At 40.8% G+C, this 58010-nt stretch overlaps 2 protein-coding genes across 2 annotated transcripts; both read left to right on the top strand.

The window, feature by feature from the left end:
- Positions 1-28758: 28758 nt before the first annotated feature.
- LOC137256192 (kielin/chordin-like protein) lies at positions 28759-45393 on the top strand. The gene is made up of 4 exons (XM_067793909.1): positions 28759-28878; positions 32090-32239; positions 39703-39858; positions 45037-45393. Exons 1-4 carry the CDS (start codon positions 28833-28835, stop codon positions 45210-45212), a joined length of 528 nt encoding a protein of 175 aa, XP_067650010.1. The 5' UTR covers positions 28759-28832; the 3' UTR covers positions 45213-45393.
- Positions 45394-50933: 5540 nt separating this feature from the next.
- LOC137255871 (ras-related protein M-Ras-like) lies at positions 50934-57120 on the top strand. Its single transcript, XM_067793450.1, has 5 exons — positions 50934-51722; positions 53362-53515; positions 54545-54644; positions 56239-56318; positions 56953-57120. Exons 1-5 carry the CDS (start codon positions 51536-51538, stop codon positions 57023-57025), a joined length of 594 nt encoding a protein of 197 aa, XP_067649551.1. The 5' UTR covers positions 50934-51535; the 3' UTR covers positions 57026-57120.
- The last annotated feature ends 890 nt before the right edge of the window (positions 57121-58010 follow it).

Raw genomic sequence — 58010 nt, 5'->3', positions numbered from 1 at the left:
GGCTGGGATTTTGAAATTGTCATGGCGGTTTCTGACAATGTATCTTTTCACTCAAACTCAACGAATATTGGCTCAGCTTATCGCTGCAGCAACGTGATGACATTGCATATATAACATTAATATACTGTATTTATATAACGCAATTACTGTGTCTATATATTTTTAAAACAATCGAAATAAATTTGTATCTTCCAGCGGCAGCTGCTCTTTAACGTGATAAACTATGTGCATATAACGTGAATAAACTGTATATATAACGTAGCTGAACTGCATGCATAATGCCATTTCATTGTATGTGTAACGATATATATATATATAGCTTAAATACATTGTCAGTTTTGAAACTCACACTAAAAATTAGTTCAGTATACTGTGCATCTAACTTTATGTTGCATATAACGTGGTCCTGTTGTATATTTAACTTGATTAAAATTTATAAATAATATGATAACATTTTGCACGATCATGGCTAAATAGTACAATGAATGTGAATATATTGTACAAAATGAATGTCATTATATTGTACACTGAATGTGATGATATTGTATTTTTAACATTAGCATTGAAAACAAAGTTGAATATTAACTTACATACATTACACATTGTATATATAACGTAATTGAACCGTATATATAGCGTAATTGAACCGTATATATAGCGTAATTGAACCGTATATATAGCGTAATTGAACCGTATATATAACGTAATTGAACCGTATATATAGCGTGATTGAACCATATATATAGCGTGATTGAACCGCATATATAACGTAATTGAACCGTATATATAGCGTGATTGAACCGTATATATAACGTAATTGAACCGTATATATAACGTAATTGAACCGTATGTATAACGTAATTGAACCGTATATATAACGTAATTGAACCGTATATATAACGTAATTGAACCGTATATATAACGTAATTGAACCGTATGTATAACGTAATTGAACCGTATATATAACGTAATTGAACCGTATATATAACGTAATTGAACCGTATATATAGCGTGATTGAACCATATATATAGCGTGATTGAACCGCATATATAACGTAATTGAACCGTATATATAGCGTGATTGAACCGTATATATAACGTAATTGAACCGTATATATAACGTAATTGAACCGTATGTATAACGTAATTGAACCGTATATATAACGTAATTGAACCGTATATATAACGTAATTGAACCGTATATATAGCGTGATTGAACCATATATATAGCGTGATTGAACCGCATATATAACGTAATTGAACCGTATATATAGCGTGATTGAACCGTATATATAACGTAATTGAACCGTATATATAACGTAATTGAACCGTATATATAACGTGATTGAATTGTATATATAGCGTGATTGAACCGTATATATAACGTAATTGAACCGTATATATAGCGTGATTGAATTGTATGTATCACGTGATTAGATTGTATGTGTAATGTAATTATGTTGTATGTGTAAAGTGATGTGTAAAGTTATATATATGTTGTATGTGTTAAGTGATGTTGTATGTGTGAAGTGATGTTGTATGTGTTAAGTGATGTTGTATGTGTGAAGTGATGTTGTATGTGTAAAGTGATGTTGTATGTGTGAAGTGATGTTGTATGTGTGAAGTGATGTTGTATGTGTTAAGTGATGTTGCATGTGTTAAGTGATGTTGTATGTGTGAAGTGATTCTGGAGTGTGCTCATACAGTGTATGATAAAATGTAACGGTAGAATATCCTGTAAACGACTTGAATATATTGTGACTTTCAAAGCCGATTGTAATAACGTTCAACGTTATGTTGCATACATAACTTGATAATGGCATATATTTAATTCGATTAAATTGTGTGTTTTACCTGAAGTATATTTTGTGTATGATGTGATGTGTATACGCATAGAGTATATTGGGCTTAAACCTTGAGTACATTAACTAGAGTATTTTGTATGTGACTAGAGTAGTTTGTATATCACTAGAATATTTTGTATGTGACTAGGGGATTTTGTATGTAGTATTTTGCATGTTAATAGAGTATTTTGTATATAACTAGAGTATTTTGTATATCACTAGAGTATTTTGTATATAACTAGAGTATTTTGTTTATAACTAGAGTATTTTGTATATAACTAGAGTAATTTGAATATAACTAGAGTATTTTGTATATAACTAGAGTATTTTGTATGTGACTAGAGTAGTTTGTATATCACTAGAATATTTTGTATGTGACTAGGGGATTTTGTATGTAGTATTTTGCATGTTAATAGAGTATTTTGTATATAACTAGAGTATTTTGTATATCACTAGAGTATTTTGTATATAACTAGAGTATTTTGTTTATAACTAGAATATTTTGTATATAACTAGAGTAATTTGAATATAACTAGAGTATTTTGTATATAACTAGAGTATTTTGTATATAACTAGAGTATTTTGTATATAACTAGAGTATTTTTATATAACTAGAGTATTTTTCATATAACTAGAGTATTTTGTGTGTATATCAATAAACTATACTGTGTACATACGGCTACAATATTTATTGTTCTAAAATGGGAAAAGTTTGGCGATGGTTCTTAATTTACAAATATATCACTATCATATTGCTGTTTCATGAAAGTATAAAGCCAAAATAAGCTTGTCCTTGTAATCTTGAGATCGTATGAACCATAACAAGTGGACATGGGTTAGGGAACAGGACGCGGGACACAGGCACCTGAAGCAGGTTTTAGAATGATCATACATTACACACAAAAAGTATGGGAGCACTTTCAAATTTAATAGTCATAAATAAACTTAAAAGTGGTCAGGTCATTTAAGCGTAAAGGTGAATGAAACTTGTTGCGTGCTTAATGGGTACGTTAAACGACATGTGGCGATTCGTTGAGTTTGAGAGAAACGAAACATTGTTGAAAACAGCAAAACAAGAAGGGTGCTGAAACACCATGTTTGATTCAAACACCCAAAGACAACAGCACGTGGAAGACAGACGTCCCAACAGCTTGTGGTAACGTTTCCTTTAAGAGAAGCTACTGACAATAGTGAAGCCTCACAACCTCTTCATCATGCCACAGTGCAAACGATAAACGCCCACGACAGAAGGAGGGTCATGGCATGGTTATAGGGTGGTGAATCCATAAGACATGTTGCTTGTCGTCTTCGGGTGTCTTCCTCTGTCACTTACAGACTGAATGACAGGTTCCAGGCCACTGGTAGTGTACAGGACAGACCTCGACCAGGAAGACCCAGAAAAACACCAGGGGCAGATGACCGATATGTTGTGCTCCCAACGCTTATGAACCGATTCACAGCAGCCAGTGCCCATTTGCCATAAGCTGTGTGAGGAGTCTTCCACTTGCACTAGACTGTTGTATCTGGGCATTTGAATCAAACATGACGCTGGTGTGTTTCAGCACCCTTGTTTTTTGCTGTTTTTGACAATGTTTCATTTCACTCATACGCAACGAATATCGACTCAGATTCTTCACAAGTTCCAATGTCGTTTAAAGTACTCATTAAGGACATACAAAGTGCCATTTACCTTAGCGCATAAAGGACTTCGCTGCCTGTACGCTTATACATGACTATCCACTAATAGGATGTTCCCATATATTTTGTTTGTAGTGTATTACTATAATTTCATTTCAGCGCTGACAGTTAATCGATGCCTGAGAACAAGCATTCCAGGTGCACCAAGCAGGTGTTCAGTTGGTATGTGTCGAACATTTACTAATCAAGTGTCGCTATTCAGGACAGGTGTCACACATGCAGGACCTAGGTGTACAGCTGAGAAATGTCAGATATTGGCGAATCCGTGAAGGTTCGGGTTAGAATATTGGCTTTCAGTATCCCATGCTTGTCGTAGAGCCCACTAATCGGGTGATCAGGCTCGCTGACTTGGTTGACACATGTCGTCGGTTATCACTTGCACATTGCACAGATCGATGCTCATACTGTTTAGCACTGGATTGTCTGGTCCAGGCTCGAATATTTACAGACCGCCGCCATATAGCTGGAACATTCCTGAGTGCGGCGTAAAATTAAACTCGCTCACTCACTCAGTTATCGGCAAATCAGATGTGTCTGAAAAGATATGCCACAAACGTCCCAGTCAGATGTTCCAGATGATATTAAATGCCACATCTACCAAACAGTGGTTTCAGCTGTCACATATCCACGCAACTAGCACATGTTCAAAGCACCGGTATATTTCCCTATAGCACTGGACGTCAAGCTCAGTGGCACATCGCATTAACAATCTCAACTCCCTGGGGTGTGTGAAACTCTTGCAGCGACCGGCTGCAGGCGCAAAGAGTTACTGCGGCCTTCCCATCCTTACAAATGCAAACGGTGGCGTATTTGCTGAGGCATGGTGTTTTACCAAATACGATGTTCCACGGGAGATGCCACACAGACACCTAATCAGGTGTTCAAGCTGATATGTGTTGTCACAAATGCATCTACTCCGGTATGCCACCCGAGTTATACCACGTATATATAGAGGAATATGGGTAAACGTGCGCGCGTGCGTGTGCGTGTGTGCGTGTGCGTGTGTGCGAGCATGTGTAACACGTTCCGTGATATTACAGACATCCCATTGCACTTTGTTCTGTTTCCGTCAGGTGTTGTCATGCATATTAATGGTCCGCTGAGACAGCAGTCGTAACAACATCAATGACATCCAAAATCCATTGCCTTCGATGTGTGTTGTTTAGAACAGAAAACATGGATGACAAGCAGGAAATATTAGTGGTTGTATTGTATGCAGTTTACCTGTGAGTGAGTTTAGTTTTACGCCGCACTCAGCAATATTCCAGCTATATGGCGGCGGTCTGTAAATAATCGAGACTGGACCAGACAATCCAGTGATCAACAACATGAGCATCGATCTGCACAATTGGGAACCTATGGCAGGTGTCAACCAAGTCAGCGAGTCTGACCCCCCGATCCTGTTAGTCGCCTCTTACGACAAGCACAGTCGCATTTTATGGCAAGCAAGTTTAGATAAGAAATAATGGAGGTTGCTGTTCTGAGTAAATTGGACTTCAGTTTTGCCAAGGAGGACCCCATCAATCGAAATACCCACATGCATTTGCTCTATAGATAACTATATTGCACACAGACAAACATTGTTAACAAACGGAAACGACTTCGCAACGTAAGACCTTTTCATAAGTATGGTTCTGAGTGAGCTTAACTTTTACAAACTATATCAATGCCTCAAGGTATCTGCTGCACACATACCTACATAAAGTGTAAATAAAAAACATTGTACTGCTTTGGTAAGGTGGGGAATCGGCTCTCGTTGTCCGTTGTCTGACTGGTCGGGAGCCCAGTTAGTTGGGACCCTGATGCAATTGGTCTGATTGACAGCCGGCGATTACGCGGGATAATTAAACAGCACCGGCATACTGATCGAGACTTGGAGTGATATTTCCCTTTAAACTGAGCCCAAAACAGCGCGACGCATGGTGCAGGAATTGTTTTGCTGATTTGTCGTTTTCAATTTCCCCTTGCATAACAACACTGTCACTTCGTTCGGGACACAGAGTATCGAGGAATGGACCGTATAACGAGGGTCTAAATGACCAAAAAGGAAGCGTAAATGTTCGTTGGTGACTGTATCTAACGTATGTAGACGGTATCCGCGTTATAACGGGTATCTGGCGGGTGACGGTGATATTACGTAACAGCCCGCCCACGTGAATCTCGTCGCGGTGAGGTTCAGAGTGCTCCGCGTATGATAGTGTTCTCGGTTCACAATTTCTACGAAAGATGGTCGATTATCACTTACCTTGGTGTTCCGCAAGTCCTTATTCCAGGTAATAGTATGTCCCGGCTCAACAGCGTCTCGGAATCGGTGCAAACAACAATCCCTCACCTCTATTTCAGATCAATTTACGATAGCCAATCAGATAGCAGGTAAGTTGTGTTTTCCCATGAAAACTCCCGCTGATTGGTCGCTTCCGAAGTCACTGTTTCATTAATGGCTCGTGGAATCGATCAATGAACAAGAAGATTTAGACAGATGATTTAGCAAAGTCTTGGACAAGGTGTGTGGTGCATTAGATGTGACATGGCGTTATAAGGATCGCGGCAGCCTTGACGTCATAGACTTAAGCGCGTGAATGAAGGGGGTGGGGGGGAGTTTGGAGTTGGCAAGGGTAGTGGTTCACTGGTCAAGACGACATCGCGTCGTAGCTCCAGATTCCATATTTTTATAATCATTGTTGGGGATGCTTAGCGATTGGTACTTCGATTAACAAGAGGTCAAGTTACGTGGGAGGGCCCACACGGTAGTGTGTTTATTCATCCTGTGGTTAATTTAATCTCGTAACAACAATATTTGTAAGTTTCAATTGTCGAACAAACATGATCTGAATAACAAATGTCAAAATACCTGGCACACGTGAACATGTTTATGTTCTAGTGTCTGACTGGTGTGAAAGTGATGCAATATTTACACAATACTCACTTCTCATATTGATTGATCTGAGTGAGTGAGTTTTACGCCGCACTCAGTAAAGTTCCAGCTATATGGCGCCGGTCTGTAAATAATCGAGTCTGAACCAGACAATCCAGTGATCAACAGCATGAGCATCGATCTGCGCAACTAGGAACCGATGACCATCAACCAAGTCAGCGAGCCTGACCACCCGATCTCGTTAGTCTCCTCTTACGACAAGCATGGGTTACTCGAAGATCTAATCTATGCAGGATCTTCCATGGGTGAGAACAATTTATACCACGTAGCATGAGTTAATATCGCTTGGTAATATGCCACAGGATGAACAAGAAGACTTAATTTGCCATTATGCCATTAACACTTAATATCCCTTAACATGATGAAATACACATGTGCCATGGATTGAGCAATAACACGTTATTTGCCCAAGCTAATAAATAGCACATGATATCACTCATCGTGAGTAAGCATCGCTTAATTATATGGCACAGGATGAACAATAACTCTTCATGTCATATTTTCATATACGTGACCGTGACTTTGTGAGGACTGAAAAAAATAAATGTGAGTGAGTTGAGTTTTACGCCGCACTCAGGAATGTTCCAAATGTATGGCGGCGGTCTGTAAATAATCGAGTCTGGACCAGACAATCCAGTGACTAACAACATGAGCATCGATCTGCGCAACTAGGAACCGATGACATGTATCAACCAAGTCAGCGAGTCTGACCACCCGATCCTTGTTAGTCGTCTCTTACGACAAGCACAGTCTCCTTTTTGATGGTAAGCATGGGTTGCTGAAGGCTTATTCTACTCCGGGACCTTCACGGGTTAGTGACATGGTGAAGCCAGTTCATTTGTTCATTAAGATGCTCATATCCATAAGTTCGAAGCAAAAAACAAAAACATGAGTATTTCATTATTTCGCCTTCAAACAACATCAGAATGTTCCTCAGAAAATCTTCACTCCAGTCCTAAAAATGGATGTTCTCAATAGTGTGACCAAGGCATGCAGTATATAGAGATGTGGTGGACGTGTCGTTTTGTGACATGGTACACGTGACCCGTAGACAGAGATGTCCAAATGTGACATCCGACATATAACCCGAAGGCAAGTGTCGTAATGTGACATGGTACACGTGACTCGTTGACACAGATGTCCACATGTGACATCCTACGCATGACCCGAAATCACTTGCTGTAATGTCACATGTTACACATCACCCATTGACACATGTACACCTGTGACATCCTACACATGTCCCGAAGTCACTTGCTGTAAAGTCACATGTTACACATCACCCATTGACACATGTACACCTGTGACATCCTACACATGTCCCGAAGTCACTTGCTGTAAAGTGACATATTACACGTCACCAGTAGACACATGTCCAAATGTGACATCCTACATGCGACCCGAAGACATGTGTCATAATGTGACACAGTATGTGTGACCCAATGTAATGTTTTCTGCAAAAAGAGAACTCGAAAATATAATGTCTGATTCGCAGTGCATCTGCCCACCGACATTGCAGTGCACCTCATCTCTCACCTTCAATACACTCGTTAGATGACATTTACGTTGCTGTTTTACATGAAAGACTTGGATCCACCTGCTCGAATAATGCTGAAATGGTGCCATCCATATCACCAACAAGACCAGGATAATTTCTGTGTGACCTTGTCCTTCAAAGGTTAAAGGTGAAATCAATACAACAAAATATAAGACAATTCCAGTTATTAAAAGTTAACTTTTTTTCATTACGGCGTAAATGAAATGAACATTGTGATTCAGGAGACTTTGTTCAAGAGATGACAACGACGATGACGACTTTGATGATGATGCTGGTAATGGTGACGATAATGATGATGGTGACATCATCTCGACATGAACGGCGGGGTCACCTTGTACATAAATTCCTCCATACACAAAAATCATTTACCTACACTCATTAATTATGAACGGTCCCTAAAGTAAATTGACACATGTATTTACCTTTTATTAAAAAAGTCTGAACGCCCACGTTATGTTGAATATTGAATATTTTCCATATCAGCTAGATTGTTCTTATTGCTAAAAGCAATGTCTTCCTTCTTTGAATGTAGGATAATTTGGGGGTGGCGGTGTAGACTGCCAAGGACAACTTTGGTATCAAAACTTGTAGACTTGTTTTTCGATGGATTACGTAAAGGAGCCAACTGTTGACGTGTTTCGGTGTTGTTTGTAAATGTTATATGTTTGGAGAGGTTATTGGGAGCCGAAATAAAACAGATTTTATGATGACCTTCGAGCACAGTGTTTACGACATTGTTACTCGTAGGAGGATGTGTGGATTTCTTTACCCGTTTGGACATTGGTGAAAAGTATCTTTAACCTAATTTAAGGGGACTGAAATTGACACTGGTGATTTTGTCAACAAGAGGACGCAGATTGTTTTATATAGGTCGATATCTGCGTCAACCTAGACGACACGCACGTCTTCACTTCCCTGAATTTGTCGATCGTTCTCAAAGAGCCCGGTGCCGAGACAGCGATTGTACACAGACTCCCAAAAAGATATCAAGAGCATGACGTCACAGCACAACGACGTCGCGAACGGTGTGACGCTCCTGTGACGACTGACGTCTCCGCGTACCGGCCTCACAGACGGCTCATACAGCCGAGAGAAGATTATGTGGAGAAATGCCAACTAGGCGCTTCGATGAACTGGCTTCAGTTCACAACGATATCAGTGGAAATCCGCTGAGCACGAAAAATCAATTCTTGAACAAGTTCTCGTCACTAGGCGTGCAACTAGTGCGTCATTCGTTTCCATGGTGACATGCGCACCTTCGTCGCTCCGTGACGTCATACAAAACCAAGGCAACTCTAATCTATCGCTGAGGTGAAATATGTCATCCACCCACAACAGCGTACTGTTTTGTGCTCGACAGTAGCAGGGAACTCAACTGCGATTTCCCACTGAGCAAGCAAAAATTGTGTTGCTACGCGACATGACGTCACACAGACATGCTGCCGGTGCTACGTGGAGCTCTCGATCGATGATAGCTGTTGGTCACGTGATACCAGGCTCATTCGGTCAATGCCCTGAGTGTGAATAAAGCAGGAGGACCCGTGTTCAACACGCTTAATACGCGTCGACTCACACTGTATGAGGGAACTACTTTTAGTTTTGGATATTCAAATCAAACCGATTACATTTCGAGATGGCATGATTTGCAATCACGCATGCGTTAATCGGTTCCATGTGACTACCATCTGTGGTGTTACCTGTTGTCTTTGAACGCAGGACGGCCGCGTATTCTAGTCATTTTTGGTGTCACCCGCCATGATATTACTGGAATATTGCTAAAAGCGGCACAAAGCCAGCTTTACTGTTTGAACACCTTTTATTTATTTTTTACTTATTTATTTTATAGTAAACGGGTCACAAGTTTGGCGTAATTTATATTTTATGTTTTTCTTGCCGATATAGTTGTTAACTAATATCAATTACTATTTGCATTTTCTTCCTATTCACATGTGTTTATGATTTTAGCAATGCCACAGCAGATCAAACAACAGACTTCGGCGGGCGACCCGTGAAGAATAGTGTTATAACTGGTCATTAGTAAGCCATACCTGTCGTAAGATGCGATTAACGGGGTCGGGTGGTTAGGCTCTCCGTCTTAGTTGACACGTCAGGCGCTGCTTACGTAAAAGCGTGCTTGGTGTTAAATCTTTTACGACCAGTGAGGTTGTGGCAAACATCCCATATACATGTATATCTATGCGTACAAACACTGTGTCAAATATTGATGTATGTTGTTGAAAATGTCGGCGCCGCGTTTTCCAAAAGAGTATTATAATTTAATGTTGCTAAATGCTTCCCACGGTAAAATTAATTGGACTTCAAAACTGAGGTTTTTATTAAACAGCATGGGATTTGGTTATGTATGGGAGAACCAGTGTATTATCAATTTAGACCCTTTTCTTTTTTATTCAAAATACACAACCGTATAGCTGGAACATTACTGAGTGCGGCGTAAAACTAAACTCACTCAGATCAATCAATATAAGAAGTGAGTATTGTGTAAATATTGCTTCTCGTTCACACCAGTCAGACACTATAACATAAACATGTTCACGTGTGCCAGGTATTTTGACATTTGTTATTCAGATCATGTTTGTTCGACAATTGAAACTTACAAATATTGTTGTTACAAGATTAAATTAAACACAGGATGAATAAACACTCCATCGTGTGGGCCCTCTCACGTAAATTGACCTTTTGTTAATCGAAGTACCAATCGCTAAGCATCCCCAACAATGATTATAAAAATATGGAATCTGGAGCTACGACGCGATGTCGTCTTGACCAGTCAACCACTACCCTTGCCAACTCCCCCAACCCCACTTTCATTCAAGTCTGTTAAGTGCATGACGTCAAGGCTGCCGCTGTCTTTATAAGGCCATGTCACATCTAATGCACCACACACCTTGTCCAGTCATCTGTCTATATCTTCTTGTTCATTCCCGGGCTAGAATAGGCCTTCAGCAACTCATGCTTGCCATAAATGGTGACTATGCTTGTCGTAACGGGATCGGCGACTAACGGGATCGGGTGGTCAGACTAGCTGACTTGGTTGACATATGTCATCGGTTCCCAATTGCGCAGACAGATGCTAATGTTGTATATCACTGGATTGTCTGACCGCCGCCATATAGGTGGAATATTGCTAAGTGCGACGTAAAACTAAACTCACTCACTCACTCTTCTTGTTCATTGCTGAGTGCAGCGTAAACTAAACTCTCTTTCTCACTTAGGCGATTGTACCTTGCATATACAGTGAAAACTGTCTAAACCGGCACTCATTGGGACTGAAGAAATAATCCGGTTTAGACACACTCTAGATTCTCGAGTGACGGTAAATGTACTAGTCATGGATGAGGCTTAGATTTTATGCCGGTGATGACAACTTGCTGGATTGGACAAATGTTGGTTTTGACAGCTTCCGCTGTAACATGCATCCCGACAGTGACTAACTGGTGTCTCAAATTAACAAATATCTCATGGAGCTGTTGGGTAGCCTAGTGGTTAAAGGGTACGCTCGTCACACCGAGGACCCGGGTTCGATTTTCCACATGGGTACAATGTGTGAAGCTCATATCTGGTGTCTCCCGTCGTGGTATTGCTGGAATGTTGCTAAATGAAGCGCAAAACTATACTCACTCACTCATGGAGTATAGTTCACATGCAAATTTTCGAGGGAGTGACATATCTGTTTACAAAAGATGACACAGTTTGGCGTCAATCTTCTCAACGAATATCTTCATTATGACATGCATCTTGCAAGTCGTTTGCAGTGAATATGGCATCGCATTTACATAGATTGATGTTCATGATATCAATCGCTGGATTGTCAGGTTCCGACTCGATTATTTACATACACACATAGTGCATTGCTGAGAGCAGCACTGAGCAATATAAAACCCCAACAAATTAACATATAAGTATAAGTAATACTACATACAAATGACTTAATAATTCAAGTGGACGATTTCCCAGGATGTTGAGGTGCAACGCAACCCATAAAAGTTTAATTTCCTGGGGAGTTGGGTAGCCGAGTGGTACAAGCGTTTGATCCTAACACCAAAAACCCGTGTTCTATTCCCCACATGAGTACACTGTGTGGTGCCTATTTCTGGTGTCCCCAGTCGGGATATTGCTGCAATATCGGTAAAAGCGTATAATACTGTATTTAGCTATTCAATACAACATCGCTTCCAAGATCTGAGGGCGGTGGGGTAGCCTAGTGGTTAAAGCATTCGCTCATCACGCCGAAGATTAGGGTTCGATTCCCCACATGATTTCATTGTGTGCTGACCATTTCTGGGTCCCCCGCCGTGATATTGCTGGAATATTGCTAAAAGCGCGTAAAATCCTACTCACTCAGTCATTTAGACATCGAACCGTTTTAGCATCGATTCGACAGACGTTTTGTCTATTTTCAAAATCACATTGGCAATTCGCCGTGTCACAATGGTCCTTTGTGACGTCATCTCGTTCCCTATTAACTACTGACACGCAAGCGGTTTCATGCTCGTGAATGTTCGATCAGAACGCATTCAGCAGGTAAATACAACTGTTAAACCAAGAGTTGATCTAACACACAAATCACTCAGCGTATCTGCCCATTAAAATTCCAGAACCCCCTATTGCCCTTCTCATGCAAGTTATTGCACGAAAGGTCAGCATCAGTTAGACAATGTACGATGGCGGTATCTCAGGTCACATGAGCGAGTACGTAATGGCTGTCGGACACGTCACGTCAGATTGCCTGAAATGCGAATGTATGTCGTAAATCACAATTTTCCTTCTGTGGAGCTGGGCCATTATGCGCTGAACACAGCCACTCATTTGTTGTACGTAACAATAGCCGTGAAATGTTTTGTAAGCTGCCTTCTATCCTGACACGAAGACAGCCTGACAAAAACCAGAGCTACGTGTATGACGTCACAGATCATCAGACTCGTACATGTCGTTTTGGAGGAAAATCGTTTTACATCCTGAAAAAATGTCACTACCGTTTAATGTAACAATTTAGACTCTTAGACTTTTTTGCAAAACTGACAAGGAAGGGGTTAAGAATTATAATTCTATATTTTATATTTCTCCTGAAGGTTATGCTGTTTATCTGTTAATTAAGATTATTGATAAGTAACGGGAAGGTTTTTCTCAAAATAATTGGTCCTTAGATACAAATCACTGTACCTTTGGTGGTGCTTGTAAGGTGCGTTACCAGCATCAAAACATGGCGGCAGGTAGATCGTTTGGCAAGTACTTCCCTTGAATTAGCAGTCTTCCACGTGTGTACAATAAAAAATATTTAACACACTGATGCACCTTGATGGTGCAAATACATTCAATGTACTGTAGTTGTTTATGAATGTGTATGCGTTGCAGAATAAGCGTTTTCGAAAATCGCGCGAGGATGTCCGTAACTTAACTTCAAGGGAAGTAATTGCCAAACGATCTACCTACCACCAAGATGAGATGCTGCATCACTCTAAAGTGACAAGTGACATTTAGCGCGCTGTTTGTTCAAATCAGTATTTTATATTGTTACACATTCATGTCTACGTAATGAAATTGAGCCTGTGAAGACTGTAAGAAGAATACATGTTGGTCTCTAGGAACCCTTGCTTGTAGCTAGAGGCGTCTGATGGGATTTTAAAAAAGTGTAAACGTTTCTAAAACGAAATTGGTGACAAATAAAAGAAGTTGTAGGATGGGTTATGTATTGATACATCGCGTTATCCGAGGTATTTGACTGACCGCTAGATCTCTGGGTGGGAGAGCGGATTAGGACACGTGAGAAAGTGTGTCAGAGAGTACAGCATTATTCAGAAAGTGTTTTTTCGATTTCAGTTTTTCATCATTTTCTACACAGCGAAACTAACAACCTCTGATTTAGAACAAAGGTTAGTACAGTTTATTTTACATTTATACGATTTATTTCAAGATCTTTAATTGGAAATGATAACAGTGGTTTATGCACGCTATATCGAATGTATTATTTTTTTTTTTTTTTTTTTTTGCGTGTTTGTTCTTTTCCCTCAGAAATATTCCAGCTTTATGGCGGCGGTCAGAAGATAATCAAGTCTGGAACAGATAATCTAGTGATCAACTGCATGAACATCGATCGCGATACGACTACATGCGTCTACCAAGTGAGCGAGCCTGACTACCCGATCGCCCCATCTGGCAAGCATTGTTTGATGAAGGCCAATGGTTGTGTCAGATGTGTCCCGATTGTCAGATGTATCCCGATTGTCAGATGTATCCCGATTGCCTCTCACCGAAATCGTTCATCCCTAAGCCACTAAATGCTCTTTCTAACTGAGTCTAACAAATACATCCTGGTGGAGAGGCAACAGCAACGGACTGGCTGAAATATTAGAGCCCTGTATGAAATTAACACCATGGCAATACTCCCGAGTCCGTTGAATTCCTAAAACATAATCAGATGAGGTTAAATTCAAAAAGCGCACATTCGTTCAAGATACTTTTTGGACATCTGTCATAGTTTGGTTCAGCTGGGGCGGCGGTGGGGTAGCCTAGTGGTTAAAGCGTTAGCTCGTCACGCCGAAGACCCGGGTTCCATTCCCCCACATGGGTACAATGTGTGAAACCCATTTTCTGGTGTCCCCCGCCGTGATATTGCTGGAATATTGCTAAAAGCGACGTAAAATAAATTCACTCACTCACTAAAATTGGTTCAGATGGTTCCCAAAACTGCCTGGGCATTTGATATTACTACAAGAGAGCGAGTCTATGTTCTGATGTAGTAACGTGACTTTATAACCATTTTGTTCACTTTATATTTATGTTTTAAGGACTTTGAAATATTTATATTATGCTAGTCAAGAACCAACTATTAAGTCTTTGAACCATACAATTCACCAACCAACCGACTGGCGCACCGAGCGACCAACATACAGACTAAGCAACCATGTACCCAACCAAATGAACCAACCAGTCATCAAACCAACCAATCTAACAAAGAAACAGCCAACCAACCAGCCAGCTGCTCAGCTTTCCAACCAATCAACCAACGACCGATTCAGCTGAAAAAATCGCTTTATGTTGGCCTAATGGGGTACTTACGATTGGGCAGATAAGTTGGTTACTTACTCTATGCTGAACCAATTTAGTACTTGTGCTATGGTAGCCCACTGGGTACTTGCTTTATGGTGACTCAGTGGGGTACTTACTATTGGGTAGATAGCTGGATTACTTCCTCAGTGGCGGACATATGGGTACTTGGTATGTGATGGAGTAATGGGTAACCTTATCTATGAGGATGGGTAGAATAAAAGCAGAATTAACTCCTTGGTGGGCCTAGGGAGTACCTAGGATCAAACGGGTACTTGAGCCATGGTAGACATGTACTCTAAAGATCTACTAAGGAGGTCTTTGCGTTTTGGTAAATCAACAGTGTACTTACACAATGGTGGACCAAAAAGAGTACGTGCTGGACATTGGTCAAAAGGTGATACTTCATATTAAACCAAAACGTTCATGCACCCGGAACTGATACGGCATTTAACCGAACTTTCGCCCAACAAAGCAATGCTAAGTCTGTAAATCTTTGCTCTGTTGCAGAGTTCAGATAGTGATATAACAACACGACTACTGATCCGATGTTTTTAAAGATCAATACAATATTCTAAATTTCCTGAATGAACACACATTCGCCATTGAAGGAACCATTTCGCTGTAATTCCTGGCGTTTTTAGATGTTGTTTCAAATCATTGATACAATAATTCATTGTTATGTCATGTTACGTGAAAATATTTCAAAAAGTATAAAAGGACACGTATCAATGTTAGGCTTAAAACGAAAAGTATTCCCAGACATGTCAGTTTTCTTACTGTCAATACATTAAGTACCTTTCTAAAATGAAGCGCACTCTGTTATCCATACATATTATCTGACATTGTACTCAAGAACCAAGGTCAATAAATTTGTGTTTACACTTAGAGCGAAATATATACATACCATTTCATCAGTTTTGTATTCAATAAACAGAACGTAGAAAGGACTTCCCTCATCCTCACATCGGGGATTCATTTAGGTTAGTATTTCTTTAAAATTGAGTATTTTCCTTTAATATACCTTCTTCTCGTTCGTTCCAGTCACTAACCTGTTATTAGAAGACAATCCTAATTACTGGACAATTCCTAAGTTGTGGATTTAAGTTCAGTTTAGCTAATCTTCTGACATCAAAACATATTGTTGTTTCATTGTGTTTACATTAGTCTTTTTACAGACTCTTTGCGCACTTCGAGCAATGTCACGTCATTCTGACTAATACCTTTAGTCAAGTTGCAAACAAGACGTCAAAACAAGCTCAGGTGCGTGGACGCAAACACTCCAATATAAAATGCCACAGAAAGACTAATAATTTGTTGGCTTGTACACACCCACACGTGAGTGTTCGCGCCGCTAGGTGGCGGAATCACGTATTTAGTGACTGGGCTTACAACAACGATCAGCTGTGTCAAGTGACGCCATCCCCCGCAGAATCTGACAGTCTCACTGCTGATTGGTTAGAGGAGGACACAAGCATCTCGGCCATATTATAGCGAGTTCGCCGAGGAACATTTGCTGTGATGTCATTCATGCGATGAACACGCAAGTTTGGGTCTATACACACAGTTTATTACATACTATTTAAGGCCCAATGAATTTTAGATGATATAATCGAGATGGGTAATTTAAATTAGTTAAAAAGTCCTTTCAAGCACTTGTTCGCTTTGTAACTGTTATTGTGACGTCATTCCGTGTTTGTAGTACTTATTAATGATGACAGTCAAAGCCATGGTACGAGTGAAATTCTACCTAGTTCTTTTCAGTGTAACAGAAAACGCCCTCCTGGTTGGTGGTGATATCTTTTTCTGATAGATATTCACCCTTGAAGATCCGAGTTAGAATTCTTCTCCAGTAACCCATGCTTGTCGTAAGAGGCCGATAACAGGATCGGTTGGTCAGGCTCGCTGACCTGGTTGACTCATGTCATCTGTTTCCAATTGCGCAGATCGATGTTTATACTGTTGATCAGTGGACTGTTTGGTCCAGATTGGATTATTTACAAACCGACGCCGTGCACCTGGAATATTGCTGAGTGCGGCGTAATGCTAAACTCGCTCTCTTACTGACAGATATTCAGGGGTCGATTTAGGAATTTTTATGTCTCGTTTCTCCGAAGTTTTCAGTAAAGTAATAAAAACGTTTCTGAACTGAATTGTATGCTGTGCACAATATGTAAACAACAATTGCATATTCACAAAAGAATATGTAGGGCAGTTTTATCTTTCTTATTCTGCATTTATTCAAAAATATACCATCCAAAAATGAAACAAAAAAACAAACAGAAAAGAAACGCATAGATGAGGAATGTTGTATTTAAAAACATGTATTACTCGCCCACAAATAGACTTTAGTGCATGAAATTTTACACCACTTTAGAAGAAGGTAACGTCTTTACAACCACATGGATACTTTTAGATAACGGAGACGTTGAGCGCTATGGTGACGACGTAGCACGACCCCGACCTCGGGTCTCCTGTCTCTCAAACCAATCTGTTTAAGCCTGTTCCATACAGTTTGACCGGATATCCCCCTAAGTCCAAGTATCTTGGCTGCTGTGCTTTCACCTGTGGCACTACGATCACGCAAATTTAGTACACGGATGTACCGATCTTGGGCTGCAGTGGTCAGCCTGTACGGGGACGGTCATTTGTTATACCCGTTTGGTTGCAACAAGCTGCAGGCCATGATATCTTGCTAAGACTAACATTCAGACGCCCGGCAACAGAAGATTGGTAATCTCCAGCATGCATTCTTTCATTGGCGACGTTCCGTGTCTTTGCTGCACAATTTCACTGCACTGGAAGGCGATTTCTGTTGCGTTGTGGCGATGCCTTTCTAATCTTTGTAAGAAATCTCATCAAAATCAACATTTTCATGTCAAATCGATTATTACTTTGCAATTGTGTAAAATCATGTTATCAACACTTTTATTACATATTTTGACGATTGTTTGAAGACAACAGGTAATTCACAGATTTTTAAAAATTCAAATCACCTATGCGTTTCTTTTTGTGGACAGTATATTTAAAAACAGAGTGACTAGATTTAATTAAAAGTGAAAACATCAAAATCTCTTAAGATACAAGCTATTGCCCCGTCACTGTGGGTTCGAATGAAAGTATTTATAACTGTTTCTCGGCACATCAGCAAGGTTTCAATATACTAGTAAACGTCTCAGATCTACATTCTTCCCATAGTCCCCACTCATTCTGACCTCGGTCCGTGAAGATCCGGGTTAAAATTAGGGTCCAGGTCTTCAGCAACCCGTGAGAGGAGATCGGGAGGTCAGACTTCCTGACGTGATTGGCACATGTATCACAACTAGTGAACGAGTGGTTGATAGCAAGATGGTTTGTCCGGTTTGTTGGTTGTTTAATGCCACACTGCTGTGCAGCGGCGGTCTGTAAACAATCGAAGTTGTTGTTTAAGGCCGATGACAATGCTGATGCCGTTGCTGATGCAGTTAGTCTCTTGCGACAAACTATGGTTACTGAAGATCAATTCTGAACAGTTCCGAACACGATTACCTACATCTGAACCTGAAGATCACACATTGTTACCACGTGATCCACAGATGGCCGCATCCGTGACAAGGTTAGGGTCCTGTAAACTTTCGTTCCGAGATGTTCTCGCGTCCCAGGTACAATTATGATATAACAGAAGACGACATATTTGACACATCGTCACTCCTTTCTTCCTTTCATTGTCACGACCCTCCGATACTGAACAGCTAAAGAAACGCCAATTCAGAAAAAATATAACTCTCATAAAATAAGCGTTCATGTTTACGGAACATTCATGATAAAGTGACAAAAAAAAGCAGACTTGCGTTTGTTTTACTGTTCAGTATACAATCACCCGTCAATACATACGGTGTATTCTCTTTATGATTGCACTTTAATTAGCTATAAGCGGATTAGGATTGATAGTCCAGTGCCATATTATCAAATAACATATTTGCGGGCGCAATAAATATAATGTGATAAACTTAACTCTTTACCAGCAAGTGCTAGCATGCTTGCATTTCTACTACAAACTGTAGCCTTAATCCCCACAGTGGTAGGGATTAGTGCGGTCCAATGATTTTTAACCCCCAAACAATCAGAGGACACCCCATACATACGCCGTACATACGTTCACCGATAATGCCATAAAAGGCGAGTCAGCTTGTCGTAAGAGGCGACTAACGGGATGGGGTGGTCAGGCTCGCTGACTTGGTTGACATATGTCATCGGTTCCAATTGCGCAGATCGATGCACATTCTGTTGATCACTGGATTGCCTGGTCCAGTCTAGATTATTTACAGACCGCCGCCACATGGACGGAATATGGTTGAATGCAGTGCAGTGCTGGAATATTGCTGAGTGCGACGTAAAAATAAACTCACTCACTCACTCACTCACTCACTCTCCGATAAATATGCTAGCCACGGACGGGACTGTGATTGTATGTCGGTGTTGACATTTTGCGGACTGGACAGCTGTCGGTTTTGACAGTTTCCATGATTTATGTTTTGTTTGCTTGTTGTTTAAGCAATATTTCAGCTATACATGACGGCGATGAGTAAATGATCGACTTTGTGTCATGATGATTGCCATCAACATATCAGCGATCTGAGATACGACGAGGGATGCAAAAGAGCCTGATCACCGAATCCCCCCAGTCGCCTCTCACAAGCATGGTTAGCTGGCAGTTGTTTGATACTAAGTATTAGTGTGCGAAATAGTTTCTAGATTTTGCTAGACAGTCGGGCAAGCTAGGCCTGAAAGTTTCTAGCCCACAAGATAATTAACTCGAAATTCATTAACCCGAGGTAGAAACTACGCAAATAGGAAAAATACCATCCAAAACAAATGACATTTCAGTACCCAGTCGGGCCAGAGTGACTATAGAGATTTACTTGCACGACTGGTTCGCCACGGGGTAGCGGGCCAGTAGCTATTTTAAACGCTGGTGAACGACTCGGATATTCACGGGGACCACCTGTTTCGACGTATAGTCACACGTGTTATTTCAAGTCAAATACAGAAATATAGCCGTGTAAAACTGACGGTCATCCAACAAGCCATTGACCGTTCTTACGTGTTATCACGAGTTTATCTAGCGCTATCCCAGCAACATCACAACGGAGGACACCAGAAATGAGCTTCACATATTGTATCCATGTGGGGAATCGAACCGGGTCTTCGGCGTGAGGAAGTGAACGCTTAACCACTAGGCTACCCCTATCGCCCGGCAGCAGCAAAAAAGTGGATTTGTAGAAACCATATTCACGCTCACAAACTCACTCAGGCTCGCGTTCACGCACGTACACATTGTTACAAATGTCCTGTATCTCGTTTATACCTTTATCAAAAACGTTCAGCACAATTTCTCGACATATATTTTTTGCGTTCAAAAATACTTCCTGGAAACAGTTGTATCTTTAATAAGAACGATTCCTACAGATTTTATCATCTTCATGATCTATATTGGTAATAGCAATAATAAAAAGTTGCGGTTCTTGCTGTTATGGAGCATTATTGTATACTTTATTGTCAAATGAGAGTGTCTATTGCTTATATAACAGCCCTTGTGTAGCAAAAGAGTTCGCTTGTTACGCTACAAATCTGATCCCGATTATTAAACGTGTTTTGTCACTATTTACACACACATAAATGTTTTAATTTACAAGGTGTCGAACTTTTCACATGCAAGCACGGTTTAAAACTGAGATACCAATTTATACTTTATGGAACGTCTGAATGCCTTATTGAGCACTATGGGCGCTGTGGTAGCCCAGTGGTTAAAGCATTCGCTCATCACACTGAAGGCTCGTGTTCGATTCTCCACATATGTACAATGTATAAAGCCCCTTTCTGATGTGTCCCGTCGTTATATTGCAGGAACGTTGGTACAGTCGGTAAAGCAGCAGCAAAAAAGTGGATTTGTAGAAACCATATTCACGCTCACAAACTCACTCAGGCTCGCGTTCACGCACGTACACATTGTTACAAATGTCCTGTATCTCGTTTATACCTTTATCAAAAACGTTCAGCACAATTTCTCGACATATATTTTTTGCGTTCAAAAATACTTCCTGGAAACAGTTGTATCTTTAATAAGAACGATTCCTACAGATTTTATCATCTTCATGATCTATATTGGTAATAGCAATAATAAAAAGTTGCGGTTCTTGCTGTTATGGAGCATTATTGTATACTTTATTGTCAAATGAGAGTGTCTATTGCTTATATAACAGCCCTTGTGTAGCAAAAGAGTTCGCTTGTTACGCTACAAATCTGATCCCGATTATTAAACGTGTTTTGTCACTATTTACACACACATAAATGTTTTAATTTACAAGGTGTCGAACTTTTCACATGCAAGCACGGTTTAAAACTGAGATACCAATTTATACTTTATGGAACGTCTGAATGCCTTATTGAGCACTATGGGCGCTGTGGTAGCCCAGTGGTTAAAGCATTCGCTCATCACACTGAAGGCTCGTGTTCGATTCTCCACATATGTACAATGTATAAAGCCCCTTTCTGATGTGTCCCGTCGTTATATTGCAGGAACGTTGGTACAGTCGGTAAAAGCGGCGCAAAACAAGCCTCACTCACTCGCTCACTGTTTAGCATCATTCTAAACGAGGAAAATTCTGTTTCTTCACGAACGGCGTGGTAGCCTAGTGGTTAAGGCGTTCGCTCGTCATGCCAAAGACTCGCGTTCCGTTCCCCCCATGAGCACAATATGTGAAAACTATTTCTGGTGTCCCCCACCCGCCTTGATATTACTGAAATATTGTTAAAAGCAGCGTAAAACGTGACTCACTCACTTAATTTTTACATGCTATTAAAACATTTCTGTTCTTCTAACATATTCATGGATTCTAAAAAACCAGCGCATCCCTCCGGACAAGGGACATAATTCTCATGACACTGCCCACCTGCAAAACATGCTGTGTGGTGTCATATGTTCGTAGACCCTATGAATGGAGCGTTTCACGTTCATTCACGACGAAAGATCGATACTCGCTGCAACCAGCACGGCAGCGGCGGTGGTGGAGGCGGCGAACGCGGATGAAGGCAGGGGTTGCTATATTTAGACTCTGCGGTGAGAATAGAAATGTCATTGCACTCTCTGCATGATCGGATTGATCGCTCTTCGGTTAGGGTCAGAAAACAGCAACAGATAAACGACAGTCAGGTCCATGTTGATGAGCCATGGAGCCCCAACTCGGTATATCAGTTGGTTGCTTTGGCATGTAAAGCCAGTGTGTTGAGTATGGTCTAGAATAGCCGTATACTTAACTAGCTGACCGGGCTGAGAACGCAAAGAGTCAATGAGTTTACCCAATAACGATCTTCACTTTTCATCTAGTCCGCAATGTAGTGTAGTGGGTGAAGCGTCCTACCGGCGAACAGAAGGTTTGTCATCATCCTGCTTTGCATTAACGGGATACACCTTGACGTTACTTAAGCTATGAAACTGTTTCGTGTATGGAGTAAAAAAGAATTTCATCTCTTACACTCAATTGAGTCTTCCTGCAAGCTTCTTGAACCTCTTTCTTTCGGCACAATTCTAGCAGCATGTCTGGATGAGCATGATCCTATTTCAGGCTTCTTGTCTTCAAGCGCCTTTTTGATGAACCAAATGTATTACAGAATTATCTTTGCCCATGTCACGAACCTAATCTTACTGCAGGCTTCTTGTAGTTCTTCCTCTGAACTACGTCTTTTTGTTATGTAGCTCTCTTCAGCTGAACGACACCATACTGTGAGCTTTTTGTAACCCTTTCTGGATGAACCCAGTTTTACTCCAGGATTCGCGTAGCCCTTCTTCCTGAACCCGATCGTACTGCAGGATTTCTGTAGCTCCTAAATGGTCAACCAAACTTTTATTTCAGGATTCGTATAACCCTTCTTCCTGTGTCCGACCTTATAGCAGGATTCTTGTAGCCCCTCACTCAGTGAACCCAATTTTATTCCAGGATTAGCATAGTCCTTCTTCCTGTATCCCATCTTACTGATTCTTGTGCCCCTTTCTTGTTGAGTCCAGATTTACTTCAGGATTTTTCTAGCCCCTTCATGACGAATCCAGTCTTCCTGCATTAATCTTGCAGTCCGCCATGACCGCAATCTCACTGCAGAATTCATGTAGACCATTCTTACTGAGACAAATCTCTTATTTCAGGATTCTTGTAGCGTCTTGTTGAGGAACCAAAAAATTATTGTAGAATTCGCCTTGCCCTCCTTGCTGAACGCAATCGCATTACAGGGTTCGTGTAGTCCTGTTTTCTGACCGACATCGTCTTGCAAAATTTGCTGGGGTTACTGGTCAGGACTGTCCAGTAAGACGTCATCATGATCAAATACACCCACCTAAGGTCTCGTGGGACGGTGGGGGTAGCATAGTGGTTCAAACGTTCACTTGTCACGCCGAAGACCTGGGTTCGATTCCCCGCATGGGTACAATGCGCGAATGCCATTTCTGAGGTCCCCCGCCGTCATATTGCTGAAATACTGTTAAAAGCGACGTAAAACTAAACTTACTCACTCTTGGGATGCTCCCTCGTCCGACTTTTCATCAACCGGGTCAGTGAGTAGGTTTAGTTTTACGCCGTACTCAGCAATATTCCAGCTATATGGCGGCGGTATGTGAATAATCAAGTCAGGACAAGACAATCCATCGAGCAACAGAATGAGCAACGATCTACGCAAGTTTGTTACAACGACATGTGTCAACCAAATCAGCGAGCCTGACCACCGGATCCCGTTAGTCGCCTCTTACGAGTAACTAAATATCAATTCTAACCCGGATCTTCACGGGTTACTGGATTAGTTGATCGCGCTTTAAGAATTGTATTTAAGAACGCGTGCACTAAAACCACAGAAGATACTTTAATGATGTAAATCACATTTCTATTGTGTTTTACATTGATGACTTTATATAGTATGTCAGGAGATGTACAGCGATGATTCATCTCCACAAATCGATCAAACCTGGAAGAAACAAATATAGACACTCATGTTCCTAAGGAACATGCGCAAATTTGTGTTGGTGTGACGTGCCATCCAAGATGCCTTGCACACAGCTGAATCAACATAAAATTGCTCTTCGTGTCAATTTAACGTAAAGAGATAGCTCACTAGCTTCAAGCTGGAAACTTTTGACATTTTAATCATTTTGCATAAAATATTTGGACTACCTTACCATTCTCACTCTGTTCCACTTGTTATCATTCAAAGTATTTTTAAAGTACTGTGCGATTCAGCCTCGTTTTAATATGAAACGCGAGACACGCTGGCGTCAGACGAGGACAGGAATAGGTGGGATTTACGTCAATTTCTAAATTTGTATTAATTTCCAGTTTCATGAAATAATATTCCTCAGCTGTCTTGCTGGAGGAGCGATGGACTTTAACATCTGCTACTCCTTTACAAAGTCATGGGACGCTACACTGGGGTGTTGGGTACAAACATTAACGGTTGTCAACAACTGCCCTGGTCAGATACGTAGGCAGAACAGCCACTCCCTGATTGTTGCAGGGTGTGGAATAGCCTAGTGGTGAAAGGTTCACTCGTCACGCAGAAGATCCGGGTTCGATTCTCACAATATGTGAAGCCCATTTCTGGTGCCCCCCGCCGTGACATTGCTGGAATATTGCTAAAAGCAGTGTAAAACCATACTCGCTTACTCATTTGATTGTAGCATGCATATTATGTATTGCAAGGCAACTCCTTTGGACGAAAATAACAGACCAGAAAAAGCTGTTCCGCATGGAGACTAGGGACATTTGAAAGTGATTTTTCTTTCAACACAAGTGGGTTTTATATATAGTCACTAAATGTGAATAACATGGATTGAATTTGTCATGTGTGGACCCGTGAAGGTACCGGGGTAGAATAGGCCTTCGGCAACCCATACTTGCCATAAAAGGCGACTATGCTTGTCGTAAGAGGCGACTAACGGGATCGGGTGGTCAGGCTCGCTGACTTGGATGACACATGTCATTGGTTCCCATTCGCGCAGATCGATGGTCATGTTGTTGATCACGGGATTGTCAGGTCCAGACTCGATTATTTACAGACCGCCGCCATATAGCTGGAATATTGCTGAGAGTGGCGTAAAACTCAACTCACTCACTCACTGTCACTGTCTCAAACGGTGACTTCAAGTCCATCTAGAATACTCAGTGAATTTCTTTTAATTTCTCAATATAAGAGTTATTCATGACAGTTCAGACGTGGTGTACAATTTTGTTTGCACCCATGAACACCCAATAAGTGCAAACACCTAGTTGCGGGTACAGTAAACTTGAACAAATACTGTGGCTATGTGTTCCAGTCCACCCCGCTGTGAATGGGTACCACGTAAGGATGGGAATGCTACAACAACTTGGTGCGCCTAGTGGCTGCTAGAGATGTATAATCTCCAGGGAGTTGAGACTGATAATATGATGTGCCATTGAGACTGACATCCAGAGATCGAATGCCCGCGACTCGAGAATGTACTATGTATATGTATACATATCCTATAATTATAAAAACAATTGTAATGGAAATATGTACATATATTTCACTTTGCGCGCGCGCGCACACACACACACACACACAGAGAGTGGGAGAGAGAGATAGAGATAGAGAGAGTGCATTAGGCCACGTGACAAAAATAGAACACGTCTAATATATCCACAGTGTGCCATTTATACCATTGTGGTGTTCCAATAAAACAAGATATTATTGTTTACTGGTGCTGGTTTCTTTTTATATCTTCGAAATCCAATGCTCCTTGTACAAATGTGATCCTAGTTTAGTCTCTGAGGTGAGCAACCCTTTTAACCGGCGTGATTTTTGCTTAGTGCGAGAATTGTTTGTCCTTGATGTGACTTTGGGTGATATTTCATTTAAAATGAGTGAATTTGGGTACATGTGGTGTTATGTAAAACATAGCACTTTTACATGTTTCCACAATATCCGTATGCCAAAGGGTGTGCGTTTCTATTTCAAAACTCGAGTAGAAGAAAGATCAACCAGTGGTTAATAACATGAGCATCGAGGTGCGTCATGCGCGTCTGTCGTCACAGAGATCAATTAGGTACAAACTATTTTGAATGGACATTCCCAGTCCAAATCACATGTGTCTGTAACATGTATTGAATTACGTAGTCCTACATTGACTGCCACTATGTAATAAAGTGGTCTTTTCCCGTTGTGTCGAACCCCTGGTGACTCGAATAATTACCATGGCCTCTTTACGTTCGGCACATCAGAGTTCGACATTTGAACATGAAAGAACATAGAATATGCAAACACAAGGCTAGCCGGCCAGTGAGACAATATGTACATAGGATGTGTAAAACATAGGAATGAAACAAAAAAAGAAGTATCATAAAAATGAAAGACGCAGAGAGAAAGTAAAATGGTTATAATGTTATTGGGTGGTACTTAACACCTGTACGTACAACAAAAGCGAACACTGGATTCAGAATATTTTGTGTGTGTAAGAGGAATGCAGCTTATTCAGTGTTCGATAACGGAGGAATGTTCCGGTGTAAAATGTTAACCTTTTTAAACAAATCTTGCCTAGGACTTCGATAGCCTGACCACTAACTACAGTGACGACAGAACCTGTCTGCCAGTGGCGTCTTAGGACGAGAAAATCTACCACGTTCTATTTGTAATGAAAGGGTACCACTGAGTAGTTCACCCACAGGTTGTTCGGAATGACCTGAGCAACTGAATACTAATCCATTGCGTGAGCGTGCCACAACTGGTAGGGTCTATTATTGTGAAGGGGTGCGCCTTTGTCGGGTGATTGTTTCCGAGCAGCCGAGACAAGGTCGCCGTTTGACATCTCAGTTTCGAGAAATCGTCAGCAATGTCGTAACTTTCTTTAAACAAGAGGATGCAGATGGTTTAATGTTTCTTTAATTCGGGATGTTCCGGAATAAGTTCTGTAACGAATCCATGTTTGCATGTTTCGCACGAACGCAACAACAACATTCTCTGCTCCCTTATTTAATGAAGTAAACTCGACCAACCCGCTTGTGCCCTTTGACCTCCCAGGTCATGCATATGTAGAGTAGCTCAGGTCAAGCTGAACAACATATTGGCAGTATAATAGTTATGCATACTGTTAAGTTCGTCAGTAATTTCACGTTCCATAGACACGAATAAACTACACAACAAGTCTACTGGGTGACGACTGCAACAAGACTGTTGCCCGCATACTGCACGTGGACCATACGATCATGTTTTTGAGACGACTAATTACATAACGTCAGGCAGCGGTAGTCTAATGACATACAATTATTAACTCAAAATCATTAACAGTTATAACACATGGTTACAGAAATAACGTAAATTTGTTACAATAAACGAAGCCACAAATCGCCATAAATTTGTCTAATGCTAACGTTTTGTATTAAACGAACTGCAGTTATGAACTCTATCGCAGGTGTTATGAACGGAGGTATAAACTCGCTAAGTTTAACGCCACTCTCCATAATTTTCTATAGGGTAGCGCTCTGTAAATAATTGAGTCTGGACCAGACAATCCATTGATCAAAAGCATAAGCATCGATCTGCGCAATCGGGAAACCGATGACATGTGTCAACCAAGTCAGTGAGCCTGACCAGCCTATCCTGTAAGTCGCCATATTCGACAAGTGTGTGGTGATGAAGATCATTTCTAACCCGGATCTTCACGGATATTGTGCGAAGCAAGACATACAACTCGAAACAACAAAGTGAGGGACAGTTACTCGCAGTTGCATTCGCTCAAAACGGGTTCACTGAAAGACTCGGCCATCAGGTGCTCAGACATCCTGACCAAATGCATTTACTGAAATCTATATATTTACATTGTCATTCATTGTGTGCCGCACCAAGAAACGGAACAGAATATATTTTTCAGTCACGAATCTGTTCTGGCAATAGGGTATTTTAAATGCAGGTAGATATGAAATTTCTGTCTCTGAAGTAAAGATATATCACTTTACTCAAACTCACTTCATAATGCAATGACGTCATTCAAGTACTTATATTACAACGTAATGATGTAATATGCCGTCATTAAGCGCCCCACCCTGTAATTCCTCTGACAATAACGTTTTCCTGTCAGATCTGTTGGAGGCACAAATGCCATTATCTTGTAATAACATGTCTGTTTAACAAAATAAATCTAGTCTCGTTAGACCAATATAGAATGTATGGTTACATTGTCTGAGAATTATGTTACCTGTCCACGTGAATTGTCGGTCTAATATTAGTTGTCTGACCGACATCGTCGCCTTGGTTGCCAATGATAAGTCAATGCAGAAACTCTGCCGCGTATCAACATAAGGGAGGTAACTCCAACAGCTCAACTCTTGCCAGATCCCATGTGAAAAAAAAAAAGTTAAGCGAATGTGTTTAAGAGACAATTTCGTGTTAAGGAGAACTGAGTGTTTGTGTCACTCTGAAATTTTTTTCTTCATATGAACTGTTTTATTCAATGCCTCTTCAGCGTGAGTTGTAAAACTGTCAGATCCTTGCCACTGAATTTCAACATTATACTCCTTCACGTCAAGTTAAATTTAAACCAATTCCCATATATTATCAATAAAAAATAAGCGTGCCATATGGTATGGCTTGGAATTTACAACATATCACGTGGTAAGTTTCTCACGGTTGTGTCTTTAAACAGATAAGGATCTCATACTGAATTGTTTTCAGTAATCTCTCATCGGGAAATCACTCCACAATGGCCGATTTAGCGATCTCGACTCTGGCTCTGTGTTGTTGTATCGGTATGTATACAAACATTATAAGTTGTTCAGTGGTCGCGAGGGGGACATGGATCCTTCGTCTCAGAGAACATAAACAAACATCGAAGGAACACCAGAAACCCATGTTCCCCGAGGGACCAGTGAAAAACGTATTTATCTTACTGAACGCCTCAATAATACTTTTGAAAATTTTTTAAGCATAGTACAAAAAGATTTTGCAGACGACGAGAAAAACGTCGTAATTCCCGTACATCATACGTGATGCAGCGTTATTCGAGATACAGAATTACTACCAAGAAGTACGACATGAGTTCGGCATTCCCAGCGGGGTACATAGAAACGTTACTCATTTGTAAGCGTAGAGAACAGAAAATAACAGAAGAACGCTCAGTTAATCAGAAAACGACATTTATGTGTGAGATAAGATAGCGTGCAAAATCAGTGCCTATGGTAAATCGTCTGCCGAGCCTGTAATGGAAATCTCTGGCGATTCCTAGCATGCCCCTAGAACTCCCGGGCAGTGTGCCAAATAGTTTCCCAATTTTGCCCGCTGGTCATATAAACTATGCCTGAAAGTTACAAAATAATACAAATGTAGACACGGGTTCCATCATTTACCAGCTCATACAATGGACATTTTTTATCAGACCATAATCTTGCATGATTAAAAAGAGTATTATATCTTAGCAAGTTGGAGAGATTGATACGTTTCCAAAATGACCACATGGAATTTCCCTAGCCAGTGGGGGCCAGTGACTGTGGAGATTTAATGTCCGAACTGGATTTTTACTAGCCAAGAGCTGGCAAGCCTTTGGCTATTTCGCACACTACTCCCTGGGAAATGTATGCCTTGCAACTGACTTGCAATAAACTACTTACAGCTGCACGATAATCACGTGCAGGTGTATATAACATGGCATGTCTCAAAAGTCGTTTTGTAAAACTGTCATCAAACTAGCAGTACTTGTGAATGTCCCAAAGCTTGGCATTGGATGTTGTTCTTGTAGTAGTCTAGTCGTATTTTGTTTGTTAAAATATGTCACGTACACTTGTTAAAAAAATAATAATATATGCATATGATGTACAGTGCATACAGACATTAAACTGCTTACAGAGTGAAGGCTCAGATGTAACAGCGTAGATATGACATATGTTCTGACATTGTTTGTCGTGTTATAGGCACCGTACTGGTTTTTAAAATATATTATGAAATTGTATTCATAAAACATATAGACGCAATTTCATAATCAAAATCATCAAATTAACTAAGTGGGATTAACGTATATTATTAGGAAAACATATACTCAGTTGAATCGTAATATGAGTGAGTGAATATTGTTTTACGCTGATGCTTGCAAAATTGCAGCAATATTCCGTCGGGGACACCGAAAATGGACTTCACACATTGTACCCATGTGTTCGTGGGGAATCGAACTCGGGTCTTCTGCTTGCTTTAGTTACTAGACTACCCACCGCCCTTTTCCCTGACTTTTTGACAGGGCAAGCGTTTACATATTTATCGATTCTAGTAAAAGTAGGGTTGAAGCTGATGATTCAAACAACAGAGTTCTCTTATGGCACGTGTTTGTTCAACACAGTATCGCAGGCAATACAAGAATACCGTGAATACATTTAGTCTCGATGATTAACAAATTGCCGCTGAAAAGGTGAAATGTAGATGGGTGTGGATTTAAACAACAAACAGACAAACAAACATGGTGCCTAAACTCGTGATATTAGCATAGAGGCATAGCTGTATCTTGTAGTCTTGTATGAAAGGTCCCGTGACTGAGCTGATTTATTATGCATTGTTATACCACGCAAACGTCCTCTGTGGTCACAAGGGTTATAACTCATACCACCTGTTGGTCATATCTGATCATATGCTGGACAAAACAAGTTAGGGATATTGGTGTTTTTGTGACTGATATTTTATTAGTGTGTCAATGGATATCTACATCATTAATCATAATATCAAAATTTACAAATATCTCTAACCTTTTGTTCCAGCATAATTCAAACTGTCAGTAACACCTGTATTTTTGTTCTTAGAAGAATAGAAATGCTGTGACATATTGTCAGATGGGATACGGATTCGTAACATAGAATCTCAGTTATTATGTCTGACCCAGCACACACAGGTCCTTGCCAGGGTTACGAGTATTAACGTTGTTTTTTTTTAAAAAAAAATGAGATGGCCCTCGACTCGAAATGTTTCACAGTTCAATAAATCATGACACTTTTCATGATGTGTGGTACTGTGAAGCATTTCGACTCTGGGATCATCTGAAAAATAATATAATCTTTAATCCTCGCACAGACACAAGGGCTTGTGCCAATACATACCCCAAGGATGTTGGGCGTTGCTCTTTATATCAACCAACGGTTGCATCACATATGCCTTTTCCTGTGTATAGCCATGAAAAATGAAACAGATGACGATGGCGGAAAATAATATTCACTCGCGATCTTCAAATATTTCATTTAGCAGTCAGTGTTCCATCTGTCACGATGGCCTTGAAATGAACTGCCAGCAGGACGATCTGATAAAAAACATCTAACTGAATTTGGCAAGCAAAAAAAACCCTGCCAGGTTCAACCTATACCGGACAAAAATAGTTACTAGGGATAAGTGTAACTTTTGAAATTATGAATAATGATCTATTTATTAATTGGCAATCTGATGAAATATCAATCATAAAAATACCAATATCATTAAATTATTTTGTTCAGCATACAATACATACATGTACATAAACGATCGAAAAACTGTCTCGAGTCATGCATAACCACCATTTCTGTATGGTCCGGACAGCTAGTGCAGGTGAGTTTAGTTTTACGCCACTTTTGGCAAGATCATGGCGGGGGACATCAGAAATGAGCTTCGCACGTTGTATCCATGTAGGGAATGGAACCCGAGTTTTCGGCGTGGCAAGCGAACGCTTTAACCACTAGGTTCTCCCCACCGATCCTTTGTAGCTGCAACCCTAAACAGGGCTATTACACAATAATACCCCGAGCTTTTGATAAAGGAAATACGGTTATAACACATATACTGGCATAAATATGGGGTCAGTTCGAAATTATGATGTGGTTAAAAATCATGATCCGTTTTCTTTTCCTATGTGTCAAAATAGATATTTCCTATCGCCCAGCATGGTAAAATATGGACATTTTAACTTTTGAACTTACCGGATCATTGTAATGATCAATATTTCTGCTCTTACCGTAGTGTTGACACACGCTGCAGTAAAGACGTGCTCACACAACGGCGTGACGTACGAGTACGGTGACTCCTGGGTGGCCGACGACAGCTGCAACGGATGCGACTGCACCGACTTCGGCACGGAATGTAGATCTCATCTGAACTGCAACAACAACAGTAAGGGCCAATCAGTCAGTGAACTTCGCCATGTTTTGGAGTCGGATGTTTTAAATAATCTTTAAATCGCAAGTCTATTTTCACACAATATACCTAGTGTTTTTAGATGTAATTTCTTGCTTTTTGTCTAGTTTTTTTCGTTAATAGAATGCCATAATATGCCAGTGTCTAAAGTTGAAAAGTACATTTGCGGATTCTGTGGTTATTAGTTTTTTCAGTTTGGGTGTTATTTTAAGAAAGCGGTACAAAGCATTCTCTTTCCTTTTCGTTTATAGAATCCATACATTACAGCGTTGTTGGCAACATCTATTTTCTTCTTGGGATCTACACCCGTGATGATCTGGTTTAGAATATTAACCTTCAGTAACCAATGTTTGTTGAAAGAGGCGGCTAACGGGATCGGGTGGTCAGATTTGCTGACTTAGTTGACATCGGTTCCCAATTGAGCAGATCGATGTTCATGCTGTTGATCCCTGGATTGTCTGGTCCTGACTCGATTATTTACAGACCGCCGCCATATAGCTGGTGCGGCGTAAAACTAAACTCACCCGACAGAACGCAAGATCGAGTGACCTTGTCAATGTCATTCACCCTAAAATATAAACCTTGAGATTAGCTAAAATAGTATGATATTTATCTACATATATTGTTAAAAACAAATCACTGGTTTCAAAATCATCGACGTGATGGTTGCTTAGATGAATCGTATCATATTAAGAGTGTCCCTTCTGAGTGACCTTGAACTTGAAAAGAAATTTAGAGCGGCAAGTGCATGCTGAACATAGCACATGACCTGCGTACTGGAAGAATGGCGTTTCAAATGTTCTGACGTTGAGTATTAAACTTTGAAGACTGGAAACTGATATTTTGTTTGAAACTGATCTGCAATCAGAAAAATGAACGAAGTGTGTAAGATGATTATAGCTTTGAAAACACACGAGATGTATTTTTGGACAAAGGTCGGTTACAGTGTCCCAATTACCCAGAATCAGTGTAGATTATCGATGTTCTTCTTCCGACGCTGGCGTATAGATACACAGGAGCATTAATTAAGCACCACCAAAAATAACTGTCGATTGTAACAAAAAGGGATCAAAACAGAAAAGTCAACCAGTTATAACTAAATACACATGCAGTTAGCATGAAATTGACGTGCTGACTCAAATACATGCTTTTCATGCTAAAGTTCTGTTATGGTCCAAGCGACTGAGGGGTATAAAAGGTGAAATGAAGTATTCTCATTGCTTTCTTCTCGACGCATCAATACGTGAACAGTGCTGAAAGTGAACTTTTTGAACATGCTGAGTTGTAGGCTTTCTGAACATACCAGATGGCAGATTATTGGTATGCATGAAGCTGGTTTGTCCTGTCGCAGCACTGGTTCCAGATTGAATATCAATCACACTGTCATTAGTCGCCTTATTAGGAAACATGCGACTACTGGTTACGTCGAGGATCGTCCACGATCAGGAAGGCCGAGAAAGACCAATCCCCGTGATGACCGTGCCTTAGTTCGCCTAGTGAGACGCATGCCCATGACCAATGCCGAAGATCTCAGAGAACAATGGAGAGTGGGTGTTCGTCTCTCAACCAGCACCATCCAGAGGAGGCTCAGGTCACGTCGTCCAATCAGACGTCCCTTACTCACTGATAGACACAAGGCTCACGTTTGGTGTGGTGTAATCAACGGCAAAACCACAGTCTGAGGGCATGGCTCAGGATCCACTGGTCCGATGAAAGTCGTTTTCTTCTTCGTGTTACTGATGGCCGTTTGCGAGTTTGGAGAAGGAGTAATGAGGCTTATCAACAGCGGATGATCCATGCAGTTGAACCCTTTGGCGGTGACTCTGTAATGGTATTGGGGTGTATTTCCTATGACTGTAAGCTGAATCTTATCGCCATTCTCAATGGTGACGGGAAGTACTGGAGGCTGCTGTTGTCTCGCATTTTGATAACCATCCCCTCGCCTGTCGGCCAGTATTTATGGACGATAATGCTAGGCCCCATAGCTGTCATCGCATACTTGCAGAACAACGCAGTTGACAGATTACCTTGGCCTTCGAGAAGCCCTGAGCTCAACCCATTTGAGCATTTATGGGACCATCCGGGGCGTCAAGTTCAAGTAAGGGACCCACCTGTTCAAAATCTACAGGAATTAGCCCAGGCTCTTCATGAGGAATGGCAGAGGATTCCAATGATGCGCATTCGGCGCTTTATTTCCAGCATGAGGAGGAGGGTGTCAGCAGTTATCCGTGTGAGGGGAGGATACACCAAATACGAATGTCACCATTACTGTTCGCTTAAGATTGAACAGTGAACGTTTTTTGAGAACTTTGTGTACGTTGGACCACAGACATGTCTGTGTGACCGTAGTTTTGGACAAGATTATTGATAACGTCTTAATGCCCCCATTTGACCTTCAATAACTTACAGCCGAAAGTAGCAGCAGTGTTAGAAGTAGATGGTTCAGTTAACGAAATTATAACCATGTGTTTGGTTTCCATATCATGAGTGACCAGTGTGTTGTGTTAAACACAATCTTATAGCATGAAAATGAGTGGGGCTTAATTAATGCTCATGTGTATATTACGGTGCGTGAGGGAGTGGTCTGATGCCGCTTTAAGCACTGTACCACACGACATCACGGCCCCCACATGGTTATGTTTCATTTAGGTTGCGACGTGGTTGTCTCATGTTACAGAAGACTGTGAATCTTGCGACGTATTTGTTACAGAAGGTTGTTAGGTGTTTGTGTGACGTTACAGTAGGCTTTGACGTGTTTTTGTGACGTTACACAAGGTTGTGACGTGTGTATTACAGTCGATTGTGAGGTGGTTGTCTCACGTTGCAGTATGGATTGGTACGCGTGTTTCTCGTTACAGTAGGTTCTGACGCGTGTGTGTGCGTGACGTTACAGAGGATTGTGGCGTGTTTGTTACAGTAGGTTGTGGCATGTTTGTTTAAGTAGATTGTTGCGTGTGTCTTACAGTAGGTTGCGACGTGTTTGTGTGACGTTACCAAAAGTTGTGACATGTTTGTCTCATGTTACAGAAAGTTGTGACGTGTTTGTTACCATAGGTTTGGACGTGTTTACCTTACGTTACAGTAGGTTGTGACGTTTTGGTGTGATGTCACAGTAGGTTGTGACGTATTTGTGAGACGATAAAGTAGGCTGTGACGTTTTTGTCTCTGGTCACAGAGGGTTGTGACGTATTTGTTACAGTTGGTTATAACGTGTTTGTCTCGAGTTACAGTAGGTTACGACGTGTTTGTGTCACGTCACAGTAGGTTGTGACCGTGTTTGTGTCACGTCACAGTAGGTTGTGACCGTGTTTTTGTGACGATAGAGAAGATTGTGACCTGTCTGTGTCACGTTACAGAAGATTGTGATGTGCTCTTCTTTGAGTCACATTACAGAAGGTTGAGGTGTCTCAACCGTGTACCACTGCAACGTTGTGACGTGCATGTCTGTTACAGCTTGTGACCAACTGAATTGTTGCCCTCACGGTGGTGTAGATTTGCTGCTATATAATAACTACTAACGACATAACACAACATAACCTCATTATCCCATGGAAATATTCTGGAGTAGGTCAAAACGGTGACCTACTATTCTTTTCTTGTCGTGCTTTCAAGGAATCACCGTTAACAGCAATGCGACTTTTGATGGGAACACTTACTGCGTAGTCACGTGTCAGTCTTGATCGATTACTGACTTATAGCCCGAAATGTCAGGCCTCTTCTCGTATTGGTTATGTCATGTGCAACGTGACTCTTCATCACGTGTATGTCTCTTTCGTACATCACCCTGACACTCTGTCGTGTATCGAGTATACATCACTGTGTTTCTCACTCGTATAACGTGTATATCGCCCTGATACTCACTCATGTACCTTGGTGTAACATGTATATCACCCTAATGTGCTGTAGTTTAACATGTATATCACCCTGATCATGATGTGCTGTGGTGTAACATGCATATCACCCATGTATACCATTATCACCCTGACACGGTGTGGATTACCATGTACATCACCCTATTATGCAGTGGTGTAACATGTATATCACCATGTTATGCTGTGGTGTATCATGTACACCACCCTGTTATGCTGTGGTATAACATGTATTTCACCAAGTTATGCTGTGGTGTAACATGTATATCATCCTCTTATGCTGTGGTGTAACATGTATATCATCCTGTATGCAGCGCCGTAACATGTATATCACCCTCATGCGCCTTGGTGTAGCATATATACAATTCTCATATTCGGCGATATATGTTGTATATCACTTAGAAAGTGTTGGATGTAAAGTGTACATCACCCCGCTCCAGCCCATATATACCTACCCATGCACGCACCCGACAACCCGATTCCAGACTCACTGAACTTCACTGGGTCAACACCTCCACCCGTTTACTGTGTACTGTATAGAGTGAGGCCTGATTTAATGGTCTATAGTTACTGCATACTAGCTGGGGCGGTTAAGAGTGCCTTAAGTACTGGGACTTGCGTGTGGAATTTCAAGTATGTTGAACTGTATTATCTACAACCATGAGTCACACAGTCCTGAGCTATTTGTAAAAGCGTAACGAACCGCTGACTGTTGAGTGAACCTTGACGAGACTGTAGACTCTATGCAGTCTGTTACCATATAATTCATGTTTAAAATCGGCAATAAAATGCAGGAAATTACTCATTTACTCGCCATATGAATTCAACGCAGCTGAACGCCTCGTGTTTTTCCCTCGCAATTGAATAAATGATTGATTAATTATCAGTTTGTGAGTCGTCGAGGTGGGTCTAAACAGCCTGATGATTGATATTCCAGCCACAATCCACCCTTGAGTGCTAAATAGCCACTTGCCCGCGAGCCCGTGGCAAGTAAAAATCGAGTCCGACCAGAAAATCTCCACAATCACTGGCCCGACTGGCTAGGGTCGATACTACCCCTTATGTCTATGTCGGATTCCCATGGGAAGAGCGAGGCTCGTGTGGAGCAAAACAACGGCTTTGTTGGGCGACATATTGTCTAGGCTGGACGACGACGACTCCCCTCTCGAAGAACAACGATGTACACCCTTTGTTTGCATGCACTTTGTATCCGGAACCAGAAATGATGTACACTCTTTGTTTGCATGCACTTTGTATCCGGAACCAAAAATGATGTACACTCTTTGTTTGCATGCACTTTGTATCCGGAACCAGAAATGATGTACACTCTTTGTTTGCATGCACTTTGTATCCGGGGCCATAAACGATGTACACTCTTTGTTTGCATGCACTTTGTATCCGGGGCCACAAACGATGTACACTCTTTGTTTGCATGCACTTTGTATCCGGGGCCACAAACGATGTACACTCTTTGTTTGCATGCACTTTGTATCCGGAACCAGAAATGATATACACTCTTTGTTTGCATGCACTTTGTATCCGGAACCAAAAATGATGTACACTCTTTGTTTGCATGCACTTTGTATCCGGAACCAGAAATGATGTACACTCTTTGTTTGCATGCACTTTGTATCCGGGACCACAAACGATGTACACTCTTTGTTTGCATGCACTTTGTATCCGGGACCACAAACGATGTCCACTCTTTGTTTGCTTAATCTGGGTAAAGCTTTTGCTGGGCCTGTCACAACTTCCCCATTGTTTACTACACTTTTAAATTATGCAAGATATTGTTCATCATATTGACAGCTTAATGATGAAACCCGTGTCTACATTCAGATGTCGGACAGCTGTGAGCAGCTGGTGACTTTCAGGCATAGTCAGCTTGACTGACTGGCAAAATTTGGAAACGATTTCGCACACAAACAGCATTCCAACAATTCGGGTTAATTCTCGTAACATTGCCATATGTTTTGAAATTGTTCAGAACTTTTGTGGCACTTCAAATCCTGTCAGGAAGCGGCTCGAATGAGTTGGAATGTTGCTCGAAAAATGCTGGAATTCAGGTGGTATAGTTTTTAAATGTATCGAAATATTTCGAGTGCCGTTGCAAAATAGCTTGAATGTGCCTTGAATACACCTCGAATACAGCCAGTACGTACCGAATGTTCTTCAAATAAGTCCTTACCTCATTAGAAAACTGCCGAATTGCGAACAAACAAACAAACACATAGCATGTCACGGAAACGTCAGATTGCATTTGGGAGTCGCCTGTAACGGCATTCTTACAAAGCTTGAAAAATAGACTATTTTGACATTCTCTCCTGAATGCGGTTCGAATTTTGGAAATATTATTTTTCTTCCTGATTCTCCTATCAACTTTAATTAGGTGCAAAGGACTCTTTAACACTGATAACTTTACAGATTCAGTACAGTTCAGCTTGTAAAAAGGCGTTTGTGGAATCTCAGTGTTAAGATAGTCTTAAGTTAGTGTCAGTGTATGGCACATACGACTATCCTAGCGCTTAGATAACTTCGAAAATCTGGGCCATGTTGTTCGCGACTGACGCTGGGTATAATGAATCAGTTGACTGTCTTATACAAATGTACACGTGGTTGCGGTTGTCATTTCATAACATTGGATTAGTGATAAAACGGCTAATCGGATAAAAGAATTAATGCCAAAATTTGTTTATATAACTGACTAGCATATCGAAAGACTCTGGAGTATATACGAATGGTCCTTTACTACAATGGGGTAACGATAGGGGAATGAATTTGTAATAATTTCTTTTGATTTAGAGTTTAAAATAAACCCCACTTTCAACAAATCTTATTCACAGTACTATTTATTATTTGTCTGTATTGAAAGTGACAACGAATTTGTTTTACATTTGATATATTTCTGTTCGACAGAAAAAAAAAAACACTGATTAATTTTTTTTTACTGCTTCTAGTTTTTTTATATTGTTTTGGTTCCTTTTTAAATCTGGTCTTAGCATGTTCCGGGTATTGGAACGTATTCGTTTTGCCCGTAACATTCCTTTACTTCACAACATACATAATTTATTAGTATGTCGGACGGTGGGGTATGTGAAGTATGTGAAGCCCATTTGTGGTGTCCCTTGTGTAAAACCATAATTACTTACTGTATGACGCATGTGTCGTTGTAGAGTATTTCCAAATACCATGAACATAATTTAGGTGTTACCACAAAAAGCTAAGTACAATATATTCATATAACCAAATATTTCACTCGGTGAATAAAATGTAGAATATATACTGACAGCGAAAAAAACGCTAGTTTCGAAAAAAGTGAAATCGCCTAAACGTAAGCCTTCATGTTTACGTCTCCTATTTAAAACCTTGACAAATACCAGAGTTGTGTTTCTTTTGCTGTTAAGTATATGAATGTCAACTTCTTTATTATGAATAACACCTAATGGGGGAGTGAAAATATTCCCCGAAACGTCGTATTCCTCATAATATAGGACTTGCATTCATAAATTTCTCACCTTACATGTGTATCACTTCTAAATGTAGTTCAAAAACTTCGTGAATGTTCTTCAGACCTATTGGGGAAACCTGGAGACCCTCTATGTCGATATGGATATAAGTTTCATCGTGTGGGAGAATCCTGGCTGGCGCAGGACCACTGCAACAACTGTAACTGCACCGTCAACGGCATGATCTGCACGTACAAGCCATGCAAGAACACAGGATTCGGTAGGTTAAGCGTTACTGTGTGCCTCGAGGAGCGGTGAGAGAGTGAGGATAGTATAACGCCGAGCTCTGCAATAGTCCAGCTATATGGCGGCGGTCTGTAAATAATCGACTCTGGACCAGACAATCCAGTGATCAACAGCATGAGTTTAGTATAACGCCGCACTCTGCAATATTCCAGCTATATGGCGGCGGTCTGTAAATAATCCAGTCTGGACCAGACAATCCCAAGATCAACATCATGAGCATAGATCTATGCAATTGGGAACCGATGACATTTGAGGGGCGTTACAGCCGATTCGTATCTTCACATGGGTAAAATGCGTGAAGCCCATTTCTAGTGGTATTGTTGGAACATTGCAAAAGTCGCGTAAAACGCGTTGATTTGTAAATTGTACTTGATTTGCGCAACGCTGACTTGACTAGACACCTACCCGTGAAGATCTGGGTTAGAATTGATCTTCACTAACCCATTCTTGTCGTAGGAGGCTACTAACTAACGACACCAGGTGGTCAGGCTCGTTGACTTGGTTGACGCATGTCATCGTATACACGTTCATTCTGTTAATCTTGGGTTTGTATGGTCCAGACTCGGTCAAGAAGCCGATAAGAATATTCACTTATTTAATTTTAAAAGATCAACCGGCGATTTCAAATGTTTTGAGAATTACAACTGAGGTGAATAAGAAAAGATGTGATAATTAGTGACAGCCACATTAAGTATAATAACTGTGACTATTGCCGCTTCTTCTCGCGAAATGGTTGGTAAGGAACTTTTGTGACCAAACAGAGGCCTCAGTGTCAGAATGAGCCACAGTGAGTGTGCGCCTATGTTCACAAAGCTGTCTCAGGTGATCCTAACCCAAACCCTTTAGCACTGGACACACAAAAATCCTGGTTAGAATTGATTGTCAGTAACCCATGCTTGTCGAAAGAAAAGACTAATGGTATCGTGCCCATTTCAAGGCTCATGTTCACAAAGCTATCTCAGCCAAAAGCTGATCCTAACTAACACCCTTTAGCTTTGGGCCTGTAAAGACACGGGCTAGGACTGGTCTTCAGCAGCCCATGCCTGTCGTAAGATGCCATTAACGGGATCGGGTAGTCAGACTCGATGACTTGGTTGACACATAACATCGTATCCGATTTGAATAGATCGATGCTCATTCTGTCAATCACTAGATGGCCTGATCCAGACTATTATTTACAGACCGCTACCGTATAGAGAGAATATTGCTCAGAGGCATTAAGCAGCAAATGAATGAATGAATGAATGAATGAATGAATGAATGAAACACTGACCCAGATCGTAAGCAAACCGACCGGGGCGTTTTCAGATTTACTTGTGTCCTTCAGCATGAAACCCTGAGCTATTTGTTTATGTAATGTGTGAATCCACTCGACTGTTACCACCCCTCTCGCTTAGACAAGCGGTTCTTCGACTTGAAACGGTGTATGAATACATATTGTGTTATGCCGCAATATGTAGACGAGACACGTTTACGCGGACTCCATATTTCCGGTTATACCGCCTTCCGCACGAGTTTTTAGCAAAACGAAACTTGTAATACCACTGTGGGGATAGAAACCGGACCATGGAATAACGAGCGAACACTGTATCCTCTCTGCCACCACAACATTCTAAACATGTCGACCAGAACAAAAGAATGTGCTGCTAAATAACATATAATGCATTTCTCAATATTTGATAGTTTCATACTAGAGTGTTGCTAACCATTTCCACGTTGATAAAGTAAAATGGAATAACATTCATAAAATAGAATGACAACATTAAACATTTCCCAGGAAAACTATGCTTCACTGAGTACAAAAGTACAACATCCCTCTTGTCATTACATTAACCAGTTTCATGCGTAGTTCCTTCGTACTAAGTGTATTTTTAGAACATCCTTGACTGGAAAGGACATAGAATTGACCAATCAGCGTAGGTTTTGCAATTTAAGGATGTTTAACAGTCGTTTTCTGAGATCTCCCAGGAGATATCGGTTTGACAGTAGACTTTGTACAATACCCTGACTATGGCGTATAGAACTTGATGACGTCACAATGGTATGACATTGCTGCACTGCAAGTCTAATGGCAGCACCATGTTCAGAGATCTACATGTTGAATTGAAAACATTGAAGAATGGGTTTTGGCGATGATAGAATCTCACCCTGGTATCTTCTGATATCAAATATAACAACATCTGTTGATAACGGTAAATAATCCTCGGCACCTTGTAACTCTATCATCTCGTGGTGATATATTAGTAGTGAGATAAAACGGCAAGTATTTGCGTGTTTCCCTAGTGTTGTATGGGCAGTGACATTTCATTATGCGACACAGTGCTATGACGTCACCAAAGATAGGAAGAGTTCAAGGAAGTGGCGTATATAACATGCAATACGCCAACATCCCATAATGTGATAGACTGCTATGACGTCACCAAAGGAAACAAAGAGGATGTGACGTGTTATGATTAGGACATGCGATACACCAACTGTCGTAAAATGGGAAATAATTCACGTTTTCTCACAATTTGACTCTTAGTCTGACATTCTCGCCATAATCATTTAACTGTGACCGTAATTCCCACTACAGCTGACCATAGATACGAGAACATTCTATTACAGGTCACGCTAGCGTCCTTTCAGTCGACCAATCACAACATAGCTTACCTGGTCGCGGAAGTGACAATCGGATCGGGTTTTCGTATCATACAAACTTGAAATGACTAGCACGGGAGATTCCGAACGACAGTTCAGAGTGCGTGACGAATTCTGTCAAAATCACCACCCGTGTCTCACTTCAGTGTCATACAAACCTGACCATAAAATCGGTACCTAGATTCGGACTAGGTTTCTCAATATAAATTTTTGATAAAAACAGTCAATTTCTTTAAAATTAGAAAGGGACCCCATTGGGAAGGGAGGTTCAAAATCAGAAGACATTTGGACTTGCTTCATTCCAAAATTTGGAATCGATTTTTTCCAAAGCCTAATCCGGGTTACTGAGTCGTCATTCTGAAACTTGGCCCGTAAAGTTGGATAAAGCTGTTTTTTGATCGGCTGATGTCAATTTCCTGTCACTTCGCTAAATACCTCTCTGAGGCGATCTGTAATGGGATTTCCCTAGATCTGTGTTTAACAGTAGTGACACTTAAGATCCAATATTCATGGCATCGTTCTTCTCTTCATGTTTGCGTTAGACTGATGAAAACGTCAAAGGACATCTGGTGCGAAATAGCAACTAGCCATTGGCTAATTGAAAACCACTTAGGTCAGTAAATCTCAACAGTCACTCGTCCGACTAGCTAGTGAATTTTCATGGGGTTATTTGAAAAAAAATATCACTCTCGCCGACTTGCTAAGTAACGATACACTTTGAAATGGTTAGGAATTCCGCGGGAAACCACCTCCTGAAATGTATTATATTTATCAAGAGTATAGCTTGATCAAAATGTTAAACATACAGCAGTTTCATGGTGAAAGCCACGATGCTTATTCGCATCTATTTTTATAATATTTTTGTCATCTTAGTTTCTACATTTAAATTTCGGGAAAATGACGTTTCTATGGGCTAGTAGCTTTCAGGAATAGCTAGCTCGACTGGAAACTATTCGCACGCTGTACCTGATGCATGACAACACTCGGAAAACCTCGGCGCATGCTGTCAGGTAGACTGTCGTAGCTGAATAAAACGTACGCCCAAATAACAGGACGTGTAAACTTGGCGCAGTCTTAGAAGGAACCCACTTTAACTGATCTGTTTACATTTTGCCTCAACGTGTTATAAATTACCTTTGGCTAAGAGCACAGCCATGCTACATTAAAACCTTCTTAACCGGTCATTGACATCGGAATTTCTGACAACGCCTGACGCAAATGATGTTCGTGGATTTTATGTTATACAGATCGTGGATTTTATGTTATACAGATCGTGGATTTTATGTTATACAGATTGTTTGATTTTATTTGAGACCGATGAATCACTCTCTTGCACAAAACCTAATTATTGCAGCTAAACGAACTATTGTCACGTGAAATGGACAGACCAACACTGATAATTTGTCTCACAATTTGGGAATAAAAAAGTTGTTTAACATTATTTGAAGCATTAAGTTACGCATAAGAGAATGTGGGTTGTGTGAATCCAGCCTAGCAATTTTTAGTCACAAAGAAAATGACACGAAAAGAATACAGGAGTTATTGTCAGTGAAATATGTAATGGCGAGGAAAGTCTATTCTCAGTAGTAGCGTCCATGTATTGCCATGTTGATAAGCGCGTTAACACTGCGTTCTCTCATCAACTGTATCGGGAAATGTTTCACTGCTGCCCTGCACATCCGGGACTGCTATCGCAATGAATCGAGAGACCGCGGAAACCAACGAAGAGGAAGTGAAATGGCGTGACGTCACGGCGCCCACAGCATGATGTCAACTCTGTATACTGTGTGAGATCTGCGGCGATACTACAGCAACTGTACACTGTCCTCCCTATGTTTCGTGAGATACACTGTGACTTTTTCTCTGACTAAATCGCCGAATAAAGACAAACAGTTGAACACCTTATTATATCTCACCCAATTCATCGCAGGGGTGGTGGGGTTGCCTAGTGTTCGCTCGTCATGCCAAAGACCCGGGTTCGATTCCGCACATGGGATAATGTGTGAAGCCCATTTATGGTGTAACCCTCAGTGCGATGTTGCTGGAATATTACTAAAAGTCATTATGAACACAAATCCTTATCCCAAGCTTGATTAGACTCGTGAAGATCCGGGTTAGAACTGATCTTCAGGTAACCAATGTTCTGTAAGAGGGAACTAACGGGTTCGGATGGTCAGGCCCGCTGACTTGATCATCGGTTCCTCATTGCGTAGGTCGATGCTCATGCTGTTGATCACTTGATTGTCTGATCCAAACTCCATTATTTAAAGACCTCACTAAACTCACTCAATCACACTAGATTATTAAGCAAAGCGTCCCTTCTACAGGTCGCCACTCTACAACTACATGTGATAAAATAAGCTCAGGTATTTAACCTTCGACTGAAAATAACGCAGCACATATACTTGTTCTTCACGTCTGATTTTTGAGTTTTTGTTTTTGTTTTTGTTTTGGGGAGCATAGTGGTAGTTTGGTTGCTGCTTTTCATCATTTGTTTATTTTGATGTTACAGATAAGCCTAAAGAAAATGGCGGTGAATTCATGGACTGCCCCTACAACCACGTCTACTACCACTACGGCGCGCACTTCCTCGCCGACGACGGGTGTAACACCTGCATCTGCGTCATGCCAGGAAACTATGCCACCTTCCCAGTGTGCACGACGACCAAGTGCACGCTGATTGGCTGAATATTACACAAGCTCTGACACATCTCCAACTAATGAATCATTACGTTAGGTTTCACTTGACCATCGATATATTCTCTCACTATATATCTAGCTCTGTACAAAACTACATTCGATATTATTACATATTCCACAACTGTAAAGAAAACATGAATAAACTAATGGGCCGAAGATGGAAGCAATATATCTCCAAATATCCGTTCGCGGTGGGGGGCCTAGTGGTTAAAGCGTTCACTCCTCAAGCCTAAGACCGAGTTCGATTCCCAACATGTGTACACTGTGTTAAGTCCATTTCTCCCACCCCCGCAGTGATATTGTTGGAATATTTGCTGAGTAGCATTAAACTGACTCACTCCTGATGTCCAAAATAAAATCTCCATGACGTCATCTGACGAAAGCAACAGAATGCCCACTACCCTGTGTCCAGCTCCCTTGTAAGCTTCTGTTTCCTCTTGACTCAATAGTGAGTGAGTGAGTTGAGGTTCACTCCGCACTCAGAAATATTCAAGCTATATGACTGCGGTCTGTAAATAATCGAGTCTGGAAGACTAGCTCTTGTGAAGACTATTGACTAATACAGGAGAAATATGCAAACCGCAAGGTCAATAGTGACATCGACACACTGAAAGTGCATGGCAGTGGCGGATCCAGGGTGGGGGTTGCAACTCTCTCTCCCCCCCCCCCCCCCCCCACACACACACACAAGCCCCCCCTCCTTTTTTCCAAGGTCATGTTCTTCTGATTCTCAACCAACACACACGCACACGCACGCGCGCGCACACACACACACACACCCTCCTCTCCCCCCCTCCTTCTTTCACCTGTGAAGATCCGGGGTGGACTTGGTCTTAAGAAATCCATGTATATCGTAAGAGGCGACTAATGGGCTCGAGTGGTGAGCTCTAGCTGATTTGGTTGACACCACACTGTAGCCCATTTGCTTAGATCAATGCTCATGCTGTTGCTCTCTGGACTGTCTGGTCCTGATTCGATTATGTACAGACAGCCACCATGTAAGTGGAATATTGCTGAGTGAGGCATGAAACTAAACTGGGTGGGTGTTGTGTAGGGGGTAGGGGTGTCCCCTGTGTCTTTCAGTATTTAAAGGTGTATATCCGATTTATTGTCACAATATGTTCCCAATTTGAGTGTAAACATACTATAATGATTCCATAGGTACTGGTATTTAAGTAGTGAAATACTACGAAACACGGACCATGAAAGCCCCGTGTAGTCGAAGTTAGACCTCGTCTTCAACAAGAAATGCTTGTTGTAAGAGGCGACTAAAGGGTTCGGATGGTCAGGTTTGCTGACGTGGTTGACACACGTCATAGTTTCCCGATCGGATCGAAGCTCATGCTGTTGATCACTGGATCATCTGGCATAAACTTGATTGTTTACAGACCGTTGTCATGTTGAGCAGGACGTCAAACAACAAACAAACAAACAAACAAACCAAGTAAAGGGAAGACGTTAGAGTTACAAATGGTCCACCGTCTTAGAATTACAGAGGCGGCCGCCGTAACAGAGCTACACTGGGTTCCCCGTCTTGGAGTTACACAGGCGGCCGCCGTAACAGGAGCTACACTGGGTTCCCCGTCTTAGAGTTACAGGGGCGGCCGCCGTAACAGACTTACACTGGGTTCCCCGTCTTGGAGTTAGAGGGGCGGCCGCCGTTAACAGAGGCTAGACTGGGTTCCCCGTCTTGGAGTTACACAGGAGGCCGCCGTAACAGAGCTAGACTGGGTTCCCCGTCCTTGGAGTTACACAGGAGGCCGCCGTAACAGAGCTAGACTGGGTTCCCCGTCTTGGAGTTACACAGGCGGCCGCCGTAACAGAACTACACTGAGTTCCCCGTCTTGGAGTTACACAGGGGGCCGCCGTGTTAGAGTTACACCTCGGGTGGTGTTTGTGGGGATGACGGATGAGAGGGTGGGGTGGGTGTGTATTTGAGCTACACTGGGTCAACCGTCTAACAGTAAGCCGCCGTGTTAACCTATGCTCGGTTACCCGTGCAAGAGGTCTGGGGCCCACAAGGTGTGCACGGGAAGACTTCCGAGTGGCCACGTAGGGTAGCTGTTACTACAGTACGAGGAAATGTGAGCGTCTGTTTGAAACCAACAACAGATAGCTGCTAGGGAAAACCTGGCTCCTTTCCAGTCGCACACGTGCGACTTGTAACGTTGTGACAGTATATCCATACAGTATCACCAGATAGAGATGGCTTTTTTAGTAACAAATATGGATAAGGAATGAAATTCCTTTCTTTTCGGACATCAGATAAATAATTTGATAATTCACTAGGCGATAAAACCTGAAAGGGTTGATATTTGGATCGATATTGGGTGAAAATGGGTGAAAAAGCCTGTTGTAGAAGTACTGGGGAAAATTATCCGATTTACAAAACAATGTTCACCGGATGTCACTAATGATATGTCTAGTGGGTCCTCGTTTCAAGTTCGTCCCTGTTCAAAGAGACGAAGTGTAGCCCTTGAATCAGTGACTCAGCCAAAGGGCTATACATTGTGTAGCCCCAAATGTTTGCCCCTTGACAACCAGCTGAAAATGGGATTGGCTCCTATTTTTCATAAGGGGTCACGTCGATAAATGTTTCGGTAGATCAACATTGTGACACTTAAACATAGGCTGTGTAACCCGACCACATCATGACGCAGTTTGTTCAGTCACAATCGTTCTAACGGCGCACAAAGTCGGTTACAACATCACTGCCATGTCACTGCAGGCGATATGACTCGCCCAAGCTTAAGACACGTCAGTGCTTGATATTGTGTTAGTGTTTCTACTACTATATACATTGACTAATCCACGTGAGATGTTAACTAGTTACATCTGTACAAACCCTGAATGTGTGCGCACGCGCGTTTGCAAAACACATAACGGTATCTCATTTGCAGTCAATGAACATATGATACTGACGAAATCTATTTTTGAGATGACCCAATATTTTTGCCCAATATGACATAGTAAAAGCATGACCCTATACAGGGAAAGGCGCAGTGGTCAAGTAGTACTTGGACCCAAATCTGAGTTACTACAGTAATGAGATCAGGTCTGGGAAAATTACTGAAAGAATATTGGGGTGCACACAGTGTACGCTCTTGAGCAGTTCATTGCACTGACAGTGTCCATTTTTGGTAGTTTACTACATCTCAGGTGGCCAAACGCACTTATTCAAAGACGTTGATAATCCTTAAGCCTTTCTGCAGAGCCTTTCCTGTTTTCAAGTCAGTGCCAATGGCCTAAAGTATAAAATATAAAATATTTAAATGTTTCAAAGGGGTATATAGTTACATGTAGTTTCTCTACAAAGCATATATCGTGAATGTTGTTTAAAGGCGCAAACAGGTACATTTCTGCTTGGATTTGTGTCCTGGACATAAACCTACATGTCAGATTGAGGGAAAGTGGCGTAGCCAAGTGGTTAAAGCGTTCGCTCGTCACGCCGGGTTTCATTCCCACATGGGTACAATGTGTGATATTGCCGTAGTCTGATAGCAGGGGAAAAGTACCGATGAATTTCATATTCAACTTAGGATAAAAGTTCTTTAAGAAACGATAGACTCAAATCGTTATTATTGGTTGTATTTCAAGGGGGTAAACGCAGTTGTTGGAACAGGAAACAGATGCACATGCCCTCCGTTTTGAACGTTAACTCAGACCAACACTTCTCGTTCTCGGCGTGTCCTTTAATGTGCATACCCCCTTGTAATGCAAACAAATATAGCGTTTTAAAACTATAACTTCATTTGAGGGGCACTTGGAAGCTATGACCGTTTGTTAAACAACTTTTGTCTTAAGTTGAATACATTTCTGAGATTTAAGTGTTCAATTGGCAAGGTGAAATAATGAGGATTTGCAATCTTAAATTCATTTTATGTGATTTACTTTCTTGTTTAAAGTGATATTCATCGGTACGTTTTCACCGCAGACGATAAGAGCGGCGAAAAAAACAAGCTCACTGGGGGATTAAGACAGCTGAAAACCAGCTCACCCACTATCGTCTAAACAAACAAGCAACCGAATGAATAAGACAAAATAAATGAATAATATATGAAACAAATATTAATAAGTAATGTATGAAAGCATGAATGACAGGATGATAGATTGAAAAAATATAATAATAAAATAAATTAGTAAATAAACCATCTCACGAACCGTACGTCTTAATTGAATATAATAAATTAAAAAAGATAAACCAATTCATCCATTAACCACAATGAATAAATAAATAAATAAATAAATAAATAAATAAATAAATAAATAAATAAATAAATAAATAAATAAATAAATAAAAAATAAAGTTTGTGCTGTATCTGTGGGCTTGTCAGTCCATATATTCCCTTTAAAATATTTTTTTGTCCAACATCGTATTATGTTATCATATCTTTGGTGAAAATAGTTTTAATCATGACATTAAGTGAATAAATATTATCATAAGAGGTGAAGTAAATCGTCGACTCCACATATTGAAACAAGGCACGTGTTGCTCGGGTGGGCGGCAATGCGATGACAGGATGTTCAATCGAGTAATTCTTCATGGCGTTCTTTCAACTTCAGACAACAAGAATATAATGAAAGCATTGTCAGATTTCCGGCCTACACACTCTTCGTATCACAGGCATATTAGAGCTTAGGTTGATATTGATGCAAAGTTATGCACGCTCTTTACCTGGCCCAGTTTTGTGCGTGGCTAGACTTTCTCTTTGCCGTTCTGAAGAGAGAGAGAGAGAGAGAGAGAGAGAGAGAGAGAGAGAGAGAGAGAGAGAGAGAGAGAGAGAGAGAGAGAGAGAGAGAGAGAGAGAGAGAGAGAGAGAGAGAGAGAGAGAGAGAGAGAGAGAGAGGAGAGAGAGAGAGAGAGAGAGAGAGAGAAGAGAGAGAGAGAGAGAACACGGTTATAGTGCTGAAAGAAGCTTGAGACTCGGTTATTTACATATAGTCGCCATGTAGCTGGAATATAGCTAAGTAGACATTCAAACGAATGAAACAGACTCTGTTCCTATCTTAAACCACACTGGATAATTACCGTATCGCAGGCAGGGTAAAGTAAAGTCGTTTTGGTATGCCGCAGCGGGGGACCACGTTTTTTGCCCGCTTTTACCGATGAGTAACAAATATTTAACCACTAGGCTACCCCACTGCCCAGGTCTCACAAGTAATGTTCTTCTGTAATGTAATGTTCGTTTACTCAAAAGTAGAAAAGAATTTTCCTATAACTTAGTGAGCTTCACTTCTAAAAATTGTAGAAAAGAATTTTCCTATAACTTAGTGAGCTTCACTTCTCTAATTAGGAATACTCCACCAATATCACAGCGAGAAACACGGGAAATGGCTTCACGTATTGTATCATGAGGAGAATCGAACGTCGTACTGTTGTAATATGTGAACATTAGGTTGACCTTAACTTCTTTGGAGTAACATATATCAGATGTGATTCAGCAGTTTGGTCTAAGATCATCACTTATTCAAAGCATAGGGTCTGTGATCGCAAATGCGTATACTCAAAAGCGGTACTTTTGTGTTCAGGAAACTTGAGCAAGTCTAGAGCGTGTGTTGATAGCTTTGTTGATCCGGTATTTGCCAATGTACGCCCCGCCGCATTCAGCTGTGGTATTTACGGGTGTTATCCCCGCCAGCTTATCCAATCAAATCAAACCTAAATATAGAAGTCACTATAATACACGAATAAATAGGTCGGGTGAATTCAGTTGGGCCATAGAGTTCCAATACCGCAGACAGGCATCGCGAACTACAGACATTTTTCTGTAGAACTAGCAAATTAACGGTTACAAGCTAAAACGCAGATCAAGTTAGTGGCAATATTAAGTGTATGAAGGTCAGTCTTACTGCATTGTTCAGTTTCGTGGAAACTTTCTGTGGATTCTAGACAGCGAAAGAGGAGAAAAACGACAACACATGAAAGTTGTTTGACCTTCTCATTAGGTTGTGCGGAAGAGAAAACAAGTTTTGTTGAAAAGTCACACTTCGGCTCAAAGTGGGCTCGACCTGCGAACCAAGCGATTGGCACAAGACGGCACGGAGGCCTTACCGACCGAGAAAGGACAACTCCTTTCGTCATCAGGAAGTGCGTTTCCGGAAGTGAGCAAGTGTTTGAAGGTCAAGGACGGTGTACAGGAAGTAGCAAAGCTTTCACACATACAGTCTCTTAAACTGGCAGAGTTGGGACGAGATAATGGCCAAATACACACTACAGACCTGACTGGATAGATAAACTAACAGCGAAGAGGTTTTTAAATGCTCCGGTGTGGTTAGTTACCGAAACACAGGCTGTGCAAGAAGACAAAACAATGTCGAAGGCACCTCACGATAACTTGGTCACTTTCAAATTGGTGGTGGTCGGCGATGGTGGTGTGGGCAAGTCAGCCCTGACTATACAGTTCTTTCAAAAAATGTTTGTTCAAGATTATGATCCGACAATTGAAGACTCATACATTCAACACACGGATATTGACGGGCAGTGGTGTATTCTTGACGGTAAGTTACCACAGGAGCTTGGTTCTCCGTTAAAAGACTTACAGAGCGTTTCTTTCAAGCAGGAGATTGGTGATGTGCCTTGCTTACTTGCTGGTGGCACAAGCATACTACAACCGCAACCTTAGATTCTCTGTCACACTGACAAGTTGATCTCGTATTGATTGTGAATATTCATATGTAAATGAAACTTGCTATGAGTGACAAGTAAGGGCACCCAGTGGATAGTTACTAGTATGTTACCATGGTGTATTGTCATCTGCTAGTACAGTTATTGCATGTGTCTACAATTTAGATACTAAACTAGTAGGTAGTGTTGATGGCTCTCTGATACATTGCTATACTTACCATGTCTTATCTACCATCCACACCATATGCCACAGTGGTCTACCGAGTAGGGTGCCTGCCAGGAGCACAAAAACATGGTGGTTCAATCCCTGTCACATCATACCAAATGACGTGACAATTTGGTATTGGGGGATAAAACAAGGACTGGACATTCCATAAATCAGTATATACCTTTTTTATCTTACACCTCTTCAGCCTGCATGGAAGCCTAGTGGTTGAAGCATTGGCTCGTCATGCCAAAGGCCCACATTCAAATTCCCACATATGTAGAATGTGTATTCTGGTGTCCCCTGTTGTGACGCTAAAAGTGGCATAAAAACCAAAGTCACTTTGTCATGGTACTTCAGTATGTCCAATGCACAGACACCATCAATGTTTCTAAATATTCAAATTTCTAAATTCCATTTTACCTGTCTTCATCATTAGTTGTCTTACAATCATAATGATGTGTTATTGGGTTTTGTTTGAATTGTCCAGTACACACAGAGACACAATCTTTACTTGCTAGCAGACTTTTACCATTGCAGGGGTAGGCTTGTGGTTAAAGCGTTCAGTTTGTCACACTGTCCAAAGATCTGTGGTTGATTCTGCACATGGGTACAGTGTGTAAAGTCCATTTTTTGTGTCCACTGTAGTGATGTTGCTGTGATATATCTGTGGCACATTGAAACATGCCACTTCAAATTTCCTAACTGGCACATTGAAACATGCCACTTCAAATTTCCTAACCAAACATTGTTGTTTTAATGTTTCTGCAAGCTAAGCATATGTTTGTAAGCAGTTTATTATTGTATCGATATTCATGTTCAAACCCTTTGTATGAACTACCTTTTCAGTGTCAATTTGGTAAGTGGGATAAGTGTTTTAAAGACCAGCTGATTGAAGAAGGCAAATAAGAGTATACTATATCTGCAAATTTCATTGACATGGATTTATTAGGGCTACCAGGTACCATTTCTCTACATTCTCTCACTCACTGTAGTTGTGTGTCTAATATTTACGGTATAATTATATGTGTATATTGTCATTTCATCCAGCCAGTCTAAGATGTTTAATAATTACAACGCGTTTAGAATTGTTGATTTAGCCTTTATTTCTGCTGATGACACACCTTTAGTGTTTGCCAACATTTACTTTTGTGTATCATGTTTACTGGTGTTTATCATGTTAACTAACATTTACTTTTTTGCAGACAATTGATATTCCTGATATTTTTGGTTTACTGTTATTTTCTGTTTACTGGCATAATATGCATTTAGTTTTCTGTGTGTTTATTGTTTATTAATGTTGCCAGTGCTGGACACGGCTGGACAAGAGGAGTTCAGTGCGATGAGGGAGCAGTACATGAGAAAAGGGGATGGATTCCTCCTCGTCTACTCCGTCACAGACAAACAAAGCTTTGAAAACATCAGGAACTTCCACACTCAAATATTACGGGTAAAAGACAGGTAAATGGAACAGGATTCATAATATTAGTGATCGTCATAATTCTGTTCAAACTTTTAGTCTAAAATCATATGTGTCACACTGTTCAATTCTGCACATGGGTACTGTGTGTAAAGTCCATTTTGGTGTCCACTGCTGCGATACTGCTGAAATTGAAATATAATAATAGTAATAGTGCATGTATATGATGCTATTTTCTAACGTAAGGATGCTCAAAGTGCACAATATGGTTTAATTTTAATAGTAAAGTAAAGCTTGGTAGAAGAGGGAAATGTTAGTAGGGATTTTAAAGATGACAATGTGTGAGAGTCTTTGAATTCTTGGGTCAGATTCTAGCACTATGTGGTTGTGGCATATGCAGACATACTCACTCCTGTGTAATGTTGTGATATATTTGTGATTTCTTTAATATTTGATTGCTGTTAGTTTAATATCATTTGATTGTATGGGTTTCAAAAGCAAAGCTTTCAAACTCATTGAAGTTAATTTATTTAGATAAATGTCAAGAATATAATCTTCACAGACAGGTATTTAATCCTGAATGATGAAACTATAGACAACACAATGACATCAGTGACTTCATTACATAAGTAAAACTACACAAGCCCTGCTCATTCTGTCAGTGAGCATGGCCAGTGATATGTTAGGTTCCTGAAGAGATATGTGTTTAACAAACTGCTTCAACGAAATTCAACCGCGTCACTTGAGTTTTATTTATTCATTAATTCAACAAAAGAAATGTCAGTGCAACTTCTGTTCATTTCAGATGTCCCTTGCCGTGATGATATTGCTGGAATATTGCTAAACGTAAAAGCGATGTTAAGCCAGACTCACACGTTCTCAAAACTTCTATTCAGTGTCTTCTCTAATGAGAAGCTCTGAGTGATTTTCTTCTGCATTTGTTCTGGATCTAAATTTCATAATTTTCTCATTGTCATCTGATTGTCATTCCATGAACATGATGTGTGCTTTGGCTTTGATCGAATGCTTATGCATATTCATGTATTGACTCTTTGTTGCTATGGTTACAGGAACAACTATCCCATGATCCTTGTGGCCAACAAAGTGGACTTGGTTCATCAGAGAAAAGTCAGTGAGGACCTTGGGAGAGATCTCGCATCAGAGCTGCGTGTAGGTTGCGCATATCCTACATGCTAAGGGGAGATAATCCAGTGTATATTCAGTGCACCAAAAGCCTTTGGCGCACTATCCCATGGCTAGTAAAAATACAGTTGGACCAGTAAATCTCCACAGTCAATAACTCAAGTGGCTTGTGAATTTTCATGGGGAGATAATCCAGTGTATATTCAGTGCACCAAAAGCCTTTGGCGCACTATCCAATGGCTAGTAAAAATACAGTTGGACCAGTAAATCTCCACAGTCAATAACTCAAGTGGCCTGTGAATTTTCATGAGGCCAGTTTGGAAATATATCACTCTCGCTGACTTGTTAAAGGTCACATGCAACCAAAAAATCAAACATAATTAAAACACAGTTATCACTGGTTCATGATTTATAAAAATTAAATGCATTGGTGATTGTGAAAAAAACACATAAACAGAATTATAAGCGTATAATTGCAAATCAAAAAGTGCAATATTTTGTACTTGGGTTTACCTCCCTCGAAACGAAGCAATACTGAACCCAGTCAGCGCCACTGGGTGTGCAGTCAAGTGTAACGGGGCTTTCTCATTGGCCACTGATTCATTTGCTGATACGCTTAGCCGGCTCTTTGTTTATTGCTTGTAAGCCCGATGGGTGTTAATTTCAAATTGCAGATGGTCAGTAATTGAAGTTGTGCATTGCATATTGTCATCAGCAGGCAGGCAGGCAGACATACAGGTGTCAATAAACCAGACATTGTGTTTTCTCTCTGACAGAGTCTGCTTATCACAATCAGCATGTGTTTTTTTATGTAATGAGTAGATTATTTATTTGTTTATGTACACAACCAAGATTAGACTACTGCTTATGACCCCATACTCCGGGGAGCCATACTATTTCAAGCTCCGCGAACCTGTTCACTGTGCATGCATTATGAGCGCAGCTCAGCATAGCTGTTAAATCCAGTCTTTCCCCCAGCGCTGGGGGAAAATTAGCGAACTGTTTGAATTCCGATTTCTCCGGCTTTTTTTCATCGTGTTTTTTTTTAACTTTATAGGGTGAATTGACATTTTTGATGATTTGTTTCGGTGAGTGCATACCAAAAGGTATCAGAATCTGCAAAGTTGTGTTTTACATTGCATGTGACCTTTAAGTTAAAATACATTATTAAATCATGCAAGATTGATTGAAATGTTCATAATTTTTAGCAGCTTGATGATGAAACCTGTGTCATGCTGACAGTATCTTATTCTCTTATATTTCTGTAATCTTTTGCTTTTGCTTTGTTTCTTCATTCAGATTTTGGGATGAGAAAATTATATTGCAAATAACATTCGAGCATAGCTATTTAACCCTTTCGCCACACACTGAGTAAATTAGAGGTGTGTGAGGAATTATACTTAAGCTGAACCGTGTACTGGTTTAAACAGGGATAACTGTAAACATTTGGGTAAAACAGGGATAAACATATATTGCCCCGGACAATTATGCTTGCATACAAAAATGTTAAAAAAATATCTTCTTAAAAAAACCATGTGTTGATATTGCAGTTTGGCCAAATCCTTGTACAAGCTTTCTGAAACAAAATGCCAGTGTTTATGTGTGTTTTTTTGTATTGCAGATAACCTACATTGAAACAAGTGCTAAAGACCCACCCCTTAATGTAGACTTTGCCTTCCATGAAGTGGTCCGAGTTATCAGGTATGTTTCAGTTACGGTGGGGTAGTCTAGTGGTTTAACCGTTAAAGTTTTCGCTCATCTCATTGCAGACCTAGTTTTGATTCCCCACATGGATACAATGCCAATTTCTTGTGTCTCTGTTATGATACTTCTGGAATATTGCTAAAAGCGACATAAAATAAGACTTGCTTACTCACTTAGGAACATTTCAAGAAATCTGTTTTGGTGAAGGGTGTTCCACATTATTAATATTGTGTGCTTGCAGTTTGTTTGCAAATGTTAGCATTTGGCATGCATTTTTTGGTTAAAGTTAATGGAATAAGTTTAATATTGACCATTTACTTGTCAAAATCCAAGTTAGAGTTGATCTTCAGTAGCCCATGCTTGTCATAAGGGGCAACTAACGGGATCAGATTGTCAGACTTGCTGACCTGGTTCACGTGTCATCATAGTACATTTGCATAGATCAATCGTGTTGTTGATCACTGGATTGTTTGGTCAAGACTTAATTATTCACAGACTGCTGCCATATAGCTGGAATATTGCTGAGTGACTCACTCCCTCACTATACATTTGTGCATGGTGAGTGCACATTTACATGTCGCATAAAACCCTGATGAAATCTTTTATTATGGTTAGTTTTTGATTTTTTCAGGTCACAGCCAATAGATTTGAAGAAACAAAGAAACAGAAGAAGAAGCAAGCAAAGGAAGTGTTCAATCCTTTGATTTCTGTCAATCATGTGTCATCAATCCTTTGATGTCTGTCAATCATTGTCATGAATGCTTTTCATCGTCTGATCCGTAAAGGATTGCTGGTGATCCTTTACCATGATCGGATAGAAGATGTGTCAGTGAAGTGTGTATATAGTGGCTTAGATGTATGAAGTCATCCAATATTTTGTGTAGTTTTTGTAGACTGACAACTTTGAAACCCAGTTGCCTTAGGACATCACATTGAACTTATGGGGTTTAATCGTCTTTGATGGATTGACATCAGCTGGACATGGAGTTGCATTCTACTGTTGTACTGGACACTGCCTATCAGGAAAATAGTAGCCCATTTGTCATGTGCATTTCTCCATGCACAATGCATGCTTGAAGCGCCAACACAATCTGTCTATTACTGTTACCCCGGGTAACCTAAGCCAAGAGCAAGAGGGTTATGAATTCATCCTACCAAGTACCCATTTTCTGCGGGATGAACAGAGGCAATTTCACTGGATTGTATTAAGTTCCAGTTTAGTCTTTTTGCTGACTCTTAGTTCAGATTTGGGAGCAGATATTAGCCTCAGGTCAGGCTTTAGTAAATCCATTTTTAATGTAAACAGTATGGAATGTCTTCAAGAAATATTTAATAACACTAGGTTGAGAGGTTTACCTACCAGACACCCAGTCAATATTTTATCTTGTTACATATGTAATGTGTTAACATGAATGATTATTTATAACATTTAAAGTGGGATTAGGATAAAGTCTATAGTGAACCTTTTATGCCATTTTCTTTTGTAAATTGGAAGCATATACCCCAGAAAGGAGGGAGACAACTGTGATGTCTGCTGTTAACATCACCTCCGACTGACTAGATCGCCATAGTCCAACTTAAGTCTGAATTGTGGATGGACTGAGTGTACTTAAATGAAATCAATGTGGTGCTCATGCGGAAATACAAACTTATAGGGTTCATTGATTTGATTACTTCTTGGAATCTGGT

Source organism: Haliotis asinina, chromosome 11 (assembly GCF_037392515.1).
Source record: "Haliotis asinina isolate JCU_RB_2024 chromosome 11, JCU_Hal_asi_v2, whole genome shotgun sequence".
Lineage (NCBI taxonomy): Eukaryota > Metazoa > Mollusca > Gastropoda > Lepetellida > Haliotidae > Haliotis > Haliotis asinina.
Note: the sequence above shows the minus strand (reverse complement) of the source record. Positions and strands in the feature narration are given on the sequence as shown.

Excerpts from the sequence above, each read along its gene's own strand:
- LOC137256192 (XM_067793909.1), top strand. The coding sequence starts at position 28,833 with ATGGCCGATTTAGCGATCTCGACTCTGGCTCTGTGTTGTTGTATCG. Across the intron at positions 28,879-32,089 it reads GGCTCTGTGTTGTTGTATCG|TGTTGACACACGCTGCAGTA; the intron begins GTATGTATACAA and ends CTCTTACCGTAG. Across the intron at positions 32,240-39,702 it reads TCTGAACTGCAACAACAACA|ACCTATTGGGGAAACCTGGA; the intron begins GTAAGGGCCAAT and ends AATGTTCTTCAG.
- LOC137255871 (XM_067793450.1), top strand. The coding sequence starts at position 51,536 with ATGTCGAAGGCACCTCACGATAACTTGGTCACTTTCAAATTGGTGGTG. Across the intron at positions 51,723-53,361 it reads GCAGTGGTGTATTCTTGACG|TGCTGGACACGGCTGGACAA; the intron begins GTAAGTTACCAC and ends TAATGTTGCCAG. Across the intron at positions 53,516-54,544 it reads ATATTACGGGTAAAAGACAG|GAACAACTATCCCATGATCC; the intron begins GTAAATGGAACA and ends CTATGGTTACAG.